Source organism: Rhinoderma darwinii, chromosome 2 (assembly GCF_050947455.1).
Source record: "Rhinoderma darwinii isolate aRhiDar2 chromosome 2, aRhiDar2.hap1, whole genome shotgun sequence".
NCBI lineage: Eukaryota > Metazoa > Chordata > Amphibia > Anura > Rhinodermatidae > Rhinoderma > Rhinoderma darwinii.
In genome coordinates this window covers 73,041,548-73,113,636 of record NC_134688.1, presented here as the reverse complement: position 1 = coordinate 73,113,636, position 72,089 = coordinate 73,041,548, and positions in this window count along the sequence as shown.

Genomic DNA, 72,089 nt, shown 5'->3' with positions numbered 1-72,089 from the left:
GCCAAATGGCGCTCCTTCTGGGCCTGGCAGTGTGCCCAAACAGCAGTTTATGACCACATATGGGGTATTACCGTACTCTGGAGAACCGCTTAACAATTTATGGGGCGTATGTCTCCAGTGGTACAAGCTGGGCCCAACGCATTGGGCACTGAAATAGCATATATGTGGAAAATGTCAATTTTCAATCTGCAACATCCACTGTGCACTAATTTCTGCAAAACCTTTGGGGGTCAAAATGCTCACTACACTTCTAGATTAATTCCTTGAGGGGTGTAGTTTCCTAAATGGGGTCACTTCTCGGGAGTTTTCACTGTACTGGTACCTCAGCGCAATGCAACATGGCGTCAAAAACAAATTTTGTAAAATCTCCACTCCAAAAACGAAATTGCACTTTTTCCGTTTAGACCCTTGCCGTATGTCCAAATAGCCGTTTACAACCACATATGGGGTATTTCCGTAATCAGGAGAAATTGTGTAACACATTTTGGGGTGTCTTTTCTCTTGTATTCCTTGTGGAAATGAAAAATTCTGAGCTAAAGCTACAGGTTATTGGAAAAAAAAAATGTTTTCATTTTCACGGACCAATTCTAATAAAATCTATAAAACACCTGAGGGCTCAAAATGCTCACTACACCTCTAATTTAATTCTTTCAGGGGTATAGTCTCCAAATTTGGATCACATCTGGGGAATTTCTACTGTACTGGTACTTCAGGGACTCTGCAAATGCAACATGGCCCCCAGAAACCAATTCAGCAAAATCTGAGCTACAAAATCCAAATGGTGCTCCGTCCCTTCTGAGCCCTGCCGTGGGTCCAAACAGCAGTTTATTACCACATAATGGGGTATTACCGTAATCAGGAGAAATTGCTTTACAAATGTTGAGGTGCTTTTTCTCCTTTATTCCTTATAAAAATTAGAAAATTCTGTGTTTTTTCCAAAAAAAAGTCTCTTTTCATCTTCACAGACTAATTCCAATAAATTCAGCAAAAAACCTGTGGGGTCAAAATGCTAACTATACCACTAGAAAAATTCCTTGAGGGGTATAGTTTCCAAAATGGGGTCACTTTTGGGGGGATTCCACTGTTTAGGTCCCTCCAGGGCGTTGCAAACGTGACACGGCACTGAAAACCATTCCAGTAAAATCAGAGCTCCAAAATCCAAATGGGGGTCCTTCCCTTCTGAGCCCTGCTGTGGGTCCAAACAGCAGTTTATTACCACATATGGGGTATTTCCGTAATCAGGAGAAATTGCTTTACAAATGTTGGGGTGCTTTCTCTCCTTTATTTCTTGCAAAAATTTGAAATTTTTACGTTTTTCCAGAAAAAAAGTAGATTTTCATTTTCACAGACTAACTCCAGAAAATATAGCAAAATACCTGTGGGGTCAAAATGCTAACTATACCCCTAGATAAATTCCCTGAGGGGTGTAGTTTAAAAAATGGGGGTCACTTTTGGGGGTTTCCACTGTTTTGGCACCACAAGACCTCTTCAAACCTGACATGGTGCCTAAAATATTTTCTGAAAAAAGGAGGCCCCAAAATCCAAGAGGTGCTCCTTTGCTTCTGAGGCCTGTGTTTCAGTCCATTAGCGCACTAGGGCTACATGTGGGATATTTCTAAAAACTGCAGAATCTGGGCAATAAATATTGAGTTGCGTTTCTCAGGTAAAACCTTCTGTGGTACAGAAGAAAATGTATTACATATGAATTTTGTAAAAAAAAATGAAATTTGAAAATTTCAGCTCTACTTTCCTTCAATATATTATAACCTATATATATATATATACTCTTAGCCAATTCATTAGATTCAAGATTTCACATAATCCATATATATTAAACCGAAAAGAAAAATCTCGACATAATAATATTGTATCAAAATATATTTATTTGTACTTTATTACACATCAATAAATACATGACACCTCCTGACGAAGGTTGCGAAACGCGCGTTGAGGTGCTTGGTGTCCTATCCTCCCAGTATCATGTCCTTAACAGGTATTGTGTTCCACTTCTAACTTTTTATAGCTTTTTTCTGATTAGGTATCCATTACCATAAGCATGGTTGCTATATTCTATTGATCGGAGGGACCTGCCAGTTTGATTACTTATACATATGGTATAGCTACCACTTTACCTGGGATGTGATTCTCTTTTGGGAGGAATTATTTCTCTATATATAATTTTTGATATTGTATTATGTGAACCTGGTATATTTTTTTATTATATTTTATATGTCTATAGTATATACTTGGGAGGGGGGTTATTTTTGTATGTTTTGTATTTATTGATGTGTAATAAAGTACAAATAAATATATTTTGATATAATATTATTATGTCGAGATTTTTCTTTTCGGCTTAAACTACTTTCCTTCAATTCCTGTAAAACGCCTAAAGGGTTGAAACACTTTCTGAATGCTGTTTTGGATACTTTTAGGGGTGCAGTTTTCATAATGGGGTGTTTTATGCGGGTTTCTAATATATAGGGCACTCAAAACCACTTCAGAACTGAACTTGTCCCTGAAAAAATAGCTTTTTGAAATTTTCTTAAAAATATGAGAAATTGCTGCTAAAGTTCTAAGCCTTGTGAGGTCATAGAAAAATAAAAGGATGTTCAAAAAACGATGCAAACATAAAGTAGACATATGGGAGATGTTAATTGGTAACTATTTTGTGTGGTATTACCATCTGTTTTACAAGCAGATACATTTAAAATTGGAAAAATCATAATTTCTTCATATTTTCGCTAAATGTTGGTGTTTTTCACAAATAAGCAATGAATTTATCGACCAAATTTTTGCACTAAACTAAAGTACAATATGTCATGAGAAAACAATCTCAGAATCAATTGGATAGGTAAAAGCATTCCGGAGTTATTACCACATAAAGTGACACATGTCAGATTTGAAAAAATGGGTCTGGTCCTCAAGGCCAAAATGAGCTGGGTACTCAAGGGGTTAATAATGCATATTATTATATGTTATTACTATGTGGGCATGTTACATTTAGATCTTTGCATTTGACTTACTATGCTTTGCACTTGGGCACTTTAGTATACTTACCCTGCATATCCTATAATTTAGGCATCTATATATACTTGCTACCACATTTAGTGTGTGCGACAACCTTCTAGTGTTTATTGTATATTTTAATTATGTATTCAATGAATAAAGCATATGATTGTTAATACATAATTTGTGAATGTGAGCCTTTATGTAGGTTGGAACTGTGTAGTATTTTTGATTTTGTTCTTACCAGAAGCTAGGGGCACATCTCTGTTGGTGTCTGTGTATCTCATGCTGTTCCTTCCTCCTGCTTCCCTCTCCCCTCTCCAATAGGCTTCTATGGGCAGTGTGTCTGTGTCTCTTACTCTGCTCCCTCTTCCTGTTGCCCCTTTCCCTCTCCCTAAACTTCTATGGGAAGTGTGTCTTTCTCTCTATTCTCTCTTCTCCCCTCTCCATAGACATCTATGAGCAGCGTGTCTGTGTCTCTCACTTTGTGCCAGGCGCTTTCCTCCTGCTCCCCCTCCCCTCTCCATAGACTTGTATTGTCAGTGTGTCTGCGCCTCTTTCTCGCCCTGCTCCCTCCTCCTGCTCTCCCTTCTCTCTCCATAGACTTCCATTGGCAGCCTCTGAAGAGACACACCTGCAATTCCTGCACTCCATTTCCTCTGCTCCATAACTAGAGATGGATTTTGCTTAACAACAGTGGGTGGACAGCAGATTACAAGAAGGGAGACTCCTTGTGGTAGTAACCTCACACAGAATTTGCATGGATAAAACAACTAAATTTTAACAGCAATTAAATTACAAAATGTATACATATCTGATATACTATTAGATTAGTAGAAGTTGTTTAGAAAACTTGGGGCAATTTAATACGGAGAAAATTATAAATTATTGAATAAAGTATTTTTTTTATCACTTTGGTGTCTGCCCAATTTCAAGAATTGCATTACCGACCCCTTATAAAATAAAGCAAGTATGGCCTCGTGCACACTTCAGTCTTTTTCTTCACGGTGCTAGCAGTTTTTCTGACGGCTAGCACCCTGACCCATTCATTTCAATGGGGCCATGCACACTTCAGTTTTTTTGACGGTCCCGTTGCTCCGTTCCGACAAAAGTAGAGCATGTCCTACTTTGGTCCGAGATTCCGTGACCGTGAGGCCCATGCAAGTCAATGGGGCCGTCAAAAAAACTGAAGGCACACGGAAGGCATCCGTGTGCCGTCCGTGTGTGACGTAGCCATTGCCAAGCAACGGCCGGGCGGGCAGAAGTACATTACAGATATATTACACTAATCTGCAGCCACTTCTCTCTATCCATCACTCCATCACTGATAGAGAGAAGAGGCTGCTGATAAAAATAAAATAAAAAGCAGTTCATACGTACCCGGTCGTTATCTTGGTGACGAATCCTTCTTCTTACTCCAGTCCGACCTTTCTGTATGACACGGCAGTACATGTGGCCGCTGCAGCCTGTGATTGGCTGCAGAGGCGGTCACATGGGATGAAACGTCACCCCTGGAGGCTGGCCTTCTGATGTCATCCAGACTTGCGTAACCGCCACCACAGCCTGTGATTGGCCGGTGACATGGGATGAAATGTCATTCCTGGAGGCCGGACAGGAGGAAAATGCAGGGAGTTCTGGGTAAGTATTAACTTATTTTTTTATTTTTTATTTAATTAAAATTGTATTTTGCGAGCGCCGAGCATGGTCATTCTTCAGCGCTAGTCACTGTCCAGGGTGCTGAAAGAGTTACCGCCGATCAGTGCAGTCCATTAACTCTTTCAGCACCCTGTACAGTGACTAGCGCTGAACAACCCTGCTCTTTCAGCACCCTGGACAGTACCATGCTCGGCGCACGGAAACACAGAGTGCACACGGAAACCACACGGCCGCTAAAACAGGCACACGGATCCGTCAAAAACGGCCACTAAAACGGTGAAGGAAGTGTGCACGAGGCCTTAGAAGGATAGGAAGGCACTGTGATAAGAAAAACGCCTTAGGACAGACTAATAATTTTATTATACTTAGATCAGTGCTGCAGAAGTCAAGGTTATGGCATGCATCCTAGGTAGTATGCTAGAGCCTGTAGACAAAAATTGCCTTGTGATTAAGGGCCTTCCATTAATAAAAGAATGGCAAAAGCACAGCCTTATACATATAAACACGTAACAGTTAATTTCAAACAAATTTGTATTATTGAACAATAAAAATGAAAAGTCTTGTCCTATAGCTGATAAGATTGCTTCTAATATGCAACTTCTAGAAACAGGTGGACAAGGAAGAATAGAGAAGAAAGGAAAGAAGCACTACCCGAACACCAAGATATATGAATATTTAACTGATGATTTCCCTTTTTAGTAGATTTTAAATAGATTTTTACAACTTAAAGGGCTTTTACTTTTACATTCTATTACGAGTGATGAGATACTGCTAGCATCTGACTGCTTGGACCCCCACTGATACTCAAGCTAGTTTAGTGCTGGGCTCCTTCAAAAGTTTTTCCCTGCACAGCGGAACTCCTCTGTGCAGGGAAGTGCAGTACAGCTCCATTCTGTCTGAGGGTATTGCAATAACCTGCACACCGGATGGCCAGGATTGCCACTGTGCAGAGGAAAATCCCCTATGTTACAATTGTTGTTTTTTAATGTTATTACTTACTACTATAAACTTTAGCATGAAAAAAGTTATATTTTGAATTCAAAAACGGCCAAAACAAAACACATTTTACAAGTCAATTCCTAGTACATTTGGCATTCTTCAGGTAGGCAAGATTTATTTAAAAACGAGCCCATTACTGTCTTGCGAAAAGAGGGCAAACTGGATCTAACCAGGATAGAAATAAAAATGGAAGGTCCGGATGCATATCAGAGTTAAAAGAGAAGTTCATCGTTGCCTGCTTCCTTATAATCATATAGCCCAATTATTAGAGTTATTTGCAACAGTCTAATGCTATATTAGGACTCCGTATATCCTCTGTGTTATGTGGAGTCGCAATATGGCACTTACAGAAGTGTATGAGGTAGTATTGTTCCGCTGTATGCCTCCAATCTAGTATGGAGGCTTACAAAGGTGTTTTTTTTTTTGTCAGAATTATAAGGAATCGGACCGAAAAAAAAATGCTAAATGTTTCATTAGATAGTGTAAGAAATCTTCATAATACAATGCCACACATCTATTTTTTATTCCGTTTCTTTTCACCATAGCAGAAGTAGGTCCAAACAAAAAAAGTATAAAGCAATATAAGTTCCTTTTCCTCTCCTTTGTTTCTGCTCCTGTCTTTGACTAAAAAAACTACAACAAAAACTACATGTTCACGTGAATCTAGACTTAAAGGGGTATCCCCATAATAACATCCATGACTTATGATACTAAAGTTACTAATAGTTAAACAATTATTGTTTACCATCTATAGCCACTCAAAAATCCCCTGCTTCTATGTTTGTTATCACCAGGGCCGGCTTTAGGGTAGATGGCGCCCCGTGCGAAATTATCTTTCGGCGCCCCACGCCAATATAAAAAATGCCCCATAAACAAAGCATAATTCCTCCCCACAGTATAATGCACTATATAGTGCCTCCACACAGTGTTATGCCCCTTTAGTGCCCCACACACAGTATAATAATAATATTTAATAATGTAATATATTATAACGCCTTCAAGGACACAGTATTTTGTCCTCTAATTGTGCCCACACAGTGTTATGCTCTCTAAGTGCCACACACATTATATTGCCACCTGTAGTGCCCCTACACAGTATGATGTCCGCTTAATGGCCTCCAGAGTATAATGCCCCCACAGCCCCCCTTGTAGAAAGTGCCCCCTGTAGATTGTGCTGTACAGACTCCCTGTAGACAGTGCCACAATCCCCCACCTCCTCCTTGTAGATGGTTCCATACAGCCCCCACCTGCCCCTTGTAGAGTGTCATACAGCCCCACCTCCCTCTTGTACACAGTGCCCCCCACCTCCCCCTTGTAGACAATGTCATACAGCCCCCACCGCCCCCTTGTAGACAGTGTCATACAGCACCCACCTCCCCCTTGTAGAGAGTGACATACAGCCCCCCCACCTCCTTGTAGACAGTGCCATACTGCCCCCCACCTCCTTGTAGACAGTGCCATACAGCCCCCACCTCCATGTAGACAGTACCATACAGCCCCCACCTCTCCTTTGTAGACAGTGCCCCCCAAACCAAAAAAAATTGTACTCATCTAGGCCCCGTTCCCACGACGAATGGAGCTGATCCACAATGCCGATGACAGGATCCTTGCATAGGCCGACTTGATCGAGAGATGTCATCACGCCGGCTGCGCAGGGATACTGTCCCTGCGCCTCATAGGCTGCAAGCGCCTCTGTAGCCTGGTACAGAGATTCCCAACCTTTTCGGACTTGAGGTACCCCATGAAAAAAAAAAATCCTCTGGGCACCCCTACCAAAAATTGTTTAGAGAAAGACAGAAAATAGCTAAAAATAAGCACTACATTCTTAGGGTATGTTCACAAAGCATTTTTTTGTAAGGCAGAAAAAAATCTGCTTTTGAATTGACAGCGTTATTTGATGGGGGTTTTTTTTGCGTTTTTTTTAAGCCATTGAAGCTAATGCAAAAGACGCAGCAAAAAATGCTCCAAACGAGCGCCACAGCTATATTCTTTCTCCTATTAATTTCAATTGGAGGTCAGAGGTGGAAACCACTTGAAGATCATCAGCCTCCACTCACAGTGAAATAACCATCAGCCCCCCACTCACAGTAAAATGACCATCAGCCCCCCACTTACAGTAAAACAACCATCAGCCCCGCACTCACAGTAAAATGACCATCAGCCCCCCACTCACAGTAAAATGACCATCAGCCCCTCCACTCACAGTAAAATGACCATCAGTCCACCACTCACAGTAAAATGACCATCAGCCCCTCCACTCACAGTAAAATGACCATCAGCCCACCACTCACAGTAAAATGACCATTAGCCCCCCCCCCACTTATAGTAAAACAACCATCGGCCCTTCCACTCACAGTAAAAGGACCATCGGCCCCTCCACTCACAGTAAAATGACCATTAGCCCACCACTCACAGTAAAACAACCATCAGCCCCTCACTCACAGTAAAATGACCATCAGCCCCCACTCACAAGAAAATTACCATCAGCCCGCCACTCACAGATGCCCCCTGTAGATAGTGCCACACAGCCCCCTTGAAGGTAGTGCCACTCACAGATGCCCCCTGTAGATAGTACCAAACAGCCCCCTGTAGATAGTGTCACACAGCCCCCTTGTAGGTCGTGCCACACAGCCCCCTGTAGGTCGTGCCACACAGCCCCTGTAGGTCGTGCCACACAGCCCCCTGTAGGTCGTGCCACACAGCCCCCTGTAGGTCGTGCCACACAGCCCCCTTGTAGGTAGCGCCACAAATCCCCCCTTGCTGCACAGCCCCCTTGTAGGTAGTGCCACAAGGCCCCCTTGTAGGTAGTGCCACACAGCTCTCTTGTAGGTCGTGCCACACAGCCCCCTGTAGGTCGTGCCACACAGCCCCCTGTAGGTCGTGCAACACAGCCCCTTTGTAGGTAGTAGGGATGTCACGATAGCAGAATTTGGACTTCGATATGATACTTCGTTTAGTATTGCGATTTCGATACCAGTTCGATACTTTGCCAACAGTAATAAAAAAAAAAAAGTTCTTCCATTTTCTGATGTGAGGCGCGTGGTGTGATGATGAATTTAACCTTCATTTGCCTCACATTAATAGTAATTAACCCCATCATGTTTCTCAGTCATAATGGGTTAATGTGTGAGGTACATGTTGGGGTTAATTACTATTAATTTGAGGCACATGGAGGTTAAATTCATCACACCTCGGGCCTCACATTAATAAGTGAAAGAAGTTTTTATTTTTTTATTTTTTTACAGCGTACACATCATAAATGACGCAAAAAAATTGTGCAGGTTATTACGGCCACGCCAATACCGAATATGTGTATATTTTATGTATTGAGACTTATTTTAATGTTTATTGTAAAAAAAAAGTGCGTATGTGTATTTTTTTAAATGTTATATTACTTTATGTTTTTACTTTATTTTTAAGCTTTAATATACTGGCATATATCAGATATATGCCAGTACATTAGCCTGTGTATGTATAGTACACAGGCAGTTGTTAGGACATACCTAAATATGCCCTAACAACAAGAAAGATAAGCTGGACCCTGGGCTGTCTGCCCATATATGGTATGGCCCTCGATCCGCGTCACATGAATTCCCTGTGACGCGATCCACGAGCATCCCCCCCATCTCACTTTCCCCTGAATGCTGCAGTCAGCTTTGATCGCAGCATTCAGGAGAATAGCGGCGGAGAGGAGAGGTTTCTCTCATGTCCGCCGTTATAGAGCGGTTGTGTAATACAGTCATTGCCCCGCTCCTGACATTAAGTGCACGCGCGGTCAGCATGAGGTGATGCGGCCGGCGCTGCACTAATGAGCGGCGGCGCAGGCACCGAAGAGAGAACACGGGGGTGTTTTGCAGTGCGGCCGCCATGTTATGTCTTCAGTGCCGCCGCTCATTAGTGCAGCACTGGCCGCATCACATCATCCTGACGGCGCGCACTTGTCAGGTCTCTGGAGTGGGGCAATGGCTGTACTACACAGCCGCAGCCCCGCTCTCATACATTCACACAGCCGCACAGCTTAGTATCGAAATACATGAAACAACGGTATCGAACCATTTGGAGATGCACAGTATCGAAACAGTATTGAAGTTTCGATGCATTATGCATCCCTAGTAAGTAGTGCCACAAATCCCCCCCTTGCCGCACAGCCCCCTTGTAGGTCGTGACACACAGATCCCTTGTAGTGCCACACACCCCCTTGTAGGTAGTGCCACACAGCCCCTGTGTAGGTAGCACTCCCTTCCTGTAGATAGCGCCACTGTAGCTCACTGTGGCTGGGGATTCCGCTCCTTGACGGAGTGCTTGATGTCTCTATCCATATATGAACAGTGACATCAGGGGCAACTAACTCCTGAAGCGGAATCCCTGTCCACAGCGTTGCCGACTCTGTGACCGGGGATTCCACTCCAGGAGAAGCCCCTGTCATCTCTGTCGAATTTAGTCGGGGGGTGCTATCTACAGGGGTTCTGCAAAAAAATCTCCTCCTCACATCCACTTCGCGCTATGAGGAGGAGAGAAAGCACGTCCGTGGCAGTTGTCCAGAGGAGTGTCGCGGCACCCCTGGAGGGTTCTCATGGGAACCCCATGTTGGGAACCACCAGCCTAGTAGATCACAGAGCAGGGAGATACCTCCCTGCTCTGCTATAGTGTTCAATAGTATCTGCGTCCTTAGCAGGGCCGTATTTACAACTCACGCTGCCCTAGGCACTAAGCCTGAATATACCCCCATTAAAGGCCTATTTAGTTTAGCCAATTATCATCATGATTCGCTAGTTTCTGACCAATTATAATGATATTTGTTCAGTGTTAACAAAGGAGAAGATCAATGATAAAAACTTTGCTTATCTTTAATTGCGTATTCTGTTCTGAGCGTAGCCCGGCCTCCAGGGATGACGATTCATCCCATGTGACAGCTGCAGCCAATCAAAGGCTGCAGGGGTCACATGGACTACAGCGTCATCGCAGGAGGCCGGGCTACACTCAGAACAGAATACGCAATTAACGATAAGCAAAGTTTTTATCATTGATCTTCTCCTTTGTTAACACTGAACAAATATCATTATAATTGGTCAGAAACTAGCGAATCATGATGAGAGAGGGAGGGACTATGGCTGGGAGTATTAGCTTTTTTATAAATTAATTTCTGCAGTCTTTCCGCCCAAAAAACTGCACCAAAATTTGGTGCCGTTTTTCAGGTGAAATTCCCTGCGGTTCTCAGGACGTATACACTGTGTAGTTTTACATATCCACCCTGTGTGTTCCTACCCTTATAATCAAGTTGCTCTCCTCCACAAATATTATCTCTAAGGGTAAGGCCACACAGAGCGGCCCTGACACGGTCGAAGCGCAGCTAACAACCGCGCCGGCACCATGTTCGGTGGGGCTGTCAAACAGCCTGTTAGTGGCCGCACGTATTCCAGTTACATTCGCACTGCCGCTCCATTCATTCTCTATGGGAGCGCCGGAGATAGCTGAGTGCAGTGTTCGGCTTTTTCCGGCGCTCCCATAGAGAATGCATAGGGGGTATTTTGCAGATAAAGGGACGGTTTACCCGCGTTAACGTGCAGCCATGAATTAATACACCCTTTATGGCCGCACAATTTTGCAAATTACAACAACTTACCCCCTATTCATTCTCTATGGGAGCGCCGGAAAAAGCAGAACAATGCACTCGGCTATCTCCAGCGCTCCCTTAGAAAATGAATGGAGCGGCAGTGCGCATACGAATGTAACCGGAATACCCCTTAACGAGGTATTTGACAGCCGCTCCAACATAGTGCCAGCGCGGTTGTTGGCGGTTTTGCGACAGTGTGAGGGACGCTCCGTGTGGCCGTACCCTAAAGAATCCTTTATCCCCTTTCATAACGCCAAGTTCCCCTCCCCCATAAATCATAATAAGCTCCTACACCACAAAACAAACTATACAGAAGTCCCCCTCCCCACACAATACATTTATAAAGAATCCCCCCACACTCCTATAGCATTTAGGGCAATGTCCCCTCACCTTCAAAATCGATCTGTAAAGAATCTCCACACACAAAGCACCTATAATCTAGTCTTCCCTCCCCAACAAAATCGATCTTTGCAAAAAAAAAAAAACATCCTGTTACACATCACTTAAAACTCCCTCTTTCCTCCTCCCTCACACTGCACATAAATAAACATGGATTAACCTAAAGCTGCTGCTCTTACCGGACTCCGGAGCTCCGTGGAGGAGTCATCACAGCAGTGGAGAGGAAGGAACATTTCTCCTCTCTGATGTGCGGCTTGTACCCGCTGGCGCCCCCTTACAGCATGGCAGCCGGCGCCCTGTGTGACCGCACGTGTCGCACATAGCTAAGGCCGGCCATGGTTATCACCCTAGTTACGTCTTCCAATAATTCTATGTATGTAGTCCAGGACAAGCATGCACAGTTTGTCATTGCTCTAATTCTATGGGATACTATGTCTCCGGCAGTCAGGTATCCCGCACATGCAAAATAGCGGCATTGAGCACTTTGCTGTCTTCAAAACAAGCGGAGCCTGCGTTGTAGCTGAAGCTGTAGCTCCTCCTACCCTTACGTCGCTCGGCTGTTTGTCAGCGTCAGTCGAGCAGACGCAGTACATTCCCAACCTGAGCCACCGATAAAATAATTTCATACAATTATTTGCGCACTTTATGAACATTTGTGAACTGTGTGCTCTGCTCATGTTCCCACTGACTCTCCAGTAGGAATATTAGATAAGTGGCAAAAGTGGGCAGCGCACAAGACTGTGCAGGGGGGCTCCAGGAGGATTCTGGGAACCGTAATCAATAGGGAAACAGTGTTTACGTGGGAGACTAAGATTGACCATCCACTTTCTCCTCTGAACAGCACAAAGTGAACAGAGAAAGCAGGGACCAAAGGAGGAGTGCTTACTTAAAGGGGTTTTCCCCATGAGAGGCATGTATGACATATACACAGGATATTTCATAAATGTCAGATAGATGCGGGTCCCACCTCTGGAACCCGCACATATCTCTAGAACGGGGCCACCTAAACCCCGTTCTGCTGCTGTTTTACGATTGAATTCCGACCATGAAAAAGGTTACATGGTCGAGAGTTCTAAAAACGCACTGAGCTACGCTGTTTTCGTAAGTCCCATAGAACTGAATGGTAGTTACGGAAAAAGCGTAGCTCGCATACTATGCTGTTTCTGTAACTGCCACTCACTACTATGGGAGTTAAGGAAACAACATACCTCAGCGAGCTATGCTGTTTTCGTAACTCCTGACCATATAACCAGGAGGCAGCGAGAACAGACAAAGCTAGAACAGAGTTTAGTGGGCACCGTTCTAGAGGAAGGTGTGGGTCCCAGAGGTGGGACCTGCATCTATCTAACATTTATGACCTATCCTGTGGATAGGTCGTAAATGTCTCTCATGGGAAAACCCTGTTAATATGATTTGTCAATATATCTCAAGAATTTATGAAGGTACATGGGGTTTCCCTAATGGCAGTGGCCTCCCTCAGCAGGAGTATTAGGCAGGCGATTCTTTGGCTGATCAGTGTATAATTGTGTGTGTGTGTGTGTGTGTGTGTGTGTGTGTGTGTGTGTGTGTGTCTGCGTGCGTGCGTGCGTGCGTGCGTGCTTGTATATATACTAGTTCTTCTCAATGAATTAGAATATCATCAAAAAGTTAATTTATTTCAGTAATTCAATTCAAAAAGTGAAACTCATATTATATAGATTCATTACACACAGAGGGATCTATTTCCAGCATTTTTTTCTTTTAGTGTTGATGATTATGGTAACAGTTAATGAAAACCCAAAATTTAGTGTCTCAGAAAATGTGAATATTATATAAGCCCAATTTAAAAAATTATTTTTAATACCGAAATGTTGTCCTACTGAAAACTATGTATAGTATATGCTCTCAATACTTGGTCAAGGCTCCATTTACATGAATTACTGCATCAATGCGGCGTGGCATGGAGGCGATCAGCCTGTGGCACTGCTGAGGTGTTATGGAAGCCGAGGTTGCTTTGATAGTGGCCTTCAACTCGTCTGCATTGTTGGGTCTGGTGTCTCATCTTCCTCTTGATAATACCCCATAGATTTTCTATGGGGTTTAGCTCAGGCAAGTTTGTTGGCCAATCAAGCGCAGTGATACTGTGGTTATTACACCAGGTATTGTTACTTTTGGCAGTGTGGGCAGGTGCCAAGTCCTGCCGGAAAATGAAATCCGCATCTCCATAAAGCTTGTCAGCAGAGGGAAGAGTGAAGTGCTCTAAAATTTCCTGGCAGACGCTGCGCTGACTCTGGACTTGATATAACACAGTGGACCAACACCAGCAGATGACATGGCCCCCAAACCATCACTGACTGTGGGAACTTCCCACTGGACCAGGAGCAACTTGGATTGATGCCTCTCCACTCTTCCTCCGGACTCCGAATCCTTGATTTCCAAATGAAATGCAAAATTTACTTTCATCTGAAAGCAGGTCTTTGGACCACTGAGCAGTAGTGTTGGCCCACTGTGTTATGCCAAGTCCAGAGTCAACGCAGTCGTCTGCCAGGAAATTTTCCCTCTGCTGACAAGCTTTATGATTATGTCGATTTAAACTCGCCTGACCTAAACCCCATAGAGAATCTATAGAGTATTGTCAAGAGGAAGATGAGACACCAGACCCAACAATGCAGACGAGCTGAAGGCCGCTATCAAAGCAACCTGGGCTTCCATAACACCTCAGCAGTGCCACAGGCTGATCACCTCCATGCCACGCCGCATTGATAACACCTCAGCAGTGCCACAGGCTGATCGCCTCCATGCCACGCCGCATTGATAACACCTCAGCAGTGCCACAGGCTGATCGCCTCCATGCCACGCCGCATTGATAACACTTCAGCAGTTCCACAGGCTGACAACCTCCATGCCACGCCGCATTGATAACACCTCAGCAGTGCCACAGGCTTATCGCCTCCATGCCACGCCGCATTGATAACACCTCAGCAGTGCCACAGGCTGATCACCTCCATGCCACGCTGCATTGATAACACCTCACCAGTGCCACAGGCTGATCACCTCCATGCCACGCCGCATTGATTACATCTCAGCAGCGCCACAGGCTGATCGCCTCCATGCCACGCCGCATTGATGCAGTAATTCATGTAAAAGGAGCCCCGACCAAGTATTAAGGGCATTTACTGTATATACTTTTCAGTAGGCCAACATTTCGGTTTTAAAAATAATTTTTGGGCTAAAGATAATATTCACATTTTCTGTGACATGTGGAAATAGATCACTGTGTGTAATGAATCTATAGAATATATGAGTTTCACTTTTTGAACTGAATTATTGAAATAAATTAACTTTTTGATGATATTCTAATTCATTGCGAAGGACTAGTATTGAAGTTCATATATATATATATATATATATATATATATATATATATATATATATATGTATATATATAAAAAGTTCAAAACAAATAGAGAAAGCACAGCACTCAAAGCAAGCTTAAAGAGTCTCTGTCACCAGATTATAAATGCCCTATCTTCTACATAGTCTGATCGACGCTGTAATGTAGTTAACAGCAGTGGTTTATATTTTGAAAAACGATCATTTTTTAGCAAGTTATGAGCAATTTTAGATTTATCCTAATTAGTTTTTAAAGAGGCTCTGTCACCAGATTTTGCAACCCCTATCTGCTATTGCAGCAGATAGGCGCTGCAATGCAGATTACAGTAACGTTTTTATTTTTTAAAAATGAGCATTTTTGGCCAAGTTATGACCATTTTTGTAGTTATGCAAATGAGGCTTGCAAAAGTCCAAGTGGGTGTGTTTAAAAGTAAAAGTCCAAGTGGGCGTGTATTATGTGCGTACATCGGGGCGTTTTTAATACTTTTACTAGCTGGGCGTTCTGATGAGAAGTATCATCCACTTCTCTTCAGAACGCCCAGCTTCTGCCAGATCACGCTGTGACGTCACTCACAGGTCCTGCATCGTGTCAGACGAGCGAGGACACATTGGCACCAGAGGCTACAGTTGATTCTGCAGCAGCATCAGCGTTTGCAGGTAAGTAGCTACATCGACTTACCTGCTAACGCCGATGCTGCTGCAGAATCAACTGAACTGCAGCAGAATCAACTATCAGTCTCTTGGCAGTTAAAGTCGTTACTCAGAGCAAAGTGTGACACTTGCGACCACGGCATCGGGGGAAATAAATGTCAGTTTCTCTGTCATGTAACTTGCATATCCAAGACAAAGGGTATAGCTACAATGCCCTCCCTGTCCCCTATATCGTGCTATGAGCAGTTTAGAGGCCTCAAAACTGCTGACAGATTACCTTAAAATACAAATTTAAAGGAAGTGTATATTATTGAGCATTAAAGGTCCTTCATATTGCACAAACGTAAAAAAGAATAATCATAATCAATAATTTTGTTGTTTTCTTCTTGTAAAGTATATGTGAAGAACATTCTATGAGAATTTTTTTTTTCTAGAACCAATCTTTCAAATTATGAACTGTGTGGGGGCTGTTAAAAAAACACTTGTAGTTCTATATAACGAAAATATTACAGCAATACTATATATTAATTAGCATACATATATTACTTACATTTTTACAATTTCTTTCATACATTTTCTAGAATATCTATCAAGACATATATAGATAACAAATCAAGAAATATAAGTCACCAGTAGTACAAGTAAAGCACTAACCAAAATATCAAAAAATATCTTTATTTAGAAAATATTTAATAAAAACATACATAGACCATCACATACAATATAAAACGACACATAATAAAAATGTGGTAGTGGTATTAGGGAGCAGTAGATGTATCATATTACACATGCATGTGATCAGGCAGTGTATTGTCAAGGTATTGACAATACTATACAAAAGTACCTCAAGAATTATCGATATATAAATATATAATCACTGGATAGGGAGTACAAGTGAAAAAGTCAAAAGAATGATCCAGAATACAATAACCAGGATCAAATTTGTATCAAATACCAACCCATGGTTTGCATGTCTGCCCCTTAATGAATCAACCACAGAACACAACAAGACACCCCGACGTACGTTTCGCCGTCAGCTTTTTCAAGGGGTAATGGTTAGTGAGGAATAATGAGTATATACACTACCGTTCAAAAGTTTGGGGTCACCCAGACAATTTTGTGTTTTCCATGAAAACTCACACTTATATTTATCAAATGAGTTGCAAAATGACTAGAAAATATAGTCAAGACATTGATTGATGAATAAAGTCGCTGTATAGCTGCTTGACGCAGAATAATATGGCAATTTTGGTGGCACCATTAGCAATTCGATATAGTCAAAAGAATGAGTGGCGTCACATTCATCATGTCTGTATCAGAAGGCAGCAACACGCTATCAGCACCAGGATTAAAATTTAAATCTATTTATTTGAGAAACAAAATTGTCGTTTGGACACAAACTGAAGTATAATGGCGCTGTATAAATGCGTGACGCAGAACAATACGCCAATTTCTAGTGCCACTATTAGATATACACTACCGGTCAAAATATTTTGGTCACCCAGACAATTTTGTGTTTTCTATGAAAACTCACACTTATATTTATCAAATGAGTTGCAAAATATAGTCAAGACATTGACAAGGTTAGAAGTAATGATTTTTATTTGAAATAATAATTTTCTCCTTCAAACTTTGCTTTCGTCAAAGAATGCTTCATTTGCAGCAAATACAGCATTGCAGACCTTTGGCATTCTAGCTGTTAATTTGCTGAGGTAATCGGGAGAAATTTCACCCCATGCTTCCAGAAGGCCCTCCCACAAGTTGGATTGGCTTGATGGGCACTTCTTGCGTACCATACGGTCAAGCTGCTCCCAAAACAGCTCTATGGGGTTGAGATCTGGTGACTGCGCTGGCCACTCCATTACAGATAGAATACTAGCTGCTTGCTTCTTCCCTAAATAGTTCTTGCATAATTTGGAGGTGTGCTTTGGGTTACATAGTTACATAGTTACATAGTTAGTACGGCTGAAAAAAGACACATGTCCATCAAGTTCAACCAAGGGAAGGGAAAAGGGAAGGAAAAATTTCTACACATAGGAGCTAATATTTTTTTGTTCTAGGAAATTATCTAACCCTTTTTTAAAGCCATCTACTGTCCCTGCTGTGACCAGCTCCTGCGGTAGGCTATTCCATAAATTCACAGTTCTCACTGTAAAGAAGCCTTGTCGCCTCTGCAGCTTGAACCTTTTTTTCTCCAGACGGAGGGAGTGCCCCCTTGTTTTTTGAGGGGGTTTTACAAGGAACAGGATTTCACCATATTTTTTGTATGTGCCATTAATATATTTATATAAGTTAATCATGTCCCCCCTTAGTCTTCTTTTTTCAAGGCTAAATAGGTTTAATTCTTTCAATCTTTCCTCATAACTTAAATTCTCCATGCCCCTTATTAGCTTCGTTGCTCTTCTTTGTATTTTTTCCAACTCCAGGGCATCCTTTCTATGAACTGGAGCCCAGAACTGAACTGCATATTCTAGATGGGGCCTCACTAATGCTTTGTAAAGTGGTAATATTACATCCCTGTCCCGCGAGTCCATGCCTCTTTTAATACACGACAATATCCTGCTGGCCTTTGAAGCAGCTGATTGACACTGCATGCTGTTATTGAGTTTATGATTTACAAGAACACCCAGATCCTTCTCAACAAGTGAATCCGCCAGTGTAGCTCCCCCTAGGACATATGATGCATGCAGGTTGTTGGTACCAAGATGCATAACTTTACATTTATCTACATTAAACTTCATTTGCCAAGTGGACGCCCAAACACTTAGTTTGTTTAAATCTGCCTGTAATTCATGAACATCTTCCATAGTCTGAACTATATTACATAGCTTGGTGTCATCTGCAAAAATAGAAATAGTGCTATTAATCCCTTCCTCTATATCATTAATAAATAAGTTGAATAATAGTGGTCCCAGCACTGAACCCTGGGGTACACCACTTATAACCGGGGACCATTCAGAGTAGGAATCATTGACCACAACTCTCTGGATACGGTCCTTGAGCCAATTCTCAATCCAATTACAAACTATATTTTCTAAACCTATAGTCCTTAATTTACCCATTAGGCGTCTATGGGGGACAGTGTCAAATGCCTTTGCAAAGTCCAAAAACACTAAATCCACAGCGACCCCTCTGTCTAAACTTCTGCTCACCTCTTCATAAAAACAGATTAGGTTAGTTTGACAACTTCTGTCCTTAGTAAAACCGTGCTGGCTGTCACTTATAATGCTATTTATTGTCACATAATCCTGTATATAGTCCCTCAATAGCCCCTCAAACATTTTCCCCACGATGGATGTTAAGCTTACTGGTCTATAATTACCCGGGGAAGACCTAGAGCCCTTTTTGAAAATAGGCACCACATTTGCCCTGCGCCAGTCCCTTGGCACTATACCAGTCACTAGAGATTCTCTGAATATTATGAAAAGGGGGACAGAAATAACTGAACTAAGCTCTTTAAGAATTCTAGGGTGTAACCCATCTGGTCCCGGAGCCTTGTGCACATTTATTTTATTTAATTTAGCTTGGACCATCTCTACATTCATCCAATTCAGTATATCAACTGATATATTAACAGCACTGGCACCGGCTACATCAGCTGCTCTTTCTTCTGTTGTATATACAGAGCTAAAGAACCCATTTAGTAACTCTGCCTTCTCTTGATCCCCTGTGATCAACTCCCCATTACCATTATCTAGGGGTCCTACATGTTCAGACCTTGGCTTTTTTGCATTTATATGCTTGAAGAATTTTTTAGGATTTGTTTTACTATCCTTGGCCACCTGCCTTTCATTTTGTATTTTTGCTAATTTTATTACATTTTTACATATTTTATTAAGCTCTTTATATTTTACAAAGGCTACAGCTGTACCCTCAGATTTGTATTTTTTAAATGCCCTTTTTTTGTCATGTATTGCCCCTTTCACAGAAGGTGTAAGCCATGTGGGGTTTAATTTGAGTCGTTTATACTTATTACCTGTAGGAATAAATTTTGCACTATAATAACTCAAAGTAGATTTGAAAATCTCCCATTTATCATTTGTTCCATTATTTGACATTAGTTCTTCCCAGTCTATATCCTGAATTGCAGCCCTCATCCTGGGGAAATTGGCTTTCTTAAAATTAAATGTTTTTGCCCTCCCAGCCTGCGTTTGTTTTTTACAGTATAGGTAAAATGTAACTATATTATGATCACTGTTACCGAGGTTTTCACGAACATTGACATTCCCAACAAGATCTGCATTATTAGAAATGACCAGATCCAACAGAGCTTCACCTCTAGTCGGGTCTTCCACAAACTGGCCCATAAAATTTTCCTGCAACAGGTTGAGGAAATGTCTCCCCTTTGCAGTTGAAGCCGAACCATGACACCAATTAATATCCCGGAAATTAAAATCTCCCATTATCACTACAGTACCCGCCTGTGCAGCCCGCTCCATCTGTTTATATATCTGACCTTCCATCTCCTCAGTTATATTGGGGGGTCTATAGATTACACCAAAAGTAATTTTTTCAGTGTTTACCTCCCTTTCTAGTTCCACCCACAAGGTTTCAACCTCCTCACAGTCTTCACCCACTATTGTCTCTTTCACACTCGCCTTCATATCACTTCTCACATACAGACATACACCACCACCTTTCCTATTTGTCCTGTCTTTACGAAAAAGTGTAAAACCCTGTAGATTTACAGCCCAGTCATGTGAAGAGTCCAGCCATGTTTCAGCAACACCAACTATATCTATATTTTCTTCCAGTATCAAGGCCTCCAGCTCCCCCATTTTGCTTGCTAGACTTCTGGCATTTGTGAACATACACTTTAACTTGCCTGTCAGTTTTTCACTTTTATTATCAGAAATGTGATTTGACATTAATCGGTCCTTTTTATTTACACTGATGTTTTGTAACGAAAGGATCTCCTTATCTTGTTGTCTAGTCCTCTCCCCACATTCTGTTTCTCCCCCCACCAATATAGTCTGACCCCTCTCTAACCTGGCTACCCCTTTTTTTTCTACATTGACCTCCCTCCTCAGCCCTAGTTTAAATACTCCGCCACCCCAGCTAGAATTCTCTCCCCCAGCACAGCGGACCCCCTTCCATTTAGGTGCAAATCATCTGCAGAATACAGTTTGTACCCCAATGAAAAGTCAGCCCAGTGCTCTAGGAACCCAAATCCTTCTCCTCTACACCAAGACTTCAGCCATGCATTTAACTCCCTAAGCTCCCGCTGTCTTTCCTGTGATGCGCATGGCACAGGCAGTATTCCTGAGAATACAACCTTGGAGGTCCTTCCCTTCAGCTTGTAGCCTAGTTCTTTAAAATTATTCTTAAGGCTCCTCCACCTACCATTTATTCTGTCGTTGGTACCGACATGGCCCACGACAGCTGGATCATCACCAGCCCCTCCCAGCAATTTGTCCACCCGTTCCACCACATGCCGAACCCTGGCACCAGGGAGACAGCAAACCATTCGGTTGAGGCGGTCATGGCGACAAATTATTCTATCCGTCTTCCTGATTATAGAATCCCCTACAACTATCAATTGTCTTGGCTTGCCTGCATTACCATCCCACCGACTACTAGCTGGGCTGTTCTCCCGGCTGTTAGGGAGATCAGTATCCACTAGGGCTGCCTTTTCTGAGACTGACACCCTCGCATCATCACCCAACCTGGCAATTTTGCTTGGAATGCCAGAAACCGGATCGGCCTTCCTTGTCTTTGACCCCTTTCTACTGCCCCTAACTACATTAACCCAGCTACTTACCTGATCCTGCTCACCCATGTCTTCACCCTCCAGTTCTAACCCACTAACTGCATGCTCTGTGAGCAGCAAGCTCCGCTCAAAATTGTCTATCCTCCTCAGTGTTGCATTCTGCTCCTCCAGATCTCTAATACGAGCTTCCAGGTGAACAACATGCTCACATCTGCCACAGAGATATTCACCCTGGAACTCCGGCTCCAGTCGTGTATACATATGACAAACTGTGCACTGAAGAAAACCTCCAATCTTGCTATCCATTATCCAAGTTACACCAAAACAGCGAACAATTGTCAAAGAAAAAGAAGAGTACTTACTGGGGCTTCAACTCCTCTTTTCAACTCCGGTTTTAGAACTCCACTTAGTTCACAGCCACTTAAACCACCAAGCTCAGAAAGAGCAAGCTCAAAATGAGGTCTGCTGACTAATTTATACCACCTGTGTCCAGTTAACCCCTTCCCCCTCGTCAGCTGTTCAGCTGGAACGAATCTGTGTCCAGTTAACCCCTTCCCCCTCGTCAGCTGTTCAGCTGGAACGAATCTGTGTCCAGTTAACCCCTTCCCCCTCGTCAGCTGTTCAGCTGGAACGAATCTGTGTCCAGTTAACCCCTTCCCCCTCGTCAGCTGTTCAGCTGGAACGAATACAGAAATACAGCAACACAATACAGAAGTACAGCAACACAATCCGGTTTTAGAACTCCACTTAGTTCACAGCCACTTAAACCACCAAGCTTTTGTAGAATTTCTCAATCTAGAGACTCTAATGTACTTGTCTTGTTGCTCAGTTGTGCAGCGGGGCCTCCCACTTCTCTTTCTACTCTGGTTAGAGCCTGTTTGTGCTGTCCTCTGAAGGGAGTAGTACACACCGTAGTAGGAAATCTTAAGTTTCTTGGCATTTCTCGCATGGAATAGCCTTCATTTCTAAGAACAAGAATAGACTGTCGAGTTTCACATGAAAGCTCTCTTTTTCTAGCCATTTTGAGAGTTTAATCGAACCCACAAATGTAATGCTCCAGATTCTCAACTAGCTCAAAGGAAGGTCAGTTTTATAGCTCCTCTAAACAGCAAAACTATTTACAGCGGTGCTAACATAATTGCACAAGGGTTTTCAAGTGTTTTCTAATCATCCATTAGCCTTCTAACACAGTTAGCAAACACAATGTACCATTAGAACACTGGAGTGATGGTTGCTGGAAATGGGCCTCTATACACCTATGTAGATATTGCATTAAAAACCAGACGTTTGCAGCTAAAATAGTCATTTAGCACATTAACAATGTATAGAGTGTATTTCTGATTAATTTAATGTTATCTTCATTGAAAAAAACAGTTTTTTTCTTGCAAAAATAAGGACATTTCTAAGTGACCCTAAACTTTTGAACGGTAGTGTATATAAGCGGGAACGCTATCACATACTCCAATCAGAGGACAGCATTCATACCACAAACAGGTGAAGCACAAATCAACAATCACATGATCCTAGAGTACCTTATTAGTCTTTTACATGTGCACGTGTAGCGCCGCCATGCTCACATCACCCCGGAACAGCAGAGAAGCAATTGCGTCATCAGACGGTGCCGAGGGGAGGGGACCAGAGCGAACACGCGAACGAACATGGCCATATTGGCCATATTGGAAAAGAGCAAAATTCATACTCGCAAGCAGAGAGTGTAAATGCCGTTCTAACCTAATCTCGTCAGCCTGAAGCAACAGGGAGTTGCGTTGATTAAGTGGTATGAGGGCTTATTTTTTGCGGGATAAGCTGTAGTTTTTAATAATACCATTTGGTGTGCATGAGATGGTTTGATCAATTTTTATTTCATTTTTTGTGGGAGATTAGGTAACCAAAAAATAGAGATTCTGGCATTTACAATTTTTTTTACGGCGTTCACCGTGCGGGTTAAATAATGATACATTGTAATAGTTCAGACTTTTACGGACGCGGCGATACCAATTATGTTTATTTATTTATTTTTATTTTTACTATGCTCTAGGGGGGAAATGGGAAAAGGTTTTTTTTTTTAACTTTGAATATTTTTATTTCTTTTTTTACACAAAAAAAAAACGACTATTTAACTCATTTTTAAATTTTTTATTAGTCCCCCTAGGGGACTTCAACCAGCGATCGTTAGACTGCTTGCACGATATACTGCAATACTAATGTATTGCAGTATATCGTGATTCTGACAGGCTTCTACTAAGCGCTGCCAGAGGCAGGGCTTAATAGGTATACAAAGATGGCGGACCTGGGGGCCTTGATTAGGCCCCCAGGCAGCCATAGCAACTATCATCCCCCTGCGATTGCGTTGCAGGGGGCGCGATGAGCTGTCAGAGGGGATCGCCACCCCTCTTACTTACGATTTAAATGCTGCGGTCGTTATTGACCGTAGCATTTAACGAGTTAAACGAGTTACACGAGTTAAACGTTACTCTGAAGTGTCGACTGTAACAAACAGCCGACACCCGCATCGTATGGAGCGGGTTCACTCCGTGAGCCCGCTCCATACTTCCCCTACCTGACTTTGGCGTATGAATATGTCAAGTGTCAGGAAGGGGTTAATGGATCAACCACAGACCACAACAAGACACCCCGACGTACGTTTTACCGTCAGGTTTTTCAAGGGGTAATGATCAGTGAGGAATCATGAGTATATATAGGAGGGGACGCTATCACATACTCCAATCAGAGTACACCATTCATACAGCTCTTTTTAAGAGGTATTTTTTCTTCCCCCTTTTTTTGGGTGGGGCACCCGTATTGAGTTTTTGACTCAATATTGGCCTTTCATATTGGGGTAGGTATGTACTTTTTTTAAGTATGGATACTAGTATATTCCATTTTAATAATGCACATGAACATACCCATATATATGTATCCGAAGTAATATTTGGACATATGCTTTGGTCTCCTATAACACACTGTTATTCTATTTACATAAAATTCATAGGGTTTGATTATACATTATTTATTCACGCAGTCTATGACTGTTTATAATATTCTAATTTTTTGTGATTAATGTGATCTTAATAAAATTTCTTCTCACAGGGGTGGAGGTTTGTATATTTTGTTTTCTATTTATATTTTTTTGCAAGTGTGGTCACTTTTTTGTGATTTTATTTTACACATTATTATTATTTTATTTATTATTTTTGTTTATTGACCTGTTTGCTCCACTATTAAATATTTATTTATTAATCTATATATTATTAATTTTTATCACTATATTGGGGATTTTCTGTTTGAAGATCCTCGCTATATTCATATTAAGCTGCGATGATATACATCATTTATACGGTTGTTATATTGCTAAAATGATGGATTCCGATGCATTTGTGTTGAGATGCTTTGTATACTCATTATTTTAAAAAATATTTTATGAAGTCTGCATTTACAACTGCAATTGATATTCTTGTTGATGACTGATATTACGTCTAGATGATGGATTATAAAATCTATTTTGGGTGCAATAAGCAATACGCATTTATGTATTCTTGTACTCTATACGTGCTGTTCTGGTATCCTCCCTCCGTTACAATGTGGTGATGTGGGCATTCACCTCCTGTTGATGTCCGCCTCCCTGTTGCTTCGGGCTGACGAGATCGGGTTAGCACGGCATTTACACTCTGCTTGTGAGTATAATACTCCTGGCAATTTTACCCTTTTCCAATATGGCCATGTTCATTCGCGTGTGCGCCGCTCTGGTCCACTCCCTTCGGTGCCGTCTGATGACGCAATTGCCTCTCTGCTGTTGTGTCGGAGTGATGCGAGCATGGCGGCGCTACACGTGCACATGTGAAAGACTAATAAGCTACTCTAGGATCATGTGATTGTTGATTTGTGCTTCACCTGTTTGTGGTATGAATGGTGTCCTCTGATTGGAGTATGTGATAGCGTTCCCTCTTATAGATACTCATTATTCCTCACTGACCATTACCCCTTGAAAAAGCTGACGGCGAAACGTACGGTGGGGTGTCTTGTTGTGGTCTGTGGTTGATCCATTAAGGGGCAGTCATGCAAAACATGGGTTGGTATTTGATATGAATTTGATCCTGGTTTTTGTATTCTGGATCATTCTTTTGACTTTTTCACTTGTACTCCATTTCCAGTGATTATATATTTATATATCGATAATTCTTGAGGTACTTTTGTATAGTATTGTCAATACCTTGACAATACGCAGTCTGATCACATGTATGTGTAATATGATACATCTACTGCTCCCTAATACCACTACCACATTTTTATTATGTGTTGTTTTATATTGTATGTGATGGTCTATGTATGTTTTTATCAAATATTTTCTAAATAAAGATATTTTTTGATATATTGGTTAGTGCTTTACTTGTACTACTGGTGACTTATATTTCTTGATTTGTTATCTATATACAGTATGTCTTGATAGGTATTCTATTTCCAGTGTTGATGTATATGGATGTTATTGCTGAAACAGGTTTTCTGTCTGGCCTGGAATTTATAAGTATTGATAAATTTTCTATATGTTCATTTATCAGTCTCAAATTATTTTTTCATTACAGGAAAAAAAATATCTTAAATGATTGAAGTCTACAGTTGATAAATAACCCATAAAGCTAATTTTTTTTAACTTTTTTTTTTTATTTGAAACAATCAATTGGTCTATTATTAGAAATATCCAGATGACAATTTGTGCAAATAATAAATAAAATAATCAATGCACAGCATTCTCAGGCAAAAGTCCAAAATTTGTCATGTATCCAAAAATAATTATAATTCCACATGTCACATAATATTATCCAAATTGTATTCCAAAAAAACCGCATTCACTTTTCACAGTGGAACGGATGGTTAGAAAATCTAATTCTGCTGCTCTTTGTAATTATTTTGCTAAAGAAAGTTTTACGATCCTGCAATAAGTAGTTGTGGTTACTTGAAGCTGGCAGGAATCTGAAATGTTCCCTTATTATTACAGTGTTGGTGAAATGAGAAATGACATCTGTTGCCTCCTCGGCAGATTAGTCATTGGAGTCACTTACAGTGCACAGAAAGCAATTTAATAAATTAAGCATAAAATATGCCGGCATATTATGTATTTACAGTTTTTATTTTACATATGTGTGTACCTTTAATGCATAGTCAGTTGGCAGGGAATGCATTTTATATCTTTAGTTAGATAACCGAGTAATGTTATACTGCTTATATGTTCATTATATCATGTTTTTCTACTTTTAACTCGAATTGGAAAAGTTTACTCACTTGATGACTTTATCATGAGTAGGTATAGGTATAGATTTACGGAACTGTACCTCAATCACCATAGAACCCTTTGGTGAACTAGCTACGGCTCAGTAAAACAATGGAAGAACCAGGAAGTGCAGGAGTATTATAGCCATATGAAAGTGGCTTAACCCCTCTCGATATTTGATATATCTCTACGTCATAGCCGGGAAGGGAAAGTATGGAACGGGCTGAGCCTACACCATGTACACAGCGGGTGTGTATTACAGCAGACACTTGACTATAACGGCCGAGATCAAAGAAAACTCTGATCATGGGCAGCTTAACATTTATATGCCATGGTCGATAGCGATCTTGGCATCTAAGCCTGCTGGAAAAGGGGGGGCCACCTCCATCATCCCATTTTTTGGGAAAACCCATTTTCAATTCCCCTTTATAACATTCTGAGTTAATAGAGGGGAATCCCTAATTAGCTCCATTAATTAGCCTAAGCAGAGAACAGCCATAAAGAGCATCTCTCTATCTCTCTGGAGGGCCCAAAATGTCTGTGCATTACACAGACCGCACATTGATTTCAATGGGCACAATGTAATGCTTAATTTCCCCTCTGGTGGTGCTGTCTAGGAATTAAACCCTTTCTGCTACGTTCCCCCACAGTTTACAGATAATCCCTGGGAGTCACTATAACAAAAAGGAATTGCCCAAACGGACAATACCTTTAATATTTGGTGGCTGTTTTATGTTGCTCATTCCCTTTTATCAGTTACACACATTCTATACTTTCTTATATTAATATTTGGTGGCTGTTTTATGTTGCTCATTCCCTTTTATTAGTTACAAGTATTCTATACTTTCTTTCTTATATTAATATTTGGTAGCTATTTTATGCTGCTCATTCTCTTTTATTAGTTACAAGTATTCTATTCTTTCTTTCTTATAATTATATTTGAAAACGCATAGCTCCAATAAATCCCAGAAGTAATAAAATCTAAGATTTTTAAACATTCCTAATGTTCAAAAATGGACAGTCAAAATGTTAAGTGGTTATAACTTTATTGGTAGGTTTTTAGAAAAATGAACAAACTTTTAGAGACTGGAATTATAATCTCAAAAATGTCATTTATTTTAGTATATTAGGATGTTTGCAGGGACAATAGAGCTCTTTCTTGCGGACCAACCTACATAAGGTGGCCATACACATTAGATGATAGCTGGCCAAATTAGTCGATTTCGGCAAAACCAGATGACACTCTCATGTGTATGAAACAGAAAGGACCAACACCCGCTGTCAGATGTCAGGGGAAAGAAGGATCGGGCTTATTGGTTTTCAACATGGCCGAACCGTTGTTCTTATAAGAGATAAGTCATCTTCAGGGAAGCCTGGCAGCGACTTATTTCTCTCTCCTCATTGAAATAAACATGCATTCTCCCCGGAGCTGAGTGTAGATGTTTATGGGAGAGATAGGAGGAATGACTGTCGCCTGAAGGAGCATTCAGCCTACATCTTTCTAAGTGGTATGGCCAGCTTTAAGTGGTCACTAACTTCTCAACAAACTTTGCATAAATTAACAGTACAAGCAAATATGAGAAACTGTGTAATATATCTTAGAAAAAATTAGAGGGATTAGGTTAAATCTGCCCATAAAAATCTATGGAGATGAGAGAGGAGGGGAGGGGGGAGCAGGAGTAGAGTGTGAGAGAGAGAGGCAGAAAAATACACAGACGCTGCAACAGCTTTCTAGTAAGTGTGTTATCTCAGCCCAGTGCTGGATTCACATCTACACTGCTCATTACTGATATGTAATCTCCACAATGTTGTTGGTTATCCTATATATGTAAAAGTAAAACATAGGAGAACAGGACTCCCCTCTTCTCTGTGTGCAGTGTATAAAAGATGTGATAGAAATTAGACTCAGAGAAAACTGAGACTTAGAGATAGAGCATGAAATGCAGGATACAAAAAAAGATAATGGCCAGAAATAATGGAATTCCTCATGTACAACAGCTTATTCTGAAAAGTCACCTGAAAGGTAAGGTACACTTTAAGACTGGACACTTACAAGAAGCTAAATATGGAGAGTATTACCACATGTATTCCGGTGTCTTTTACATAATATGGAAAGCTATAACCATGGACTGTTGTGCGCTAATAGTAGTGATGTATAATCTGCTGTTTCCTTAGAAAAAAAAGTCCCTTTGTCAGCATAGGCTCCTGCATGTCCCACTCTAAATACTGTAATTTCCCAATCTTCAGTGCAGATTATAAAATGAGATTTTCTTAGAGTCAAGACAAGAGACCCATGCCTGTGGGCTTCCCTGTTGGAAAGGGTACCTGCTCCTTATGGTCAGAAATGAATAACAATTTTGATGCAAGTGTTGTTCATTTCATCAGTAGACAAAAGAGACCCCCATGTGTTTTAGAACTGACTGCTCTGTATCAATATATCAACTGTGAATCCAAGTTATGAGAGTCCGCTGGTGGCCCCAAACACTGACACAGTAATAGGACCCAAAGGTCCAGCAGAAGTCAACCCCATTTGGAGTTGACTGTGGCACAAATCACTAACCACTAATGTCAACTACTTATGGGTTGATTCTTGAATAACCTATTCAACCTTACTGATGATTTGTCCTGTGTGTGCAATAACTACAAAGCTTACAATGCAATTAAATGTGGACGTGTACATGTTCTGTATGAATGGAAGGAATAATTTCTTATGGTGGAACCCCAGTCCAATGCTGCGTTATTTGGTTAATAGATGTATTTCTGTTCAGTTCTTTATAACTGGTTCTTTAGGAAAGGTTAAATGGGAATGGTTTGCAGCTGTAAACAGCCCAGTATGGCAGCAGTGAACCTGTCTGGAGGGTGATCAGAATGCATTTTATTTTGCTACATTAGAGTCCTTTGAAAACAATTACTTTATGGAAACTTGGGATTAAAGCACTTGCTGTAGTAAAGGATTAGGTACTAAATTAAACATGGGGATACTGCAGTTACTAAAGCTCTCACAGCATGGTGGTCATTGAGCTTACCATTTACACTACTTACCCTGCTAGCAAACACTTTATACATTAATTTAAATGCCTGTAAACACTGCTAGATAAGTTAAGTGACGGGTAGTGTTACATACTGTGCATCGCTCCGCTGTGTGCTATATTCACTTATAATCTGCAATCATTACACTTACTAATAGCAATTCATTATAGCAATTCAACTCAAGAAATGCTTGCTGTCGGAGATGCACCTCACAATTTATTGAGCAATTTTTGGTTATTTACTTTATGCTGTTTACACTATTTTGCTTCCATACCTAGAATAGTCTGGATTTTTATATATTTTTTATGTTTAAGACTCTGTGCTCTATAGAATGGATATAAACATTCCTCTATATGCATGTATTTTATGTACAGATCAGCATTTATATAGACAAAAGTAAACATTTGAACGACCACAGCAATGGTCAGCAAATTATAATAGATTTTATATTGTTTATAATAATTATATATTATACTATTATAATTTATAATCTCAGCAGGGGCGTATCTAGGAGGAGGCTGGCAGGGAAAGTGTCCCAGGTGCTGGGTATGTGAGAGGGTGCCACTGGCCTTAGAAATTTATCTAATGCTATACTAACGCAGGCACAGATAAAAGTATTAGGAATGGGTCTTACTTTCTCCCCAGTATCCAATTTTTTTTTTTTTTGAGACTGTTAAGGATGTACATCTTTTTGCCAGAAAATTGCTTTTTAAAAAGCACTTTTCCAAATATGATGTGCAGCTCTTTACAGAAAAGGACGAACAGTTAACTCTAAGGGCTCTTGATTAACTACTTGAGGAACAAGAACCAACTGTTGAACATACTGTAGATTCCCCCCGGGAGTTAGGGCGCGCTCTACCACATTTCCACCCTTGTCAATGTGTGTACATTTTTAAATAGTCTTGACTAACTGTGTTGTTTGTCTTCAATAAAGAATTTTGCATTTTTCTATAATACTATTGATTTGGTCTTACTGTAGCATTTAGGGGAAGTGTTTTGGTGTTTATGCTATGTATGGGTTCCCATATGCAAATTTATATATATTGAATATATGACCTTTAAATAAATAGGTATTCTTTTTTGGTTTAACTATATAACTTATAATCTGCAATCATTACACTTACTAATAGCAATTCATTATAGAAATTCAACTCAAGAAATGCTTGCTGTCGGAGATGCACCTCACAATTTATTGAGCAATTTTTGGTTAATTATTTTACACTGTTTACACTATTTTGCTTTCATACCTAGAATAGTCTGGATGTTTATATATTTTTTTAAGTTTAAGACTCTGTGCTCTATAGAATGGATATAAACATTCCTCTATATGCATGTATTTTATGTCCAGATCAGCATTTCTATAGACAAAAGTAAACATTTGAACGTCCACAGCAATGGTCACCAAATTATAATAGATTTTATGTTGGGGCAAAGCTACTTATATAATTTATAATCTCAGCAGGGGCGTAGCTAGGAGGAGGCTGGCAGGGAAAGTGTCCCAGTTGCTGGGTATGTGAGAGGGTGCCACTGGCCTTAGCAGCAAGAATTCATGGGGTTGTCTCTATTGGACATCCTTAAGGAGTCTCCACCACTCATAACCCTGCCTATTAGCCAGAGCACGGGGCATTATTAATGGGCACCAGGGGCGTAGCTAAAAGCTCATGGGCCCCGATGCAAAAGTTCTTATTGGGACCCCCCCCTGCAAACTTCTCATGGCCAACGGTCCACAGCTTTCAGCTGCATCGCTGGGTCTCCTAAGTGACCCAACAATGCAGCACTAGCAGGCAGGGGCGTCACTAAGGACTTAAAATGTGAGGGGAAATAGCCCCAATACATATGTTCCCCCCCAAGAAAATGTGTGTGTGTATAGGAGACAGCATATCTATAGCTCTATGACCCTATAAACTATGGATAGGATTAGATACAGTGGCTCAGCAGACAGTATAACACATGATAGGATTAGATATAAGGCTCAGCAGACAGTATCACACATGATAGGATTAGATACAGTGGCTCAGCAGACAGTATCAAACAAGATAGGATTAGATACAGTGGCTCAGCAGTCAGTATTACACATGATAGGATTAGAGATAGGGCCCAGCAGACAATATCACACATGATAGGATTAGATATAGGGCCCAGCAGGCAGTATCACACATGATTGGATTAGATACAGTGGCTCAGCAGACAGTATCACACATGATAGGATTAGATATAGGGCCCAGCTCGCTGACATTGCGGCGCCAGCGCTGGACTCAGGAAAGGTAAGAATAATAATTGTTTTGCTTCTTTATGTGTTACTAATTATTTTTGTGTGTTTGTGTTTTTTTACAGGTTCGGTTACGAGGACTACTTCAATGACAGCGTTTTTTTATTCTCAATAAAATGGTTAATGGGGGTTGTGTTTTTTTATTTTAATAAAATATTTTTTCTATGTGCTTGTATTTTTTGAAACTTTATCATTACCGCCTCAGTAATAGCCGCTGGTTGATTGACAACCTCCATTACTAAGGCGAGGCTTAATATTAGCAGGTGCAGAGGCTAACACTAATCCCCATTATTACCCCAGTACCCACCGCCACCAGGGGTGCCGGGAAGAGCTGGGTACGAACCAGTACCCGACCATCTGTAGTGACAGTCAGGCATCGGGGAGGCCGCAGGCTGGTAGTATTAGGCTGGGGAGTCCAAAAACAGTGGCCCTTCCCACCCTGGTAATGCTGCCTGCTGTTGCTGTGTTGTATCTGGCTGGTTATGAAAATTGGGGGGGACCCCACATCGTTCCTTCCAATTATTTTTTATTTTTAAATGACGTGGGGTCCCCCCCCATTTTTCATAACCAGCCAGATAGAACATAGCAGCAGCAGGCAGCATTACCAGGATGGGAAGGGCTGCTGTTTCTGGCCTTTCCAATCCTGATAATACCAGCCTGCGGCCGGCCCATTGCCCAACCATCACTACAGATGGTCAAGTACTGGATCGTACCCGGCTCTTCCCAGCACCCCTGGTGGTGGTGGGTACCAGGGTAATAATGGGGGTTAGTGTTCGCCTCTGCACCGGCTAACACTAAGCCCCGCCTTAGCAATGGACGCTGTCAATCAGCCGGTTACCATTACTAAGGCGGTAGTATTATAGTTTAAAAAAAACACAAAGACATAGAAAAAATATTTTATTGTAGTAAAAAAAAACACACAACCCTCATTAACCATTTTATTGATAATAAAAAAAGCCGTCATCGAAGTAGTCCTGGAATCCGACGTAGTCCAACGACCGAACCTGTAAGAAAACAGACCAAAAATGATTACTAACACATGTGTTAGGCTTAGATATAGGGCCCATGTGCGATGCTGTCTGTGGGATCCTGTATCTAAGCCTACCACAAGGTAGGCTTAGATACAGGGTCCAGCAGACCGTAATCTTATACAGTATAAGATTACTGTGTGCTGGGGCCCTGTATGTAAACCTACCGTATGGTAGGCTTAAATACAGGGCTCATCAGACAGGATCACACATGCGCCATGTATCTAAGCCTACCATGTGATTGGCTTAGATACAGGGCCCAGCAGACAGCATCACACAATCTGTGATTCTGTATTATGGGCCCTGTATCCTCAGGATAGGCCATCAATAGCTGATGGGTCAAGGTCCGACTCCCGGGAGCCGGCCAATCAGCTGTTTTGAAGGGGCCGCAGCACTCATACGAGAGCTGCTTCACTTTCATTTCCCTTACTTGCTCACACTTTGAATCGCCGACACCGATTCACAGTGTAAACCAGTGACCAGAATGAAGTGACCGGAATGAAGGCGAAGCAGCTCTCGTACGAGTGCTGAGGCCCCTTCAAAACAGCTGATTGGCTGGCTCCCGGGAGTCGGACCCCGCCAATCAGCTTCAGCAGACAGGGATATTACTCTTACCATCCTCTTCAGCCGCGGCGGAAGTTCTGTCCTGACCCTATCCAGGATCACGATGTTGTGCGCGGCGCATAGCGTTGTGACATCATGCGCTGCGCACAGCGCTGTCACGTCAGGACCTCTGCTGCGCTCCGGAACCAGGAAGGCAAGTACTGTCAGCTATTATAGTGACAGGGGCCCGCGGCCCGAGTTACTATAGTAACTTATTATTTATGTGGTGCGGGGGGCCGTGGGCCCATCTGGCTTCGGGGGTCCCGGTTGCAATTGCGACCGCTGCGACCCCCATAGCTACACCACTGATGGGCACTAATACTGAAAGTGCCACTCTATAGCTGGCACCGTTAATAGCTGGTACGATTGCATGCTGCGTTAGACTGGGGTTCTTTGGGCCCACCAGGGGAAATTAATCTGAGAACCTACCTTCTATCTATGCTGTACATGTGCACGGCCATTTATTTATTTAAAAAAAAATATTCGCAAATTTATTGCGGTATAAACCGCACACAGCATGTAGCAAGCAAGCCAACATCTGGAGGAAAAAGAGATAAGAAAAACATACAAACAAACAAAAGGAAAAAGAAAACATTACTCAGCAAGAAAAAAAGCACTTATTTTTCTGGACAGAGATTTCAACCATGGTTTTCACAAATTGTAGAACCTTTGCAATTTGAGATTTTTCAAGTAAAACGTTTTATTTAAATAGTAGGACTTTTACCATGTATCTTTTTAATTTATTTATTGAGGGGGAGGCCTTTGACTAGAGATGAGCGAACCTATGAAAAGTTCGGTTCGGCTAGTTCGCCGAATTTCACGAAAAAGTTTGATTCGGACCGAACTAGTTTGGACCGAACCTGTCATTTCCGTGTGCCGAGCATGGTACTGTCCAGGGTGCTGATAGAGTTAATGGGCTGCACTAACTCTTTCAGCAACCTTGACAGTACCATGCTCGGCGCGCGGAAAATACAATTTTAATGTAATAAAAAAAATAATACGTTCATACTTACTTTCCTCCTGTCCGGCCTCCAGCGATGACGTTTCATCCATGTCGCCGCTGAAGCCAATCACAGGCTGTAGTGGCGGTCACGAACGTCAGGATGACGTCAGAAGGCCGGCCTCCAGGGATGACGCTTCATCCCACGTGACCGCCTCTGCAGCCAATCACAGGCTGCAGCGCTCTCTGCAGCCAATCACAGGCTGCAGCGGCCTCTGCAGCCAATCACACGCTCCTCTCCTTAAAAATACTTGCCATCTTCCTTCTACTTGGCGCCGCTCGCATTCATAGTAACAATGCGTTGTGGCGCAGATGACGTAATCATATCAGGCACACGTGATTACGTCATCTGCGCCCACCGCTCTGTTATTGTGAATGGGAGCAGTAAGAAGAAAAGTGACGGGACCGTTCAAATCTTCGTGGGAACGTCTCAGGTGAGTTTATTTATGTATGTATGTATGTATGTATGTATGTATGTATGTATGTTGTCATGTATGTATGTATGTATGTATGTGTATATGTGCATGTATGTTTGCATGTATGTATGTTTGCATGTATGTATGTTGGCATGTATGTATGTTGGCATGTATGTATGTTGTCATGTATATATGTGCATGTATATTGGCATGTATGTATATATGTGCCTGTTTGTATGTATATTTGCATGTATATATTTGCATGTATGTATGTATGTTTGCATGTATGTATGTATGTTGGCATGTATTTATGTTGGCATGTATGTATGTATGTTGGCATGCATGTATATATGTGCATGCATGTATGTTTGCATGTATTTATTTTTGCATGCATGTTTGCATGTATGTTTATATGTATGTGCATGTATGTAATTATGTTTGCATGTATTTATGTTTGCATGTATATTTGTGCATGCTTGTATATATGTATGTATGTATCTTTGCATGTTTGTTTGTATGTATGTATGTTTTCATGTGTGTGTATGCATGTATGTATGTATGATAGTTTGCATGTATGTATGTATATATGTGTGTATGTTTGCATGTATGTATATTTGCATGTATATATGTGCATGCTTGTATATATGTATGTATGTATGTTTGGATATATGTATGTATGTATGTTTGCATGTATGTTTGTTTGTATATATGTCTGTATGGCCATGTATGATACTGTCTGCTGGCGCCCTGTATCTAAGTCAACTTTGCTGCAGGCTTCTATACATGGTATAACAGTCAGTATCACACATTAAACTGAATCTAAGCCTACGACATGTTTTATTTCATTTTTTTATTTTTATTTTTTTACAGGTTTGGTGTTTGGACTACGTCGGTTTCGAGGACTACTTAGATGACGTTTATTTTTTCTACAATAAAATGGTTAATGAGGGTTGTGTTGGGGGTGCTTTATTTCAATAAAATATTTTATCTATATCTTTGTCTTTAGTAATGGCCGCTGTCTGAGTGACAACATCCATTACTAAGGCGAGGCTTAGTGTTAGCCGGTGCAGAGGCTAACACTAACCACCATTATTACCTCGGTACCCACCACCACCAGGGGTGCCGGGAAGAGCCAGGTATGATCCTTCACCCGACCATCTGTTGTGATGGTCGGGCTCTGGGGCGGCCGCAGGCTGGTATTATGAGGCTGGGAAGGGCCAAAAACAGTGGACCTTCCCACCCTTGTAATGCTAGGCTGCTGCTGCTGTGTTGTATCTGGCTGGTTATAAAAGTGGGGGGGAACCCACGTCATTTTTTTAAATTATTTATTTATTAATTTTTTCTTTTTTTAAAAAAAGACATGGGGTTCCACCCAATTTATCATAACCAGCCACATACAACACAGTGTTATTAGCCTGGGAATGGACAAAACCAGTGGCCCTTCCCACCCATGTAATGCGAGACTGCTGCGGCCTTGTATATGGCTGGTTATTAAAAATGTGGGGGACCCGTCTATTGTTAAATTTGTTAAATTCAAAAAACGACGTGGGGTCCCCCCCATTTTTATAACCAGCCCGATACAACACAGCAGCAGCAGCCTAGCATTACAAGGGTGGGAAGGTCCACTGTTTTTGGCCCTTCCCAGCCTCATAATACCAGCCTACGGCCGCCCCAGTGCCCGACCATCACAACAGATGGTCGGGTACTGGATCGTACCAAGCTCTTCCCCGCACCCCTGGTGGTGGTGGGTTCCGGGGTAATAATGGGTGGTTAGTGCTAGCCTCTGCATCGGCTAACACTAAGTACCGCCTTAATAATGGACGCTGTCAATCAGCCAACTGCCATTATCTAGGCACTAATAAAGTTTAAAAAAAAACACAAAGACAATTCTTTTTATTGAAATAAGAAATCCCCAACAAAACCCTCGTTAACCATTTTATTAAAATTTGAAAAAACGTAGATCTACGCAGTAGTCCAACGAATCGAAGATGTAGTCCAATCGGTACATCAAAATCTGCAACAACATAAAAAAACAATTATCAATGTGAACAATACCAATACTTCTACTCACCTACACACATATATACACGCACACACAAACAAACAAACAAACAAACAACCATACACAAACACACACATATATACACAAACACAACAAGATATACACACACACAAACAGACAAACACATACACACATATACACGAACTCACACATATACAAACAAAAACACACATATCCAAACACACACATATACACGAACAAACACACATACACACAAACACACACACACACATATACACAAACACATATACACAGTTATACACAAACACAACAAGATATACATAAACACACACACACATAAAGAGACAAACACACACACATATACACACACATATACACGAACTAACACATATACACAAACACATATGCAAACAAAAACACACATACCTAAACACACACATATACACAAACACACACATATACACAAACACACATATACACAAACACACACATATACACAAACACACACATATACACAAACACATGTACACAAACAGACCCATATATACACAAACACACACATATATACACAAACACACACATATACACACAAACACACACATACAAACATATACACAAACACACCCATATATACACAAACAGACAGACATAAACACACAAACACACACCCATATACACACATATACACAAACACACATATACAAAAACAGAAACATCTACACACACACACACACACACACACACACAGTTCACAGCAGCACAGAGTATTTCAGGAGATGAGCGTGCGGATCTTGTGCGGGGTGGTGACTTGCCAATCATGTGAAGGTGTTATTGAGGACGGGAGTGGAGGAGAGGTAACAGACTGAGCTACGTAATGGTAAGAGCAGAGTTCACAGCAGCACAGAGTATTTCAGGAGAGGAGCGTGCAGATTTTGTGCTGCTGTGAACTCTGCTCTTACCATTACGTAGCTCCGTTGTACCTCTCCTCCACTCCTGTCCTCAAAAACACCTTCACATGATTGGCAAGTCACCACCCCGCACAAGATCCGCACGCTCATCTCCTGAAATACTCTGTGCTGCTGTGAACTCTGCTCTTACCATTACGTGGTGACTTGCCAATCATGTGAAGGTGTTATTGAGGACAGGAGTGGAGGAGAGGTACAACTGAGCTACGTAATGGTAAGAGCAGAGTTCACAGCAGCACTGAATCTGCACACTCATCTCCTGAAATACTCTGTGCTTAAACTCTATGGACAGGTCAGGATCCTGTTTCTTTTAAATGCTGCACTGTAGCACAGCCTTATATAGTGGATCGAGCGGGTTCCCCAGCAGCAGAAACAGGATCCTGACCTTTCCACAGAGTTTAAGGCAGCACAGAGTATTTAAGGAGATGAGCACGGCCGGGCACGGCCGGCCACGGGCAGCCGGACGTTTTTCCGAGCCATGCTCCCATTATAAAATATATTATGCCCTATGCACACGACCGTGCTCGCAATCACGAAACGCGTACATGTTCTATCTCTTTAACGGCACGGGCACCTTCCCGTGAGAAAACGGGAAGGTGCCCGTGGCTAACAGAAGTCTATGGGCCCGCTATTTCGGGTCATAATTACGACCCGTAATAACGGGTGTTTTTACGGTCGTGTGCATGAGGCCCCGTAATGACGGGTGGCTACATGTGTGCACCCGTCATTACGGCAGCGTTGCTAGGCGACGTCAGTAAATAGTCACTGTCCAGGGTGCTGAAAGAGTTAACTGATCGGCAGTAACTGTTTCAGCACCCTGGACAGTGAATTCCGATAAGAATATACATCAACCTGTAAAAAAAAAAAGACGTTCATACTTACCGAGAACTTTCTGCTTCCTCCAGTCCGGTCTCCTGGCTGTTGCCTTGGTGACGCGTCCCTCTCGACATCCGGCCCGACATTCCTGGATGACGATACAGCCCATGTGACCGCTTCAGCCAATCACAGGCTGCCGCGGCCTTTGTAGCCAATCACAGGCTGCAGAGGCCTCTGCAGCCAATCACAGGCTGCCGCGTCAGAAAAGAAGGTCGGACTGGAGGAAGAAGAGGGACTCGTCACCAAGACAACGACCAGGTACGTATGAAATGCTTTTTATTTTATTTTTAATCAGCAGCCTCTTTTCTCTATCAGTGATTGATAGAGACAAGTGGCTGCCGATTTGTATAATATTTTTGACCAGGTTCGGTCAAAACGGGTTCGGCCGAACCCGGTGAATTTTGGATTCGCTGCGAACCGAACTTTTCCAGAAGTTCGGACCGAAACCGGGTTCGGTTGTCCCGGTTCGCTCATCTCTACCTTTGACATCCAGTATACTGCGATAGATTTTTGTGCAAAATAAAGGATTTTTTTGGAAAGAAAAATAAAAGCTGTGGGGGGTAAAAAATATTCGAGGTACCAAATATACAAAAAATATTTTCTTGGAAAAGGACAATACTGAATTAATATAATCAATCACATAAAAGACAATTTATTTCCTTCCTTTTTTGCGACCATATTTTTTGCCCTGCATACTCACCATTGTGTTTTATGTGATTTGTACTTTGTCTTTTTTATACCGTTTGTATTTGGCTTTTAATGTATACCAATAAAATTCATGTTACTTTTATTCCTTTGGGTTGAGCATGCCGTTTCTCTATTGGTGCTATATTTTTATTTAAACGTGGCTCTTTTGAACCGTGATATACTAAACATATCCTTTGATTGTATCAGTTTTACATTGCTGCTATTATATATATGTACTGTGTGTGTATATATATATATATATATATATATATATATATATATGTTATCCACCACTTCCACTACCACGACTACATGTGCAAGTGACAGTGTGCCTGATCATCTTGGAAAGTGAAAAAGCAATGGCTTTACAAATTGTCACTTGGACACAGACTGATTTTTAACAGCGATGTACGACTGCTTAGCGCAGAACAATATGCCAATCTTTGGTGGCACTATTAGATATATGCACAACAATTAGTGACATCACGCTTGTGACGTCTGTATCAGCAGGCAGCGGAATGCTGCCAGCACCAAAATTTAAATTTTTATTAAAATCTGTTTATTTGAAAGAAATTGTCACTTGGTCACAGGCTGTAGTATAACGGTGCTGTATAAATGTTTAACGCAGAATAATATGGCAATTTTTGGTGGCACTATTAAATATATGCAAAACAATGAGTAACGTCACGTCTGTGACGTCTGTATAAGCAGACAACAGCGCCAGCATATAAATTGAAATTTATTTGAAAGAAAATTGTCACTTGGACATAGACTAAAGTATAACGGCAATATATAAATGCTTGATGCAGAAGAATACGCCAATTTTTGTTCGCACTAGATATATTCAAAACAATGAGTGATGTCACGTCCGTGACATCTGTTTAAGAAGGCAGCGGCACGCTATCAGCACCAGGATTAATATTATTGAAGAAGATTTGTGAATGATGTGATGAAGATTGGTGAACCACAAATTAATGTAAGAATTGTGAAGCTGCAGTAGCACCTACTCACAGCAATGGCTGACTGTGCCTGCCTAATTAGCACATTGACACTGACTGACTCCTATCTCTCTCTAAAATCTATCTTTATATCAAATTATTGTAAATCTAACTATATTTTCTTCAATGAAATACACTCACTGACACTAATTCACAATCTGTCTGTGTTTTACTATCTTTCACTCTGTATGATGTCCTGTCCCTCCTATTTGTATCCATTCTCCACAAAGCATCAGCATTTCCTGATTGGGCTATTTTTAGTGGCTAGGACTCATATCACTGTCACTGAGTTATATCCACTGAGTCATAATTGCAAGGCATTATGAGGAAGTTCTCCGGGCTGCCGCCCGAGGTCTTGTGGTCCTTCTTTTTGTCTTCTTCTATACTGTAAATTGGAGACCGCCATTTTGAGCGACTCGTGCAGGACGAATCCCAAAAGTTTAGGATTTTCTAAAATCAGAATCTTTTGGGGAATTCGGAACTAATTAGATTCATCTAGAATTGATTCGCTCATCTATAACGGTGAGTAACAAAAATTTGGGTCTGCTAAAGCTTTAGGCTGGGATAGAATTTGGGTTTTATTTCATGTGGAACTACCCAAGCTTTAGCAAAAAGGCATCCCTAGTTTCCTTGCCTTGTGTTTAGATATTGGAAAAATGTTTCTGCTTGTCCTGTAGGAGAAGATCATAGTTTTTTAACATTGCCCATGGAACACCAACAGATTAGCATGAGATTTGTAATCTATTTTTTAAGGCAATATCTATAGCAGCAGATCTTATTTGCAGAGATCTCTAAATCTCTAATTTTGGAAAAGCAAATTCTGTTGTAGTACAAGACATGGTTCAATACACCCATTTGAGAAAAGATCTGATACAATTTTTATCCCATATCTACTCCAATTAGTAGCAAATTCCCGATGACTTAAAGGGGACCTGTCGCCTTTCCTGACATGTCTATTTTAGTAAATACTTGTATTCCCCATGAAATAACCATTCTGAATAATATTTTCTTAGAACTCTGCATTGTGCTGTTCCTCTGCTATTCCTCCTTGAAATTTATTAATAAATTGACAACTGAGTATTACCATTCTCCTTGTTAAAAGGGTGAGTCCCTACACTGTCTCATTGTCAGCACAGATTGGACAATGTCAGTCACCCCCCCCCAACAGGCAGCACCCGGTTCTTAACATATTTATACATTTCTAGGATGAATAACATTGGACTGGCAATATAGGTGACTGGTCCTATTTAAAGTTTATAGATAGGTGTTACCCCACAAAGTCTAAGTTATAGATAAGTATGTATCAATATTTTCCAAAAATCTAAAAGACAGATGTGTCAACCTCGAACCTTTCTTGAATTGTGTTAAGTTATACAATTTGTCATGATACCAATTCACTACAATCTCAGACCACCCAGTAAAAAAAACTATATATTTTTTTAACATGGGAGTCTCTGAGTGACTGATGGCGGACAAATGGCATCCATTTGTTGGAGGTATAGTTTTTGTTTTTACATGTTTGTTTAACATTTCGCTCTATATATCTCGGGATATGTTGTGTTTAGAGAGAACTTAAGGGAGAACACATCTGTATATCCAGACGTAAGGGAGCTGACTACATGGACGAAAGAGTAGCTGTCCAGATTCTAATAAATCAAAAGGATCAGCCAATACCTGAGGAATAAGAGAGAATATTCTTATATAGTTCATGTAGTTCTCAATTGCTAAAATATTGTAGCTGTGATGTAATCTAATATAATTTTAAATTTGGTATTGTAGCTCCCCTCTTGTTGAGTATGTAGTTAATTTTATTTATTTTTTAATTTAATACAAAGCATTTTCCCACCCATGATGGATTCATTTATTATAGAGTCAAAAGAATGAAATACAGTGGATTTAGTCTAAATTGGGGCATTGTTTAGGATATATAAGGCTTTTTGCAAAAATGATTATTCTAACTGGGCATAAATGGAAGATTTAATTTGTGCCATGTCCTACATTTCTGTCTCATATAGGACAATAAAGGGATTATATTTAATTTCTAATAATCAACTGGATTATATGAAATAAATATACCCAAATATTTGAATTGATTCTGAACTGGAACTTTTGTGATGGATTGTTTATAGTCCCAGAGTGGGTGTAGTGAGGATTTAAACCAGTGGATTTTAGGTCCTGAATATCTGTAATGATGGGGGTAGGGAAACGGACAAGTGAGCCCTAATCTACCCGCCACTCTGTCCCTGCCTACTTGCAACGACCCGCCCTAGGCGACGGGTACAACTGGGCGGCGGTCCCTATGCTCAGTAAGTGCACGAGACAAACAGACAAGGGTACACAAAGCTAAGGGAAATGGGGCAGTTGCCCACGGCAACATCGTGAGCAACAAGAGTGGTGAACGAGCCGAGTCAAACCAGGAGTGAACGAGGTACCAAACGCAAAGCAGGAGACTAGTCAGTAAGCCAGGGTCAGTATGGAGCAGGATCAAATAGTCAGAAGCAGAAGAGGAACAGGAAAGGCAGGTAGAAATAGACAGAGGGCGGGAGCTAGCTCCGTCTGGCCAGGCTGCGATAGGCTCTCCCGCTCCTAAGCCTGCCATCCTGAGTGGTGGAAGATGGAGTCAGTCTCAGAGACATAGACTCAGGTGCAGACTGATTACCTATGGGCGTATACACAGAAGTTGTGCCTGGCAGATCCTTTACAATATCTGCCAAAGGTATTCAATCTACAAATAACTTCTGGCAATAAAGCGCAGGGCCTGGCCAGATATATCAGGATATTATCTGCAAAGGTAGATATTTGTCTTCAATTTGTCCATATTTAAAGTTAATGATCGCAGGATCATTCTTTATACATATGGCATGGGTCTCTAATGCCACCGCAAAAACCAATGACAAAAAGGGCACAGGTACCCTAGCCAATGAAAATTAAGTTGAAATAGTATTGTTGATTTTTAATCTTGCACATGGATTAAAGTAAAGGATCTTTAATCATCGAACAAATTTTCTCCCAAATACAAATATTTCGAATATCTTCCAAATGTGCTTCCACTTGATGATGTCAAAAGCTGTATTGTGTGCTGATATCTGTATCCGTCAGGTCAGCGGAACTGACGGGTTCAGTGACAGCGGGTCGAGCTGTTATCGATCACATCTTAGTTCATAATTTAAATGTGAGCGATAACAGGTGGATCCTGCGTGTCAGAGACACGCAGGACCCGCTATCACTAAACCAGTCAGTCCTGCTGACTTGACGGATTCAGGTCTCAGCGCAAGATACAGCTGCTGTGTATCCAGGATACAAAGCAAAATCCAAAAAAGATGTCTGCCGCACAGCCTCCGTAAAATGTGGGTGTACTCCCGCCTGGGTCACAACCATCAGACCCAAAACCAACCAAGCCTGAGAAAGGCTCTTGTGTTGAGCTGAAACGTTGCACTGATGGACCAATAAAACACCACCACTGTTTTTTGCTTATACCTTGAAGTGCTGCCTGGTTTTTTGAATCTACAGGATAGAAAGCAGCTTTATCTAAAAAAGTTAAAATCATTTTTAATAAAAAGTGATTCCAAAGTTGCCCCAAACACACTGATACACTGTTTTTTATTTAAAAAACATTTTTTTTTCCAAAGGTGTACATAGTCTTTAAAATTAAATCATACTCTTCTTGTGCTAAGGACTAAGTCATCTTATTATTTATCAAGGGCTTGTCAATGTATTGATGCTCTAATACAAACCGATTAGCAAGATTTATTTATCATAGTTTTTTTATACTCTTTCTTTAAAAGAATCCTTCTCAATTGGCCTTAAAGCGGTCCTAAATTGTCACTAATGACGCTGAATTTTAAGTAAGAAATTGACGATTGTATGAGCATTACTAGAGCTGCTGCTACTTTTAAGAACATGGAATTAGCCCTTTTGTATGTGAACTTCACTAGAAAAAACTATGGGCACTTCTATGTGACTGAAATTATTGTATTGAAACTATTATGTGACTGATAATTGGCCAGAAGAAGTCTATTAGGTGAAGTTGCACAGTAAATAAAAAATTATATAAAAAAATTGGTGGATATAGAATAGGTTTAATAGGTGCCAGCATTAGATGTACCTGGGATTTAATTGGTAACTATGTAACTTAAAAAAGATTTAACCCCTTCAGGACTAAGCCTGTTTTGGCCTAGATGACGAAGCAGATCTTTTCAAATCTGACGTATCACTTTATGTGGTAATAACTTGGGAATGCTTTTACCTATCCAAGTAATTCTGAGATTGTTTTCTCATAACATATTCTACTTTATGGTAGTGAAAAAATTTGGTTTAATAAATTCAATATTTATTTGTGAAAAACACCAAAATGTAGAGAAAATTTGCAAGAATTAGCATTTTTCTAAATTTAAATATATCTGCTTGTAAAACAGACAGTAATACCACACAAAATAGTTACTATTTCACATATATCATATGTCTACTTTATGTTTGCATTGTTATTTGAACGTCCTTTTATTTTTCTACGACGTTACAAGGCTTAGAACATTAACAGCAATTTCTCATATTTTCAAGAAAATTTCAAAAGGCTATTTTTTCAGGGACCAGTTAAGTACTGAAGTGGCTTTGAGAGCCCTATATATTAGAAAGTTCCCATAAATCACCCTATTTTGAAAACTGCACCAATCAAAGTATTCAAAACAGCAACAGAAAGTGTTTGAACTCTTTAGGCGTTTCACAGGAATTAAAGCAAATTAGGTGAAATTTACCAATTTCATTTTTTTTTTACCAAAATTAAATTGTAATACATTTTTTTCTGTACCACAGAATGTTTTACCTGAGAAACTCAACTCAATATTTATTGCCCAGGTTCTGCCGTTTTTAGAAATATCCCACAAGTGGCCTTAGTGTGGTAATGGACTGAAGCACCAGCCTCAGAAGAAAAGGAGTACCTGGTGGATTTTGGGGCCTCCTTTTTACTAGAATATATTTTACCATGTCAGGTTTGAAGAGGTCTTGTGGTGCCAAAACAGTAAAAAAAAAAAAAAGTGAACCCATTTTGGAAACTACACCCCTCAAGGAATTTATCTAGGGGTATAGTTAGCATTTTGACCCACAGTTTTTTTGCTAAAATGTATTTGAATTAGTCTGTGAAGACGAAAATCCACTTTTTTTATGAAAAAACGTTGACATTTTTACAAGGAATAAAGGAGAAATAACACACCAATATTTGTAAAGCAATTTATTTGACTAAATATAAATTTGGTTAGGTAGCTTAAATTTAGCTGAAATGGTTTTTGGGTGAAATGTTGAATTTTGGATCGCTGATTTTGCTGGAATAGATATTAATAGTTTGCAATGCACTGGAGGGACCAAAACAGTGGGAACCCCTCGAAAGTGACCCCATTTTTAAAATTACTTCCGTCAAGTAATTCTTCTAGGGGTATAGTTAGCATTTTGACAGCACAGTTTTTTTTGCTGAATTCATTGCAATTAGTCTGTGAAGATGAAAATCTACTTTTTTTTGAAAAAACTTAGAACCCTTTTACAAGGAATATAGAGGAAAAGCACCCCAAAAATTTGTAAGGCAATTTCTCCCGATTACAGCAATATGCCATATGTGGTAATAAACTGCTGTTTGGCCCAAAGCGGGGCTTAGAAGGGAAGGAGCGCTATTTGGCTTAGGGAGCTCAAATTTAGCTGAAATGGTTTTCAGCTGCCATGTCGCATTTGCAAAGCCCCTGAGGTACCAAAACAGTGGAAACCCCCCAAAAGTGACCCAATTTGGGAAACTAAACCACTTAACGAATCAATCTAGATGTATAGTGAGAATTTATAAAAAATAAAAAAAAATGGTGCCCGATCTTATCTGCTTTTGGAACACTGCACATTTTGCGTCGCCATATTCTGAGAGCCATAATTTTTTTATTTTTTCTCCACCGGAGCCGTGTGAGGGCTTATTTGTTGCGGGACAATCTTTAGTTTTCATTGGTATCATTTTGGGGTGCATGCGATTTTATTGATCACTTTTTATTCTATTTTTTGGCAAGCAAGGTAAACAAAAACCATAAATTCTGACAAAGTTTTTTATTCCTTTTTTTTACGGCGTTCACCCTCGGCTATAAATGACAGTTTTACTTTATTCTGCGGGTCGATACTATTACGGCGATACTATATGTATATAGTTTTTTTATGTTTTGCAGCGGTTGCGCAATATAATCCATTTTTTATGAAATTATTTATTTTTTGTGTGACCATATTCTGAGAGCCATAACTTTTTTAATTTTCAGTCAAAAAAGCTGTGTAAGGGCTTGTTTTTTGTGGCATGGGTTGTAGTTTTTATTGGTACTATTTTGAGGTACATGCAACTTTTTGATCACTTTTTATTATATATTTCGGAAGGGGTGATGACCAAAAAAATTGTGATTCTGCCATTGTTTTGTTTACTTAATTTTTTTTGGTGTGCACCTTGCGGGAAAAATAATATTATCGTTTGGGTCGTTACCGATGCAGCGATACAAATATGTGTACTTTTTTTAACATGTTAATTTTTTGCCTAGAATAAAAGACTTATTATAGGTAAAAAGCATTTTTTGTTTTTGCAACTTATAACTTTTATTTTTACACTTTTCAAAAACATTTTTATTACCTTTTTGTTAAACTTTTTTTTTGTCCAACTGGGGGACTTGTAGACTTGCAGCTCTGATTGCTGCTGGAATACATTACACTACCTACTTTGTGTAATGTATTTCAACTGTCATTGTGACATGACAGTCACTCTGACAGGAAGCCTATGCGGTGCAGCCGTATGCTTCCGTACATGGCAGCCCGGAGACCATTGTCTGGCCTCCGGTTGACATGACAACCATCGGCGGCCCTCGCGATAGCATGTGGGGGCTGCCAATGTTCTCTAAACCCCTTAAATGCGGCGATCGCCATCGACCGCCGCAATTAAGGGGTTAATTGCTGAAATCAGCGGTGACGGGCCGCTGATCGGCAACAGGAAAAGCAGGGTAGACGTCCTGCACAGTTAACCGCTGCTGCATTGTAGTGCCGCGCAGCGGTTAGCTCTTAGAAGTCCAGGCGTAACTGCACGTCAAGGTGCGCGAAGTTACTGCTCAACTTGACGTGCAGTTACGTCCTGGTGCGGGAAGGGGTTAATGAAAAATTAAAGATTGACTACTTATTTTTAATAGTAGGAATCATACACATGGTCATATTACTTTGTAGGGAGTTGTAATACAGTGCCAATAGACTACTATAGGGCCCCACTGTACTGTACTGTACATGCCTCTGATTTCACACAGAGATTTTTATAAATCCGACATAAAGAAAATCATACCCCACTCCATCGGATGTCATATTATGGAGGTATTCTCCTCTAGAAGCATTGCTATCAGTAGTATGGAGTGTCAGAAACACTCTTTGCCCCGTACAGCCTCCTGCACATGGCTCCACCATGCGTATGAAAAGTTAAGCCACAAACAGCAATTTAATAAAACCACTACAAAATATGAAAATATTTGGGGTATGACTATTTAGCTGGAAACTGAGAAACTTAGTAAAATATTCATGCACAGATAAAAGGAAAAAATATCCGTGACACCTGATTAAAAAAGAAACAAAATATAAAAAATTCTGAATATAATAGGATTGTAACCGGAATAATAATAATAATAATAATCTTTATTTATATAGTGCCAACATATTACGCAGCACTTTACAATTTAGAGGGGACATGAAACAAACAATATCAGACATTACATAGTGATCATGTAAGGACCTACCCTGGCTCTGTGATACTGTCCATAAAGTTTTCCCGAATTATAGTAGGCTATCATTAGTCAGTTTTAGGCTATGTTCACACGGGGTATTTTGCTGAGTTTTTTGACGCGGAAACCGCGTCGCAAAACTCGGCAGAAACGGCCCGAGAACGCCTCCCATTGATTTCAATGGGAGGCGTCGGCGTCTTTTTCCCGCGAGCAGTAAAACTGCCTCGCGGGAAAAAGAAGCAACATGCCCTATCTTCGGGCGCTTCCGCCTCGGACCTCCCATTGACTTCAATGGGAGGCAGGAGAAAGCGTATATCTCGCTGTTTTATGCCCGCGGCGCTCAATGGCCGCGGGCGAAAAACGGCGCGATAATTGCCGCGAAAATCGGCGTGCTGGGAGAGGAATATCTGCCTCAAAGTTCCAAACGGAATTTTGAGGCAGATATTCCTCCCCCAAAATACTCCGTGTGAACATAGCCTTAAACAGCTTTACCTCTTTTGTGGTCTTAAAGGGCTCATTTTATATACAGTGATCCGAGAAAAGTAAATGCCCCCTCCTCAAGTCCTCTGTTATTCCATATTTGTCAAACCAATTACTTTAGATCTTTAAAATATAGTATTAGAGAAGCGAAAAGTAACCCCTAACCACCTTCAATTATTATTATTATTTTATTGCATTTATATTAAGCACAGTTATATGAAGCTGACCTCGCAAGCCTTAGCTATTTCGTTTTCGGTGACTCCATGGTGTGTGCCACAATAAGAAAAAAACTTTGCAAAAATGGACTTCATGTAAAAATAGTAAGGTGGAAACCATTTCTATGAGAGTAACATCAGTGCTTTTTTGGACAGTTTGCACCAGTCTTGATATTAGTGGCTTAAAGTGTGACCCAAGTAGAAAATTAGATACATTTCACCTTTTTCTAATAAATAAAAGTTGAATATGTGCAGAACTCATGTGTATCAATTATGCCTATATCTACATTCACATATCTTCATATACCGTGTTTTTCGGACTATAAGACGCACCTAACTATAAGACGCACCCAGGTTTTAGACAACAGAAAATAGGAAAAAATCATATTTCTACTTCTTTTACAAAGAAAGACTATTGGTTAAAAAAAATAATTTGTTTCACCACATTCTGAGATATGCGGTGTGAGGGCTGTAGTTGTTATTAGCACCTTTTTTTTGGTACATACGATTCTTTTATCACTTTTTGTTTCATTCTTTTTAGCGCTATGGTGACCAAAAGACAACGATTCTGGGGTGTTACTTTTTTTTCACGCCGTTCACTGTGTGAGTCAAATATTGCTATATTGTAATCGTTTTGGACTTTTATGGATGCAGCGATACCAATTTTTTTATTATTTTTTTATTTTTACATTGTGCTTGGGGGAAAATGGGAAAAGGTTTTTTTTTTGTAACTTTTAAAAAAAATTGACACTCCTGAAATTGTATATAACTTTTTTTTTTTACACATTTTATTAGTTCCCCTAGGGGACTTGAACCAGCGATCATTAGATCGCTGGTACAATACACTGCAATACATGGATGAGTTACGGAAACAGCGTAACTTGCTGAGCTATGCTGTTTCCATAACTCCCATAGTAGTGAATGCCAGTTACAGAAGCAGCGTAGCATGCTACGCTGTTTCCGTAACTACTATTCAGTTCTTTGGGAGTTACGGAAACTGCGTAGCTCAGCGAGTTACGCTGTTTCCGTAACTCGACCATGTAACCAGGAAGTGTCCGGAAGACTGCGGCATTTAACTAGTTAAACGGCCAGAAACAGCGCCATCGCTGTTCCTGGCTGTTAGAGCAGCGTGTCAGAAGCTGACACCTGCAGTGTATGGAGCAGGCTCAGCGTGTGAGCCCGCTCCATACATCATTCCCTCCCCGCTCCATGATGTGCCGGCACATCACGGGTTGGAAAGGGGTTATGTAAGGAGCGGTCAGAGGGCCCAGGGCTGACGGGTCCCTTGATTGCCGACTATAAGATACAGGGACTTTTTAGCAAGATTTATTCTTGCTAAAAACTGCGTCCTTATAGTCTGAAAAATACGGTAATCACCAAAATTGAAGAGACCAAAAATCTGGTGGAAGTATATTATTTCTTTTTTTTTAAAGATACAACCTATAAAATACAGGTATAGCACAGCTTAAATTGAAGGTGTCATGATTTTTTTTTGTTTTTTTTTTATTATATTGCTTTTAACCCCTTAGTGACCAGCCCATTTGAAGCCCTAATGACCAAGCTATTTTATTCGTTTTTCTATAGTCGCATTCAAAGAGCTATAACTTTTTTATTTTTTCGTCTACATAGCTGTATGAGGACTTCTTTTTTTGCGGGATTAGTTGTACTTTTTAATAGCACCATTTTTGGGTACATATAATTTTCTTATTAACTTTTATTAACTTTTTTGGGGGGGATTATAAAAAAAACTGAAATTCCACCATTGTTCAATGCGTTTTTAAATTGACGCCGTTCACTGTGCGATGTAAATAACATGTTACCTTTATTCTATGGGTCGGTACGATTACGGCGATACCAAATATGTAGAGGTTTTTTTATGCTTTACGATAAAAACACGGGGCCTTAATAAAATAAGTCATCAATGTGAAATAAAGATTAATAATAAAAATTACAGTAAACAAAATAAATAAAACCATTTTTTTCCATAAAAGTGATTTTATTTCGTAAAAGTGTAAAAAAATTAATAAAAGTACACATATATGGTATCGCCGCGACCGTAATGACTCAATTAATAAAGTTAAAGTATGTAATTTAAACCGCAAGGTGAACACCGTAAAAAAAAACGCAAAAAACAATCGCCCCCCAAAAAAGTCATAATAAAAATTAATCAATAAGTCCCATGTTCCCCAAAACAGTAGCAATCAAAACTACGTCTCGTCCCGCAAAAAACAAGCCCAAAAAATCACGACATTGATGGAAAAATAAAAAAGTTACGGCTCTTGGAAAGCGACGATGCAAAAACAAATAATTTTAGTTCAAAAGTGTTTTTATCGTAAAGCATAAATGTACCCCCTGAGGAAGCAACCATTAACAGCGAAACACGCGTTGGGGTTCCCTGTGGTGGATTCTGCACGGATGTGCATAGACAATTTTCATTCCTTCAAATGGGTAAGCTTGCATTGCTATATTGCTCACTTTAACAATTGTTTGGCCCCCTGTTGATCCTCCCTGTATCCGGCATTAGCCTTTAAATTTATAAGATTGTGAGGACACTATGGGCAATCAATACACAATCCATCTGATGTGATAGTGCAGTATCTATGTGGGCAGTGTATATAGCCTGCATTCTATGCCAGTATACCGCTTTATCTAGTATGTCTCCGTGCTGAACCATGTACCACAGTGTCAGTACTAGAGTCTTCATTATCATGTGTTTTTAAATGTGTGTTATTTTGTGTAATAAAATTTATATATTTCTATAATTTCTGACTACAAGCTCTATTTTCTCTTTGGTATGGTGCGTTAACATGCTGTTGGCAGTCATGTCCACCTTTATGTAACTTTGTGACAAAGGGAATTATTTTTTTAAATGCATTAAAGCATTTTTATGGCCTTTTTACATATGTTTTAGTAACATTAAAATAAAAAAAATGGTGTCATTTTGTAGAAGAGTTTTTCCAGGTGTTTTAGCCCCCTAAAAAACAGTCAGAATGGAGAGCTACTCTATAAGAGCAGTTTCTGTCCATAAGGCATGAGTTGTCCTCTTGATACAACCCCTTTAAGATAGATAGATAGATAGATAGATAGATAGATAGATAGATAGATAGATAGATAGATAGATAGATAGATAGATAGATAGATAGGAGAAGTGTTTTAGTATTTCTGTGACTTTTTATAAGTTAAAGATTTTTTTCAGATCTTCCATTTTTATAATATTATTATTTTTTTATCATTATAGTGAAGAATTTATGAAGAATTTTGGTGGATATGTCAGAAGAATTTAGGCTCAAGACGGGGAAATCTCAACAGAAAATTATTGCAGGAAGAGGCCCGCTGGATCTATCGACTTAACCCCTTCCGCTCCTGGACGTACTATTACGTCATGGCAGCTGTATCTTTCGCGCTCCATGACGGAATAGTACGTCTCGGGAGTAACGGCCGTTTCGGCCGTCCTCCCGACACGTACAGGAGCTGTGACAGCTGCTGTCTTGTTCAGCAGCTGTCACAGCTCCTACAGCGGGGACCAATCGCTGTGTCCCCGCTGATTAACCCCTTAAAAGCCGCGTTCTATAGAGATCGCGGCTTTTTAGGGGTTAAGCTGCCATCGCCGGCCTGCTACGCGATAGCGGCCGGCGATGGTGACTATGGCAACCGGACACCAAACAATGGCGTCCGGCTATGCCATAGACGGAAGCCTAGTGGGTCCTGACAACGTCAGGACCCACTATGCTTGCTGTCAGTGAGTAGCTAACAGTTCTAATACACTGCACTACGCATGTAGTGCAGTGTATTAGAATTGCGATCAGGGCCTCCTGCCCTCAAGTCCCCTAGTGGGACAAAGTAATACAGTAAAAATAAAGTTAAAAGAAGTTGTGTAAAAATAAGAAAATAAAAGTTTTAAAAGTATTAAAAGTAAAAATCCCCCTTTTTCCCTTATCAGTCATTTATTATTAATAAAAATATATAAACAAACAAATAAACTATACATAATTGGTATCGCCGCGTCCGTAACGGCCTGAACTACAAAATTATTTCGTTATTTATCCCGCACGGTGAACGCCGTAAAGGAAAATAATAATAAACCGAACCACAATCACAATTGTTTGGTCACTTCACCTCCCAAAAAATGGAATAAAAAGAGATCAAAAAGTCGCATGTACCGAAAAATGGTACTGATCGAAACTACAGTTCGTTACGCAAAAAATAAGTCCTCGCACGGCTTTATTGATTGAAAAATAAAAACGTTATGGCGCTTAGAATATGGTAACACAAAAAGTGAATGATTTTTTACAAAACGTATTTTATTGTGCAAACGCCATAAGACATAAAAAAAAACTATAAACATCTGGTATCGCCGTAATCGTATCGCCCCGCAGAATAAAGTGAATGTCATTTATAGCGCACGGTGCACGCAGTAAAAAAAAAAGAATAAAAAAACAATAGTAGAATTGCTGTTTATTAGTCACCACGCCACCTAAAAATAGAATAAAAACTGATCAAAAAGCCGCATGCACCCCGAGAAAACTACAATGGATTCCTCAAGGGGTCTAGTTTCCAAATTGGGGTCACTTTTGGGGGGTTCTCAATGTTTTGGCACCACAAGACCTCTTCAAACCGGACATGGTGCCTAATAAAAAAGAGGCCTCAAAATCCACTAGGTGCTCCTTTGCTTCGGAGGCCGGTGCTTCAGTCCATTACCGCACTAGGGCCACATGTGTGATATTTCTCTAAACTGCAGAATCTGGGCAATACGTATTAAGTTGCGTTTCTGTGATAAATCCTTTTGTGTTATAAAAAAAATGGTATAAAGAGGATTTTCTGACAAAAGCTCAAAATTTCTGTGAAACACCTAAAGGGTTCATAAACTTTCTAAATGCTGTTGTGAATACTTTGAGGGGTCTAGTTTCTAAAATGGCGTATTTGATAGGGGTTTCTAATATATGGGCCCCTCAAAGCAACTTCAGAACTGAACTGGAACCTAAAAAAATAAATAAATGAGACAATACTTTGCTTCTTACATTATACTGATAATGAGTCGTGCCCACCCCGAGATTACCCCAGTTTTGACCGTTTGTATAAACGGAGACCCCTATTAGACCATTCCAGTGCCCGGTTTTCCCAAGCATTCACCCCCGAGAAGTGTATTTCTATTGATGAGTCCCTGGTACGTTTTAAAGGGAGGGTTCAATTCCGCCAGTACCTGCCGGGTAAGAGGGCAAGGTATGGCGTGAAGATGTATAAGCTGCGAGAGTGCATCCGGGTATACCTACAGATTTAGGCTATATGAAGGAAAGGCCACCCCCAAACCAGACTGCATCCTGGACTACAATAGGTACATGGGAGGTGTGGACTTGTCAGATCAAATCCTGAAGCCCTACAGCGCTATGCGGTGTGGTATAAGAAGCTGGCCGGGCACATCATACAGATCGCTTTGTACAATGCGTACGTGCTACGTCGATGTGCCGGCCAGACGGGAACTTTCCTGGAATTTCAAGAGGTGATTATCAAGAACCTAATCTTTAGGGACCAAGAAGGGGGGGCACCCAGTACTTCTGGAAGCGGGGCCACATGCATCGTACCAAGGCGGCAACACTTTCCAGGAGAAGTTCCCCAAACTGGCAAGAAGGGAAAAAGTCAAAAGAGGTGCAAAGTCTGCTATAAGGGATGACACAATATATCAATGTGACATGTGTCCCGAATAACCAGAGCTCTGTATGAAAGTCAGTTTTAAAATTTATCATACATCCCTTGGTTTATAATTTACCCCAATTTTACTTACCCTGATGCACTCCGCACAGCTTATCCCCCCTCGTCTTTCCCCTCTGAGCCCTGCTGTGTGTCCAGGCAGCTGATAACAGCCACATGTAGGGTATTGCCATACCCGGGAGAACCCACATTACAGTTTATGGGGTGTAGGTCTCTGGTCAAAATGCTCACTACACCTCTAGATGAATGCCTTAAGGGTGTAGTTATTAAAACGGGGTCACTTCTTGCGGGTTTCAACTGTACTGGTACCTCAGGTGCTTCTGCATACATGACTTCGCACTAGAAAATCCCCAGTAGGCCAAATGGTGGTCCTTTCCTTCTGAGCCCTCCCATGGGCCCAAACGGCAGTTTATCACAACAAATGGGGTATTGCGGCACTCAGAACAAATTGCGCAACAGAATGGGGTATTTTGTTTCTTGTGAAAATAAGAAATTTTCAGCCAAAACTACATATTATTTGAAAAAAATAATTTTGTTTTCATTCCCAGCCCAATTCAAATAAGTTCTGTGAAAAAACTATGGGGTCAAAATGGTCACAACACCCATAAATTAATTCCTTGAGGGGTGTAGTTTCCAAAATGGGGTCATTTGTGGTTGGTTTCTATTGCTTTGATACCTCTGGGGCTCTGCAAATGCGACATGCCACCTGAAAACCAATCCAGCAAAATCTGGACTCCAAAGAACACACAGCGCTCCTTTCCTTCTGAGCCCTCCCATGGGCCCAAACGGCAGTTTATCACCACAAATGGGGTATTGCCGCACTCAGGACAAATTGGGCAACAAAATGGAGTATTTTATTTCTTGTGAAAATAAGAATTTTTGAGCTAAAATGACATATTATAGGAAAAAATATATTTTTTTTTAATTCCCAGCCCAATTCAAATAAGTTCTGTGAAGAAACTATGGGGTCTAAAAGGTCACATTACCCATAAATGAATTCCTTGAGGGGTATAGTTTCCAAAATGGGGTCACTTCTGATGGGTTTCCGTTGCTTTGATACCTCTGGGGCTCTGCAAATGCGACATGGCACCCGAAAACCAAACCAGCAAAATCTGTACTCCAAAGAACACACAGCGCTCCTTCCCTTCTGAGGCCTCCCATGGGCCCAAACGGCAGTTTATTGCCACAAATGGGGTATTGCTGCACTCAGGAGCAATTGGGCAACAAAATTGAGTATTTTGTTCCCTGTGAAAATAAGAAATATTGATAAAAAATTACATCTTATTGGAAAAAATGTCATTTTTTTAATGTCACAGACCAATTGAAATAGGTGCTGTGGAAAAACTGTGTGGTCAAAATGCTAACAACAACCATAAATGAATTCCTTGAGGGGTGTAGTTTCCAAAATGGGGTCACTTTTGGTGGGTTTCCATTGCTTTGATACCTCTGAGGCTCTGCAAATGCGACATGGCACCCGAAAACCAATCCAGCAAAATCTGGACTCCAACAAACATATAGCGCTCCTTTCCTTCTGAGCCCTCCCATGGGCCCAAACGGCAGTTTATCACCACAAATGGGGTATTGCCACACTAAGGACAAATTGGGCAACAAAATGGGGTATTTTGTTCCCTGTGAAAATAAGAAATTTTGATCACAAATGACATTTTATTGGAAAAAATTACATTTTTTTCATTTCACAACCCAATTCAAATACGTGCTGTGAAAAAACTGTGCAGTTAAAATGGTAACAACAACCATAAATTAATTCCTTGAGGGGTGTAGTTTCCAAAATGGGGTCACTATTGGGGGATTCCTACTGTTTTGGCACCTCAACACCTCTTCAAACCTGGCATGCTGCCTAAAATATATTCTAAGAAAAAAGAGGACTTAAAATGCACTAGGTGCTTCTTTGCTTCTAGGGCTTGTGTTTTAGTCCACGAGCGCAGTAGGGCCACATGTGGGACATTTCTAAAAACTGCAGAATCTGGACAATACATATTTAGTAGTGTTTCTCTGGTAAAACCTTCTGTGTTACAGAAAAAAAATGAATAAAATTGAAATTCAGCAAGAAAAATGAAATTTGCAAATTTCACCTCCACTTTGCTTTAATTCCTGTGAAATGCCTGAAGGGTTAAAAAACTTTCTAAATGCTGTTTTGAATACTTTGAGGGGTCTAGTTTTTAAAATGGGGTGTTTTATCAGGGTTTCTAATACATAGGCCCCTCAAAGCCACTTCAGAACTCAAGAGGTAACCTTAAAAAAAAGGCTTTTGAAATTTTCTTAAAAATATGAGAAATTGCTGTTTATGTTCTAAGCCTTGTAACGTCCAAGAAAAATAAAATAATGTTCAAAAAACGATGCCAATCTAAAGTAGACATATGGGAAATGTGAACTAGTAACTATTTTGGGTGGTATAACCGTCTGTTTTACAAGCAGATGCATTTCAATTCTGAAAAATGCAATTTTTTCAAAATTTTCTCTAAATTTTGCAATTTTTCACCAATAAACACTGAATATATCGACCAAATTTTACCACGAACATGAAGCCCAATGTGTCACGAGAAAACAATCTCAGAATCGCTTGGGTAGGTTTAAGCATTCCGACGTTATTACCACATAAAGTGAAATATGTCAGATTTGAAAAATGGGCTCTGAGCCTTAAGGCCAAAACTAGGCTGCGTCCTTAAGGGGTTAGTCCGAGTCTAAATGGACTTCACAAAAGCTTTACATTTTCTGCCTTCATCTGAAATTATCAATATTTTTTCTACATTTTCCAAATATATAACTTATGTTATATGCACATTATTTGTATGTTGTAAATACGTTTTTGTATAAATTAATTATCCAGTGATAATCAAAAACCAAAATATTTTTTTATCTTCTGGTAATATCATGTAAATGTATCTATTGAGGTGATGAGAGAACATTAATATATGTTTATTACGTGTAACTTTTCCTTTTGTTATTCTGAACAAGGACAGCCAATTTGGTGTTTATTCTTTCTGTAGCTACCACTTTATAAGTGGACTCCTCTATCTGTGATTTTTTTTATTGTATACTAGAGTTTGTGCATTACTGCAACCTATGTGTACTTTGTTTTATCATTATTATAGGAGAGGCAACAGCTCAATTTGAGTTTCAGTATATGGGTCCTGGGCTTCTGCTTGTAGGAAGTGTCTATTCATGACTGTATGCCATATCCAACAGAATAGATATCCATGCTTTCTCCTGTAATGTTATCATCCAGTGTTTAAGAATATCATAAATTTAAGTCCGGACGTATGCACAGTCCGCAGTAGTCCATACTTAGAGTTTGTGTGTTTTGGTGCATGCCCCTTACATAAGAAGCAATTGGCTCTTCTAGGAGCTTTGTGCATAGGCTAAGTCCGCTGTTTATCAAATGTGTCTGAATGGCCGATGATACACCAAGCCACCTGATTGGCTCCTGTGCATTAGTCCTTCTCTAGTGACGTTCTACGAGGTTTTATAAGCCTCAGACTTGCTGTTTGCGTTGTTATTGCCCCATTGTACCCCTGGGGACGCCATCTTGGCAAAACATGTCGGGGGGGATTTGTTGAATGTTTTTAACATACCATCAGCTCAGAATCAGTTCTGGGATAGCGGTCTGCAGACGTCTACCTCCAATTATAGACAGTATATTAATTCTACTGCTGTTAGCAGAGACTGACCATTACATCTATATGAGTTTCTGGGCTCATAGGTTCTTTCTAGAATATTGGCTACGTGCGTTTAATAAAGGTTATTTTCATTATTAGGAATTATGTGAATAGAACAATTCAATACCTTCTGTTAGCAGTGTGGAAAATAGGCTTAGTTGCCGTATATGCAAATTGTGTTTTGTCAAAAATTTATGAGGACTCACCACATGTAAATACCCACTTCTGGATGAAAAAAAGATGTTTATTTATCATGAACCTACTCGAAAACAATGAAGTCATAAAATCCACAAATGCACAAGGAGCAGAATATTATCAATATAAAATATAAATTTTATTGGATGAGTTTAAAATACAGAATGAAATAAGCGTATGGGTACAGTTCTGAACCAGTCAACACTCAATTAATGCAACATCAATATAATAACACCCATGCTGGATACAAGATCCTGATAAATACGTAGCATAGGAGAGGGTGAAGTAGGAGACGATGTCTGCATGTACCTAGGTATAACTAATTATAAGTGAGTCAAATGTGATGCACACGTAATAAATACAGCTATAATGCCAACAAAAGAGTAAACAATGTCAAAGACCAGGTGAAACGATGTGATGCAAGCATAGTAGGTGTTATTGAGACTGAACTTATATGCAAGCTACTATTGCCATGAACAGTAAGTAAATAAAGTACAGTGTAACCAAGGTTATAAGCCTTTTTTAGATAAGAATTACAAAAGGTACAAAACAGTGAAGTGGTGGCTTACCAAAGAAGGTGTGTAGGGTGTGTGACCGGCCGCCTCGACGTGCGTTTCACTAAAGTTCTCCTCAGGACCCGTAAATATAGTCATGTCTGTTTATTGTTATGCAAATGCCATCCACTGTAGTATGAATTATTTAATTTAAAGGCCCAGTTCACACTGAGTTTTCCAAGAATAGACAGCACTCCGATTTAAAGTGAAAAAAGTGGGTTTTATTAGCCCCTGTGCAACGTTTTGGCTCTATTTGTGGAGCCTTTTTCAAGCATGTTTCAAGCATGTGTACAAAAGAGTGGTATATATGGGGGCAGAACAAATAGTCCCATTAACATGTGATTAATACAAAGACTAAAAACAACAATGATGTCTTTAAATGACATTACATATAAAAATACATATAGTATCCACAGTGATCAATCTATGTATTGATCTATACAAATATTTTCTCAATACGCAAGAAAAGTGCATAATGTGCTAATTAATGTGTCCATTATTAAACATGTACATCTATGAACAATTAAAAACTTTAACATGTAATACTTTGGATCCAAGTTCATGTGTGTGTTGATTTTGGCGTCCTAAGGATTAGTTTGCGCATGTCTATGACATCACGCGGATTCACGCAACCGCATTAGAGAATTATATATGAGACATTATAAATATAGTCCCTAATATAGTATAGTTTGTTTAGAGGTGACATTTTATTATTTAGTATATGTCCCTATGTTATAAATCATGAAAGTTATTGTGATAATATAACTATAATCATTATATCAAAGAAAAAAAAGAAAAAATCAGCAGAAAAAAAGCTATCAGATGATTCATCTCCCGGGTTTTGGCACCAAACACAGTTGATGCAATCATGGCCCAAAATATATTAGATTGAAATTTGTAATGGGTATGTCAACCAATACCCACAGTGAATTTATCCAGATCCTAATAATAAATTCTATCGATATATCGGAGAGAAGTAAGACAGGCAGACGCTGCTTGTATGCTCAAAATACTCCTCTGACATTTATTGATCAAACAAATACAATAATATCATTAAAAAAGGGTGTAGGCTTGAAGGTAACCAATCATTTACAATATGACAATAACTCTGATTCAGCCAATAGCATACAATGAGAATATTTCATATTCAGCCAATCACAGACATACAATACATTTCAAATATAATATTATAATTTCTCATTAGATGCTTATGTCAGGCTATGTAAGGTCAAACACACATTTATCTGCATCAAACTCTAGATATAAACACAGAGAGACACTTGTCTTATGCTTGACTTAACTGCTTCCCGACCGCCCACTGTAAATACACATCGGCGCTTGCTGGGCTCTGTGCAGCGCCGACGTGACGGTGGGTGTTCAAAGCACGATCGGGAGTCTCAGAGTAGCGCTTACACCCGGATCGCGCTGTTAAACTCTGCCTCTGGTCCCAGTCATGTGATCGCAGGGAAAGATTGTTGTAGCAACCAACTGTAAAGTTTGTTGCCATAACAAACTGGAAAGTTTGTTGCTAAAACAAACTTTGCCAGGGACCGATTGCGGGTGCTGCCATCGGTTGTCATGGCAAAACTGGAGGCCATACAACGGCCTCCGGGTCTGCCATGCACGGAAGCCTATGAGAACTTCCTTGCAGCACTGATAACTGCTATAATACATTACATTTCCTAGGTAGCGTAATGTATTATAAATGGTCAGTGTGACGCTGAGAGTCACACTGACAGGAAGGGTTTGATGATTCTATTTTTTTGCTCACCACCCCTCCCAAAATATAGAATAAACAGTGATCAAAAAGTCACATGTACCTCAAAATAGTACCAATAAAAACTACAACCCGTTCCCCAAAAAACAAGTCCTCACACAGCTTTTTGGACTGAAAAATAAAAAAGCTATGGCTCTCAGAATATGGTGACACAAAAAATAAATTACTTTATAGAAAAGTGATTTTATTGCGCAAACACCACAAAACATAAAAAAAAACGACATACCTATGGTATCGCCGTAATCGTATCGACCCGCAGAATAAAGTAAAATGTCATTTAAAGTGCGCGGCGAACACTGTAAAAAAAAAAAGGGACAGTATTTATGTTTATTTGTCACCTTGCTTGCAAAAAAAAAAATATAAAAAGTGATCAAAAAATCACATCTACCCTCAAATTGTACCAATGAAAACGACAGATTGTAATGTAACATATAAGCCCTCGCACGGCTCCGGTGGAGAAAAAATAAAAAAGTTCTGTCTCTCAGAATATAGTGACAGAAATTGTGCAGAGCGTTCCAAAAGCGGATAATCAGCGCATTTATCAGTGCGACACTGGCCAGATATGTATGAATTATTGTTTATGTACCGCATTATTATACCCTTTTATTATGCCATGATTTACTCTGCCCAGCTTACATATACCCCTACATTATAAACTGAAATACCATCAAAACCCCAAACAGAACTATTACCAAGAAAAATATGTGCTCAAAAAGCCGAATGGCTCTCCCTCGCTTCTGAGCCCCACAGCATGCCCAAACACCAGCTTACGTCCACATATATGACATTTTGACCCGGGAGAAAACTAAAATGAAAAGGCAAAAAATGGATCAGTCCTGAAAGGGTAAATTCATTTCTAATGAAAAACCATTTATGACAACGTGGGGTATTGTCGTACTTGGGAGAAATTGCTTTACAAATGTTGGGGTGCTTTTTCTCCTTTATCCTTTGTGAAAATGAAAAAAGTCAAAATTTGTGTGCAAAAAATGTTGATATTCATTTTCATGGCCTAATTCTAATAAATTCTGCAAAGGGCCTGTGGGGTCTAAATGCTCACTATACCCCTAGATAGATTGCTTAAGGGGTGGAGTTTCCCAAATGGGGTCAGTTTTGGGTTGTTTCCACTCTTTTGGTACCTCAGGAGCTTTGCAAATGCGACATGACACCCAAAAACTATTCCAGCTAAATTTGAGCTCCAAAAGCCAAATATTGATCCTTTTCTTCTGAGTCCTGCCGTGGGTCCAAACAGCAGTTTATTGCCACATATGGCTTATTGCCGTGATCAGGAAAAATTGCTTTATAAATTTTGGGTTTCTTTTTCTCCTTTATTCATTGTAAAAAATGAACCATTTCTATATTTTTTCAGAAAAAAAGTAGATTTTAATTTTCACAGTCTAATTCCACTAAATTCAGCAAAAAAAAAACTGTGGGGTCAAAATGCTAATTATACCCCTAGAAAAATTCCTTGAGGGGTGTAGTTTCCAAAATGGGCTCCTTTCCTTCTGAGCTCTGCCTTGGGTCCAAATATCAGTTTATTACCACATATGGGGTATTGCCGTAATCGGGAGAAATAGCTTTACATGTGTTGGTTGTTTTTTATTCTTTAATTCTTGTAAAAATGAAAAAAAAAATTTTTTTTTCAGAAAAAAAGTAGATTTCATTTTCACAGACAAACTCGAAAAAATATAGCGAAAGACATGTGGGGTCAAGATGCTAACTATAGTTAAATTCCTTGAGGTGTGTAGTTTCCAAAACCGTGCCACTTTTGGGGAGTTTCCACTGTTTTGGCACCACAAGACCTCTACAAACCTGACATGGTGCCTAAAATATTTCTGAAAAGAAGAAGGCCCCAAAATTCTCTAGATGCTCCTTTGCTTCTAAGGCCTGTGTTTCAGGCCATTACCACACTAGATCCACATGTGTGATATTTCTAAAAACTGCAGAATCTGGGCAATAAATATTGAGCTGTGTTTTTCCGGTAAAACCTTCTGTGTTACAGAAAAAAAATGTATTACAAATTAATTTCGGCAAAATGTTTTTGTAAATTTCCCCTCTACTTTGCTTTAATTCCTGCGAAATGCCTAAAAGGTTAAGAAACTTAAAGTAGACATATGAAATATGTGAAATAGTAACTATTTTGTGTGGTATTACTATCTGTTTTACAAGCAGATACATTTAAAATTAGAAAAATCATAAGTTTTGCACATTTTCTTTACATTTTGGTGTTTTTCACAAATAATCAATGAATTTATTGACCACATTTTCCCACTAACATAAAGTACAATATGTCACGAGAAAACAATCTCAGAATCGCTTGGATAGGCAAAAGCATTCCAGAGTTATTACCACATAAAATGACACATGTCAGATTTGAAAAAATGGGGCTGGTCCTGAAGGCCAAAATGAGCTCAGTCCTGAATGGGTTAAAGGAACAATGACTTTCTTATTCATTAAAATGGAAACAAGATGGAGGCTCCATGCAAAATGGACGCTACACAAAATGAAATCATTTAAATCATATTTTAATCACTTTCACAGAGATAGATAGATAGATAGATAGATAGATAGATAGATAGATAGATAGATAGATAGATAGATAGATAGATAGATAGATAGATAGATCCAAGATAGATAGATAGATAGATAGATAGATAGATAGATAGATAGATAGATAGATAGATAGATATTAGTGTTGGTTTTGTACAAATATAAGATAGATAAATAGATATTAGTGTTGGTTTTGCACAAATATAAGATAGAGTACAGTAAATTAATTCTGAATCATTTCATAAAAAACATATAACATTAGAAAATATACAAATTGAGAAAACCAGAAAATATGCAAATTGCATTAATATAAATTTAAATTAAACGTGTTTTGATTTCTAAGTATTTATACTTTATAGTACAACAGAAAATGTATCAGTCTCAATGAAATATGATTTTCTGCTCCAGCACAATGCATATACCTGTTTATATACTTAATTTACTTTAATTAAAAGGTTAATCTGCTATAGAAATTGCTTTTCTCTGAAGCCACCTGAAATCAATTTAAACTCAATTACAAGTGGTTAGCCTTTGTTTATAGCGCCTAAGATTAGAGAATACATCACTGCTATCAGCACAGGGCTCTGCGTGCTATGATCACAGGAGATTCGGAATCCTTGAGTGCTCTTTAATAGGCAGAGCGAAACCATTAGAAAATATAATCATTCATATTTGACAATTTTGACCTTGGCACTTAGATATCGAGGGTCTAATCATTTCTGTCTCCTGTGTGCTACTATAATCTGCTATGCTGGTTTCATTTGATCACGGCATATTGGAAACAAGATTATTCCATACAAGATGATGGAGTTGTAAATTACAGAGAAAATCTGCAGATGATGTAAACTGCCGATTGTATACTATAAAATGTGCATTGCTGCTGACAAGTGCTTTGAAATGCAAAGCTATCAAATGCCTCACTTTCTTTCAGAAGTCAAAGATTTTAGTAAAAAAAATGTTCTAAAGTCTTCAAAGAAATAACAGCATTTTAGATGGTGCCGGGCTAATAAACTGCACTTTATGCACGTTGCACGTCTTTTCAGATACGACTGGCAGGAGGGAAGATAAAAGTCCTTCCAGGAGCAAAGGGCCCAGCTTTTAGGTTAAAGGGTCTTTATCTGTCATAAACAGCACAAGTTAAACGGAGGCAATACTAACGCTTTAAATATGTCAGAATACAGCTGGGGCAGTCCATTTTTTTTAATATTTGAAGATATAAAATGCTTTGCAACCCTGCGATCTCATGAAAAAAAGGTGAATGAAAATTGTCAAGTAAAAAAACAACAGCTTTAATGATTGTATATAAATTAGCAGCTATTTACTGTGAGACACAAATTACAGCATGACCCTGATGTACTAGATAGCAAGCTTGTGCTGTATGGAATTGATTTAATATATCATGCACATAATAACATTAGTAAGCCATTAGTAAGCACATTTGCATGTGGAATATTGTTATGATTCATGGTTGAGTCATTTATGACTAGGAGATAGAAAACAGGAATGTTATAAGAAAGCCTCCTTTTTTAACATGTCTAGTCTATTTATGAAGGGTTAACGAACAGGGAACATGTAATGCTTTAACTTGGTAATTAAATTCTGTTCACATTTCTATTTCTGATACTAAATAGTTAAAGAAACACATATGGGAGTGCAGCCTTCTGCTTTGGAGCCCAGTTGGGGTCCAAGGTTGAATCCATGAGACCTAAAATAATGTTATTGCTTTTATCCAAGTACATTTCATTGCCACTGGAGTCTGCATGTGGCCTAAGCTCATAAGAAGGTATTTCCTTCATCAACCTTGGTTGAAACCTAAAGCGTCATCCAGTTACTATGTTATGGCATTTACTAATAGAAGCCTCTTTGCAGTACCTCCATTAGAGAACCATGCCTTTGTTTGGTAATAATCTACGCCGGGCCACCCCACTGCACGACTGCAGATTTCTCCTCGAATGAGGCTGAGTTGTCTGCAAAACCAGACTGCCTATTTGGCAATTTTGGCAAATGCCAAATGGGCCGGTTTCAGCAGTGGGCCACTTAGTCACCTGTAGCTCATCCCCCACTCCATCATGATCCTGTAGCTCCTCCACTCTGACCTCTCTCTACGTGTTGCTGGGATAGAACACAGGAGGAATGTGCCTGCAGGTGAGAGATGGCCACGCTTTGCATCAGCTTGAAATCCATCCCCAGCACTGCCAGCTGCTGAGGAATCCTGAAGTTTGCCCTCTTATGCAGCCTGCCCCTGTGACCACACATAAGTCCTAGTATAGGTTGGTTCTGCAGTTGCTTCACTGTGTGTTTATTACAAGGCTATGCTGGGACTTCTAGTACCTTAGTGCATCTCAGGGGGCATAGCGTACAGATTAATTTATTTAACGGAGCACAGCGTATTGTATTATTATTGCTGGGGGGTTATTCCATGCAATTAAATTGTAGTCAATTTTAATTGCTCCCAATGGTAGGTAGAACTAGATTTGTAATAAAGACTCCATCTTGGTAAGGGATTATGTGGGGGGGGGGGGGGGGGCAGCATGTACTTTAGTTTGTTCTTTGACTACTTGTGCAATAGAGACCAAAGGGTTCTCTTTTACAAATATGGCACTGCTTTCCATCAAGAGCAATAGATATTACTGGTATCGCCACGTCCGTAAAAGTCTGAACTATTACAATATTATTTTATTTAACCCGCTCGATGGACGTCGTAAAAATAAATAAATTAAAAACACCCAAATTGCTGCTTTTTGGTCATCTTGGCACCCCAATAAAATGGAATAAAAAGTGATCAAAAAGTCACATTTACTCCAAAATGGTACCAATAAAAACTACAGCTCATCCTGCAAACAATGAGCTATCACACCTCTAAATCGACTGAAAAATAAAAGAGTTATGGCTCTTACAATGTGGCGACACAAAACTATTTTGTTTTTTACCCCAAAAAATGTCTTTATAAAAGTGGTAAAACATGAAAGAAACTACATAAATTTGGTATCACCGTAATCATATGAACCTGTAGAATAAAGTTAACATGTCAATTTTACTGCACGATGTACGTCGTGAATGCGAAACCCAGAAAACAAATTTGTATTCATTGTTTTTTTCCGTTCCACCCCACAAATATTTATTTTTTTCGTTTCCCAGTACATTATGTGGCACATTAAATAATGCAGTGAAAAATGACAACTTTTCCTGCAAAAAACAAGCCCTCATACAGCTATGTCAATGGAAAACGATAAAAGTTATGGCTTTTGGAAGGCGGGGAGGAAAAAAATAAAAATTTTTTTTTCTTTTTGGCATTAATATATTTATAACAATTTATTTGTTATATAATATTCATTTTAATGTCTTTAGCGATTTGTTTTTCTGTAGATAACTTTGCTAACTTGATTTCATTTTTACATTTCCTATTGAGATCTTTGTACGCCTGGAATGCTTTTGCTGAGCTCTCAGCCTTCAATGTTTTGAATGCTTTTTGTTTTCGTCTTATTTTATTCCCTATTCATTCATATTGGTCTCCTTTTATTCCTGAACATTTTGTTGCCAGAGGGTATAAACTTCACTACACAATTCATGTAATACTTCTAAAAACTCCCCATTTAGCTTCAGTATCTTCCTATTTATCATTTATCATTACATAATCCCAGTCCACACGACTAAGTGCTTCCCTCAATCGTTTGAATTTTGCTTTCTTAAAATTCAAGGTTTTTGTAGCTCCCCTTCATACTGTTCTATTGAATATTATCTTAAAGTGTAACAAAACATTCAACAAACTTCTGACATGTCATAGTGACATGTCAGATGTTTTGATTGCTGGGGGTCCGAGCCCTCAAACCCCCACCGATCGCTAAAAGGAAGCTGCAGAAGCGTTCGTGTGAGCGCTGAGCATCTTAGTTTCTGTACGGCTTTTCTCAGAAAACCGAGCAGTTGGTGTGCGGCCTCAGTAGGAAGCCTATGGGCCCGTACACCGCTACATCGGCTTTCCGAGAAAAGCCAAACAAAAACTAAGCGACTCACACAAGCGCTTCTGTCGCTTCGTTTTAGCGAAAGGTGGGGGTCTCAGTACTCGGACCCCCAGCGAACAAAACTTCTGACATGTCACTTTGACATGTCAGAAGTTTGTTGAACATTTAGTTACTCTTTAAAACTTACCATATTGTGCTCACTGTTACCCAAGTGCTTCCGGACCTTCACATCTGATATTGTATCTGGTCTATTAGATAAGACCTGATCCAGCACATTATCCCCTCTCGTTGGTTTATAAACCAACTGATAAAAAAATTTACTTGAACTGTGTATGAAAACTTACAGCTTTTAGCACATCCAGCGGCCTCTATGTCCCAATTAATGTAAGGATAGTTCAAATCCCCATAATAAGGACCCCATTATTACTTCATTATTTTTTACATCATTATTTTTTCTTTTCTATCCTTTTTAAATACGGTGTAGCCCTCCACATTTGTTACCCAGTCATTATTCTCATCCAGCCAGGTTTCTGTTATGCCCACTACATCATAATCTATGATGCCTGTCAGTAGAATTTTATGAACATATTAATATTTTGTTGTAACTGGAGGTAGAAAAGCAAACAAAGCGCATTTGAAACACACAGTCTCATTCCTTTTGTACTTTATTTTGTTTCAGATTTTTTCTTTTCAGAGGAAGCAAGAAATGTAACATCTCAGACTACGAAATAGAATTATAGGGAACAGGTGACGGACAATGGCATGAGTAACCCATTCTGTAAATTTAAATTGTATGTCTGCAAAGTGGGACCCTCACAAAACTAATCTTTCCTAAGCAAAAAGTATAGTAGATCCATGTAACTACTATTATCAGATAGTGTCTTCACCAAGAGGTATTCTGTTATTTTTGCTCTTTCTTCTGCTAGCAGTGCATACGTGATAAAGAGTGAAAGGTTGTAACTGCAAGCAAACCAAATATAATGATAGCCCAAGAATAGTACTAATAGTACCAGTACAGTGTAATCTTTGTCTCATGTCCATTTTTACTGGAAGACCATCCCTCTATGTCTGACATCAGGAGAAACAAAGATTAGACTTTCAATGTGTTAAATTGCATTTTTAAGAAAAGTGCTACCAGGAGTGTCTGTTGACACTTATCCTGCACTCACCATAGAAATAACATTCTCATTCGGCCGACCGGAATAGAATAACTGTCCAATATCTATAGTCAACTTAAAGGGAATGTGTCTTTAGCAAATTACCTATTTTTTAAATCAAGTTTTACGTGTCACCATAATAAAACAAAATAAAAAAACCATTAAGAACTGTGTGTGTGTGTGTGTGTGTATATAGCTGGGATGGAGAAATTAAACTCCTAGCCACTTAAAGCAAAGAGACCGTAAATATATATATATATATTCATTACACAAAGAGTGATCTATTTCCAGCATTTTTTTTCTTTTAATGTTGATGAATATGGCTAAAAGTTAATGAAAACCCAACATTTTGTATTTCAGAAAATTAGATTATTACATAAGCCCAATTTTAAGAATGATTTTTAATACCGAAATGTTGGCCTACTGAAAAGTATGTACGGTATATGCACTCATTTACTTTTACATGAATTACTGCATCAATGCGGCGTGGCATGGAGGCGATCAGCCTGTGGCACCGCTGAGGTGTTATCAATGTGGCGTGGTATGGAGGCGATTAGCCTGTGGCGCTGCTGAGGTGTTATGGAAGCCCAGGTTGCTTTGATAGCGGCCTACAGCTCGTCTGCATTGTTGGGTCTGGTGTCTCATCTTCCTCTTGACAATACCCCATATATTCTCTATGGGGTTTAGGGCAGGCGAGTTTGCTGGCCAATCAAGCACAGTGATACTGTGGTTGTTAAACCAGGTATTGGTACTTTTGGTAGTGTGGGCAGGTGCCATGTCCTGCTGGAAAATGAAATCAGCATCTCCATAAACCTTGTCAGCAGAGGAAAGCATGAAGTGCTCTAAAATTTCCTGGTAGACGGCTGCACTGACTCTGGACATGATATAACACAGTGGACCAACACCAGCAGATGACAAGGCTCCAAAACCATCACAGACTGTGGAAACGTCACACTGGACCGCAAGCAACTTGGATTGATGCCTCTCCACTCTTCCTCTAGACTCTGGGACCTTGATTTCCAAATGAAATGCAAAATTTACTTTCATCTGAAAACAGGACCTTGAACCACTGAGCAACAGACCAGTCCTTTTAAAGGCTTAGGAAACATTTGCCGGTGTTTTGTGTTGATTAGCTGATTAGAGTATAGCACCATGAGTCTACAATCTTGAACTTTTACACAATGTTCACATTTTCTGAGAGACGACATTTTTGGTTTTCATTCATTGTTACCCATAATCATCAACATTAAAAGAAAAAAATGCTGGAAATAGATCACTCTGTGTGTAATGAATCTATATAATATATAAGTTTAACTTTTTGAATTGAATTACTGAAATAAATTTACTTTTTGATGATATTCTAATTCATTGAGGAGGACCAGTGTAATAAAAATTTATATATCAGAAAACCAGAATGTAATCAAACAAAAACATGCAAAAAAACAGTGCAGTATAGTTGTAGGATAATAAGTACACAACTATATCAAAGGTTGCTGACTGCCAGCTTATGCCACCTACCGGCAGCTGCGACCGCAGGCTTCTGGACCCTTGCCGGTGTCTCCTCGCACAGAGACGCCGGCACACACTGCTCTCTCCTCCTGCTGTTGCCTGTATGGTGCATGCATACTCATCCCTGGTCTTAAAGGGCCATGCGAGCATCAGAAACTTTGTCCCTGACCAATCCCAGCCCACCCGGGACTTTAAAAAGAACTCTGCCCACTTCCAATTACCTGAGCAATGTTGTGTCTTTCCAGTGTTTGTCATGAAAATAGTTCCTTCGCTTTATCCTGTGTCCCGTATGCTGCATCCCATATCTAGTATCTGTGTCCGGAGTCCATGCCAAGTCAAGGGTCCAAGACGACTTCTGTGTTCAATTCCATTGTCCGAGATGACTTCAGTGTTCAAGTCCATTGCCCGAGACAACTTCTGTGTTCAAGTACAGTGCTGAGCCAGCTTCTGATAGACCAGCACAAGACAGCTTCCGATAGTCCAGGTACTCTCGTCCTAGTAACTGTTATTAACATTTCATTTGACCAGCTGCTACTCCGCTACAGCGGAGCAGCCCAGTGGGTCCACATACCCCCACAGCCGAGACAGTTTGCTCAGGCCATGGATCCCACTGGTCAATCCAAGACGCCAGTCCAAGCAATGTAATCAGACATGCGAGATCTCCGAGCACGCCAGGATCAGCTCTGGCAAGCGGTCAATGCTATTGCCACAGTCTTGGATCTTGCTTCAGATGCTGCCCCACCTACTCCACTGCCCGCCAGCACTCCAGTCAGTTCTGGGTGTGGAATTTCATTGCCACTTCCACCTCATTACAATGGAGATGCTTTATCAACCAGTTCAAGATCCACTTCCAGTTGCATGCACATCTCTTCCCCTCCGATTTGACCAAAATTGCCTTTATTGTCTCCCTCCTCTCTGGCAAAGCCTTGGCATGGGCGACCCCTATCTGGAAACGTGAGGGGCCGAAATCTTCAAACCTGCAATTATTTTTGGAGACTTTTCATACTGTATCTGTGTAACATCTTCTGAAGCTGCCTCACTTCTGACTCTCCGTCAAGGGGAATCGACAATAGGGAAGTACGCCATCCAGTTCACAATTTTGGCAGCAGAGCTTGCCTGGAATAATGAGGCAACTTTTTGGCAAAGATTAGCTCCTCAAATAATAGATGAGCTAGTGGCTCGTGATCTTCCGTCTACCTTGGATGCCCTAATTTTTCCGGCTTCACGTATCGATATGAGGTTCCAAGAACGTGCCCTGGAAGTTCGTTGTGAAAAAAGGTTCTATAGATTGGCGCCCAAGTTCCAGAGACACCATGCTGCTTCCTTTGGTGGTTCCCTCTGAAAAGCCTATGCAGGTGGACAGACTCAGACTGTCTGCCCAGGAGCGGTAGCGCAGACGTTCAGTAGGTTTATGTTTGTACTGTGGCCACAAAGGTCATTTTTTTGCATCAATGTCCTCAGAAGCCGGGAAACTCCAGCACCTAGGGTTGATAGGAGAGACTACCCTAGGTGAGTCAACGCCAACTGCAATATCCTCTACCAAATTATCAATTCCTGCGACAATCTCCACTGGTGAAGAATCACACTCTATTTCTGCTTATCTGGATTCTGGGCGGCTACAAATTTCATCCAACAGATCTTAGTAGACCACTTCCACTTGCCCACAATTCCTCTGGCGGTCTTTTCAGTGAATGGTCAACCTCAGCCAGATCCAATTTTTTCCGTCACTAAACCTCTGAAGTTGCCAGTGGGAGTTCTTCACATGGAGCAAATAGCTTTTTACGTCCCACCAAAAACGATTAACTCTCTACTGCTGGGTCTGCCATGCCTTCGCCAACACACTCCTGTCCTCGGCTGGAATTCTGGAGAGGTCCTCCAGTGGGGATCCTGATCTCTTCACTGCTGCCTGCCTCATGTTCATCCTGTCCTGTCCCCGATGCCTCAGTCACTTTCTGGACTGCCCCCACAGTATTACTGTTTTGCGGATGTCT